At 35.7% G+C, this 60,948-nt stretch overlaps 2 protein-coding genes across 6 annotated transcripts in view; one reads left to right on the forward strand and one right to left on the reverse strand.

The window, feature by feature from the left end:
* The window catches only part of LOC145664272 (uncharacterized), a 92,604-nt gene extending 85,590 nt beyond the window's left edge, over positions 1-7,014 (forward strand). For all 5 annotated transcript variants that reach the window (XM_081730798.1, XM_081730799.1, XM_081730801.1 and 2 more), the window contains one exon: positions 351-7,014. In XM_081730798.1, the coding sequence (XP_081586924.1) occupies positions 351-488 (138 nt within the window). In that variant the 3' untranslated portion in view covers positions 489-7,014. The remainder of the gene's footprint in view (positions 1-350) is intronic.
* A 4,408-nt stretch (positions 7,015-11,422) lies between these two features.
* On the reverse strand, positions 11,423-57,359 carry LOC145664274 (CDAN1-interacting nuclease 1). The gene is made up of 8 exons (XM_081730802.1): positions 57,072-57,359; positions 40,407-40,511; positions 38,866-39,008; positions 36,310-36,389; positions 30,298-30,347; positions 22,934-23,067; positions 15,578-15,683; positions 11,423-11,634 (listed from the first exon to the last, which is right to left on the reverse strand). The coding sequence occupies exons 1-8, from the start codon at positions 57,173-57,175 to the stop codon at positions 11,496-11,498; spliced, it is 861 nt and encodes a 286-aa protein (XP_081586928.1). The 5' UTR covers positions 57,176-57,359; the 3' UTR covers positions 11,423-11,495.
* Between the last annotated feature and the right edge of the window lie 3,589 nt (positions 57,360-60,948).

The following is a 60,948-nucleotide window of genomic DNA, read 5'->3' on the forward strand; positions in this document are numbered from 1 at the left end:
CTCTTATGATCTTGGTGTTGCATAGGGAGTTAAAAATAAAGTTACCTAGTCTACACATAGTTTAAACTTGACTTTATCCAGGTTAATGATATTGTAAATTGTGCTGTGTATGTCCACAATTTTTGTCGACTATTCTTTTGCAGTAATGCAGTTCCTGTGTTGGGACTCTTTGATGACAATTTTTGATACATAGTTATGAAGTTAGTTAGGAACATCTTTATAAGTTCATAATTTATACTATTGACTTTTATTTCACCTTAGTTTCATTTAAAAGAAAAAAGTATTTTGTCATTTTGGTAAAAGCAATATTTGTTTAGTGTTCACCTTTATATTCCTTTTTATATTTTCAGAGACCAATTAATCATAGTGCCATATGGATGACAGAGTATCAGGATCAATTCTCAAGAGGAAGAAGAAGATGGGATGTACCTGAAAGGCCAGCATCTGCACCTAGCCTTGGGAAATCTGTATGTTGGAGGTATAGTTGATCCAGACTGAAATAAACATCAGCGCAAGGGATTTGTCAGTGTTGCATGGACGTATGAAATGTATCATAGTATCTGAATATTGAAAAGCAATATTTTGTACTTAGCAACCTACTACCTTGTATGCGTGGTGTTGGTAATTATCTAAATGTGGCGTATAGTGCAGCAAGCTTGTAAAGTATAACATGATGTAGTGGAATTGGGAAGCAAAAAACGCATTTAAAATCATTAGATTTTCTCCCTTCTGTGCTGGAAGATATCATGTCACCGAATACATTCGACACTGCATTGTTTTTAAGTCATTTAGTGGCGACTTGAAATCTACCAGCGGAAAGATGAGAAAGCATAATGAATTTATAATACAATAATTGAGACAAGACGAAAAATATTATGAACATAAACGACAGAAATAGTAAAGCATTTTGTGTAGGGACATACATGTGAATATTAAAAAGTCAAAGCAGAAAGCAACAATTATCGGTAATAGAAACGCATATATTTGAAGATAAGTAACGTACCAATTGTGTATTGGGCATATCATAGATTGTATAATTGAGCTTTGAATGCTAATGTGAGTGTTTCAACATTCAGTATAATGTTCCTGTAGCTTTCTGACTTTTACATAGGTATTCATGCAGGATCATTAAAGTATGAAAGATATATATATATGATGCCATTAAGAGAAATAAAGTGTATTTAGCATGCTTAAATCCAAAGAAAGCTAAACAGATGTTAGTGCTTCGTTTGACGTATGTAATCCTCTTTAATTGCTATCTCAGAAGCCTGCCAATCACGTCCATGAAAGGGAATCCAGGTACATGAGTAAGATTGGACAAGATCTTATATAAGACGAAATGCCCAGAAATTGTAACGAATTGCCGATAAGTAATGAAAAGGTAAAGAACATCGATATATAGTAAAAGTCTTCATGAGAATTTAGCAGTGTTTGAAATAGGTTCTCAATTGAGCTTCTAGTGAGTTACTCATCGTACAACTGGAACACGTACTTCTCTTTCAAAATTATTTTTAACTATACCTAGAAGATATTCTTTAATTGCCTGAAGCTTTCCACGCAAAATTATAAATAAATAAATAAATAAAATGGTTGCGTAAAAGAGCGAGTGAATACAGTTTTGAAAGACAGGTTGGATATTTTTTGTAAGTTGATAGCAATGGCTGTCACTGAAACCTCGATTCCATTTTTTTTTTATTTATTTATTTATTTTTAAAAACATGGTTGACTCCGTGTGAAGACATAGTTTCATTCGCCGTGGCAACGTAAATGAGTATAATATTATTATATAACTTAATCCGCTAATATGTCATATTCCAATAAATTGTGACCCGATACCATCAAATATATAGTACAGAATTAATTATACTTAATGTTGCTACTGAAAGTTCAGAAGTCATATTCGATTGTCTGCCGTTTTTTAGCCAACATAGAAACTTGATGGAAATTCCAGATTAGAAATGATCCTGGTTTCTATAAATGTTAAAAAGGTAAGAAAATGTTAAACTTTACGAACGTCTTCGAGAAGTTGAAAAGTTGCCTCCTCCTTTTAAAGTGAAGGAAATATGGTAGATTATCTTCGCATTCTACGTGATTATTGGTAAATAATCTTTTTACGTTTCGTAAGAAGTAAGTGGAACTAATAGAACTTAAGAATTATAATGTATTTTACACAATAAAGATTATTCTCTTCTACATTCGTAAATAATAATGCACATAAATATATAGTGCTCGTGCATAGTATGGTATCAAACGAAAAGACAAAAGACAATAGATCATATTAAAATTAAATATTACTTACATAAAGTACTGGAAAGATGAATTCTAATACTTCCAAACATTCTTCTTTCCGTAATTATACGGATCTTTCAGATTCTTTGAAGTTGTTACGAAGTATTTTTATTGATTTTTGTGGTGGTTGGATGCAAGTACCTCACGTACTTTTGTTATATTGGTATAGTCATAATTATGAATCTATTTCGATTCTTATGAAGAACTGTAGTCACTATTTTTGTACTAGGAAATTTACTAGTAAATGTGTCCCAAAGGAAGCTTCGGTAAGCGTTATGCACAATTTTAATAAGGAATAGTAGCAAAAAATCTTAGAGAACAAGTTATTAAACTTGATTAATCATTCTAAAAAGGTAATGATTATATACATTCTATTATATTTCACAATTGTTGCTCAGCATCGAAGAAATATGTTTATTAATATAAAAATTTGTTAAATTAGATTAGAAAAAATATATCTATCTAATACAGAGTTAAATATTGAAATGAAAAGTTATATTTCTGTGTTAGATTTAAAAGACTAATCAAAGCAATATATTTTAAAAGCAAATTGTATCTCATATAATAGTAAGTCGAATGAAGATAATAAAGAAGAAGAGGAATATGTGAAAATTAATATATTCCTTTTTCATGATGTAATTGACTTAAATGTGTCTTTACTTAAGGATACTTGAGCATATGTTCCACACTTACTATGGTAACATTTTTAGTATATGCAAAATATAATGCATTATATATATGTAATATATATCCTAACTTTTTAAAGGTATTTCATTGCTCATTTGTTATGCAATTAATGTATTTTTCGTGCTCATTTCTTACGCTGTTAATGTATCCTTTGTAATGGAGCTGAAGTTGCAAGGTATATTTCAAGGGTAACTTAAGAACCTATGTATGTACAAGGAGTGTTAAGTATGCTCGTTTGCTTCCAAAGTATCGTGAACCACATAACTTTACACACATGTACGTGTTGCGTACGCATTTATAGTAGGTCTGTAATTTCTATATGGTTGTGAAAACATTTTCTGAGGAAGTGAATTACAGATCCCATGCTTATCGTTACGGTACCAGCTTAAAATAATAATAGAAACACAGGTAGAAGTAGTCAAATGCCTTTATCACCATAGGGAACTTTTTATTACATATATATTATGGCATTTCAACATCACTCGAAAGTTTCTCTTCTACCTCTAGTACATCCTTGCAAACTTCTAACTCACTTTAAGTTAATATGTCATGCTGAACGTGACTTTTGAGTCAAAATCGATTAGCTTCAATGCAAATCCTGTTTTTATGGTTTCTCTTAAACTGCAAGAAATCTTCAAAAATAACTATAACAGAAGTCATTCATTTTCTTAAATCTTTCTTATTAAATAACTGCGGAATAAAGTATAAATTGGTTTATAGAGTAGTCGTTAATTTGTGGATTTTTTTAAACGCAGAATTTGTGTTGCTGACAACAATTATTTGCAAACGTTAATGTTCATTTAATCTGCATTTTCTATTAATTCTGTACATGTAGTTTTTCTTGTCTTATTTTCTGTTTGTGTCATTGTTAGAATATTTGCTATTATTTTTCGCAGGGGAAAAATGTAAGAATTAAATGAAGCCTTCAGGTCTTTCGAATTATTGCGAAAATCAATAATTTAAAAAAAAAAAAAAAAAAAAAAAAAGTTTTGCAAAAGTTGTTAGAGAATTTTAATACTCTTTCATGTATTAAACAGAAGCCAATTACTTGAGCGGTTCGCGAAGGTAGAAAGAACAGAATATAGTAAATTGTTGTTTCTACATTTTTTGGTACATTAATTCATTCACCGCTAAATTAATGTTACGGAAAACGTATCTGATAGCCCGTGTAACTGACACCACAAAATACAATGAATTGCATAAAATAGTTAAATATGCTGTTGGCTTATTACACTTGATGATTTTTTTGTTTTGTTTTGTTTTTTAGTTTGTTTGTTCAGCATTTCTTGTAAATACGTAAAGAAAGTCGACATGGAATGTAGTATCTGAGAACAAAGTGCAATTATGCTTCTTAATGTAATATGTTTTATATTCAATCTGAAAGTCTATTTGTGTAAGTTTGTGGAAAAATGTTTACCTTTGCCCTTATCATTTGATCCTTTTTCTTTCTTTCTTCGAATAGCTCACAGTATGTGTATTTTGTTATTTTTCTTTTTAACTAATTGTAATGTTGACTGATTTTAACAAGTATTGTACTAGACTTCAAATTACTTGTAATATGTTGTTTTTGATTGAACACAAGAATGGTTCCACAATACGAGGGCTGCTCGCCAAGTTTGTGCAAACTACTTCTACCAGTCGCACTAGTGTTCTGCTATTATAAAACTCGGAAGACTACACTTTCTATGTTTAAATTATCTTTGTTTGTTGAAGCTTATTCGTTTATTGTTCACAACAGTTTGAAGAAATACGTCAGAAAGCGCTGTTCGGATTGTCTTAATAGCTGCTTGAAACAACATAAATCGTTCACCATGCATCTTATTTTTCATTTGTGGAAACAAAAAGAAGTCATTAGATGTTGTATCAAGTGAATACGGACAGTGATTCACTAATTCGAGTTTGGTGTGTTGAGTAGAAATTAGCATTCTGGTGGTGAAGAATGATGCAGCAATTTGGGTTTGTTGTACGCAATTCATTAATGACCTGTCAGAATACCACTCAACATTTACAGTACTTCAATCTTATAAAGCTACGGTTGCCACGTGTACGGTATAATTGAAGAAACAAGCAATCATTTGATTGGCAGCACTCTTCGAACGAACAACTTTTGTTGGTTTCGGCTCACTTTGAAACGCCCAAACAGTGGATTGCTGTTTGTTTCGCGTTCGTATGAATATATCCAAGTTTCATCCCCTGTAGCGGTGCACTACACCAAATTTGGCCTTACCTCTGTTGAATTTTTTCCGCATTTCCTTACACCAATTGTACACGAGCCTGTTTTTGAGCTTCGGTCAAGTTGGGCGGAATCCAATGGCTTGAAAGTTTTTATACGTTCATATGACAATGCAAAATCATACGTATTGCTTTCTTGGATGCCTGAATCTCATGATATGTCACATGTTAATCTCTCTCAGTTATTTTACACACACATCATCATACATTACAGGCGACAGGAAACATGGATGGATGACCTTGAGAAATATACGACCAGGTTGGAATTGAACACAGTCCTATTGGATTGTGCTTCATTCGCAAGAGCCAATTATATAGCTCAATGCATTGTTTTGGTGTTAAACTACATTTGAAATCATGATAAATCATTGCCCCGAAAGAGTTCACAAAAAATTTCCATTTATCACACAAAACTACTTCTTCAAACTATGTGAAAAATAAACGAATATGGCTTAAACAAATCAAGAGAATTTAAATATAGAAAGGTCTATTCTTTCGAATTTTATAATAGTGAGACACTAGCGACACTAGTAGTTTGCAGACTTTTCCATCAGCCCGCGTATATTGAAAATCTTTCGAACTTACTATTCACAATATTCAAAGTACTGTAGCTTCTAGACGTGAAAGTGTTATTTTGGATAACTAACTCACTCTATGGCCTATGACACTCGAAGGTTCTATACTACATTCACAAAAGCTCCCCATGGACTTTTGTCCTTAGGAAACTGGATCTACTTTGTACTTTGTATTCCTACTTCTGCAGGATTTATCTTAATATTGTCCTGCTATCTGCGCTTAGGTCTTCCCAAAATCTTTCTCGGTTTCTTTTCATTTAAAATTTTGAAAGCATTCCTAGTTTCTTCCATTCTGGCTACATGACCTACCCACCTGAGCTTAAACGTAATGATGACCCTAACAAGTTAGGTAAACGGTATAAATTATGCAGTTCTTCGTTATGAAGTTTCCGCCATTCTCCATTCTAGTTTCTCTTCGGCCCGAAAATTCGCCTCAGGATTTATTTTCAAATACGTTTAGTGTGCATTCTTTCCTCAAAGTAATCGACTAGTTTCAACAATCATACAGCACAACAGAATTATCATTTTATTTATTTTAAGCTTCAAGTTCTTTGACAATTCGCGAACATAAAAGAGTTTCTATTGAATAACAACAGAAAACCTTGCTTTCAGCCTGATTTTGGTCTGTTAATGTTAAACCTAGATATTCAAAAGTGTCCACTTCGTCGAAAGTATTACTAGATATTTTAACATTCCGTCATTTGCAGTATTATGGTTACGGTGAATTTCCATGTATTAGTTCTTGCTGGAATAACTTCGAAACCAATGTCCCAGTCGTTTAATAAAACTTTTGGATTTCTGTCCATTGTTCTCATATCATCTCCTGTCAGACTGAATCATCAGTATAAGCCATAGCCTGGTGAGTGTCATTCAGTTCTAGGCCCTGGTTGCTGTCTTAAATTTTCTTTATAGCGTATCCCAGAAGAAAACTGAACAATAATAATGGCCACAATTTATCTCCTTATTTCAGGCCATTCTCTACATGAAAGGCGGGGACAAGTATTTTCCTACTTGGATTTTACTTTTGGTTTCATTTAAACACATCTTTTTTTTAACTAATTGGCTGTTTTGTGTACCAAATTAGGTAAGAATGTACAATGATTCACTCTTAACCAAGTAGTAGGCTTTTCTAAAACAAATAAATAGTATAGAAGTGTTGTATTCCCACTTCTTTGGGTAATGTGAATGCTAAGTTTGACTCTTTTTCTTATTGTAATACATTAGAAAATGAGCACAGCAATTTGAGACTTAAAAATGCAAGTTTTTTAAGTAAGGCATGGTACGGATATACGAGTATGTATTATAGAATTGGTAAAGGAAAAAACTAATTGTGTCTGACCGTCCTTTTTTAATTATTAATTTTACTTGATTTCATACGGATTTTTTTCAAAAGGAAATGGATTACAAAGATTTCGATTGTATATCTCTATTTACTCAACTCCCTATTATGTTGTGTGCAATGAGTTAAGCTGTGAAAGAATCTGTCATTGGTTCAGGTAAAATTGAATTGAATTTTTTTAGCGTCGTGCGATTGTCTTGTACGCTAAATGAGCTGAATAATTAATAAAAAGAAATGATTTGGTGGAATAACATTGCCAGAGGAAATTCGGAAAATAATACATAATATACACCTCTGTGCATATATTCTTTCTCCCTCTTGTACTCACTGACCAACCCGTCCCATTAGTGCCATCCTCCTCCACTCTCACAACATTATCACGTGACTTCGTTTCAGATGGCGCTCAATTGATGCTTCATAGTTACTTTTATATTCTCTGATTTTGCCTCATTGTAGTTCGTCTTTTCGTCTGATAACGCGTTTAGCGAATATATACTGTACATGAAATACATTTTCCCCAAAAATCTTAATTATATGATATTTTCAATTTTCTATGCTTTCCAGGAGTTAATGAGAACCCTGTATGTGCGTTATTAGATAAAATATACTTTAAGTAGATGTATATGAACTCTAACAAGGTTCTTCTGCAGCACGGTAGCTCAGTGGTAGAATGCTTATTTTGGTGCGGAAGATCTCTGCTTTGTGTCTAAGCCATGCGAGTTTGTGGAGAATATTGCGGGTTTGAGTTTTTTTCGATGTTCTCACCTGTGTACCCACTTTTCATATTGCTTTCATGTAGAAAAAAAGAATGTTAAATTCAAACAATTAAATATAAAAAGTCTTCATTTTCCCCTGCCTTGTTATTCTATCCATTCTTCCATCATCCATCACTGTAGCTTATAGAGCAGGGAGTTTGTGAAATGTTGAATTAAGGTCTTATTCGTAATTTCTCTCACTAACCTAATCAATGACAGATTTTTGCGTTTTATTTTTTTAGAGTTTAATTTTGTTAACTATCAAATTATAATAATTACATAAAAGGATTATATATGGCTTTTTAAAGCGTTATATTTAATGAATTTTAAGTATAATGTGATAATTTGGACATTATTTCAGTTTCTGTGTATTTATGTGTGCTCAACCAATAAAAACAAAACTGAAATCAATATAGTTTCTTTTTCCTGAAATAGAACAGCAAATGATCAGGAGGGAAATCTGATTTTGTAGTTTAACATCTCACTGTTATACTCTGAGACTAAAGAAGACGGTGATAAAATATACGAGGGGTACTGATAAAGATTAAGCCTTACCAAGAAAAAATTGAGCTAGGAAGCTGAAACTCCCACACTATTCCACATAATCCCTTAGTAGGTCAATGCATTTGCGACATCTGTCCTGCAACTTTTTAAGTACTTGTAAATAGAAGTCTTTTTGCCTGTTGCTGTAACACTCATCTGTAGCATGAGTTGCCTCTTGAACACACTGAAGACTGTGACCTTTGACATGTTTTTTGAGATTCGGGAACAGATTATAATCGGATGGAGCTAGGTCAGGCGAATAAGCGGGATGATTCAACACTTGAAAGCCTAGGGTGGTCAATGGGTCCTGTTTCAGATGCCGGGTGAGGAGACATTGTCGTACAAAAGAAAAACACCTTTGGAGATCTTACCACGTCGTTTATCTTTGATATTTTCGCGCAACTTCCTCAAGAGACCACAGTAATATGCTGCATTAATGGTTCCACCAACTGGAAGATAGTCCACTAGCAGAAATCCTTCCTTATCCCAAAAGATTGTTGCCATTTGTTTCTGTGCAGACCTGTGCATACGGCACTTCTTTGGCCGGGGAGAAGAACTGTGCCTCCTTTCCTTAGACTGTTCTTTAGTCTCGGGATCACAACAATAGATCCACGTCTCATCACCATGGACCTCTCGAAGTTTGTTTATATAGTTCGGAAACACCTTTTACAAAACATTCCAGCAGACTAAGAAACTACACACTATAAGCGTTGGAATTCCAACATAAACTCTATCTGCATGATTACCTCTCTGATTATGTTTCCATTAATTTTTGATAATGTGTGAATCTGAGCCCAGGTAATCTCATTTCAGGACATATATCAAATACAGACGTGTTCAAATTATTAGACTCACGCTCGAAAAACGCAAAATTGATGTAGGAGTCCTAATTTCAGAGTTCTAGAACATTTAATTTAATGGTTAAACCACCAATATAGGATCCTTTATTTGTTTACTGTAAATTGAAGTGGTGATTTCACCGTTGAACAGCAGATGGTATTAGTGAGAAGAGGGGGGGGGGGCGGATTCTGAAAGTGGTTTCAGTTGTAGATAGCTATTGTGGTTCCTAACAACAAGTTAGTCTGAAGTGTTGTGGTTGCTATCGTAAGAAGTTGACATTCAAAGCATTCAACAGTCCGAATGGGCCAGTTTAAAATGATCGTGACGTGTTTTGTGTATCAATCTTTTATTCTGTGTAGTCCTGTAATTGCAGCATAATGGGAAAAGCAAAATACCTTTCTCCGTGTAAAATGGAAGTTACAAAATACTTTCGGTGGAAATAAGATACACACGGCAATACATTGCTAGTAGAGTTGGGATAGAACAAAAATCTGTGAATAGAATCTCTGTTGAAATAAACACGAGCTGAAATAGGGTTGGGAAGTGTTGGCGAAAACCAAAGGTATCGCTAAGATGTATCAGAAATCTACAAAGATTGGCCATGGGAAACAGAAGTGCAACTTCTAATAGACTTAAGGGATAAAAATGGCTGAGTATGGCGCAGACATTTGGCCTGAAAGTATTGGAAGGATTCTTTGTGCCGAAGTAATAAAAGCACACGGTCAAGAAAGGAAACAAAAATTAGAGTCTACTCCAATCATGGCAAAGAAGCGCCTCGAATGGGCACGAGGCCTAGAATATTGAACTGCTGACGATTGGAGAATAGTGTGTTTCAGTGATGAATCATGTATCTTTGTGTCTGATGAATGTTCACAATATGTGCGACGTTGATCTGGGAGGAATTCAAGTTGAAATGTCTTTAATAAACCGTGAAGCATCCCACTTCAGTCATGGTCTGGGGTATGATCTCTGTCTTCGGGCCTGGAAGACTGTATATAGTAGAGAGAACAATGAAGCACGTCCAATACCTACAAGTTCTTCAAGAAGAACTGCTTTCCCAGACTGCACTCTGGTTTGATGACGTACAATTCATCTTTATGCATGATGGAGCCCCATGCCACCGGGCCAAAGCGGTGACAAAATTCTTCTAGGACAACGAAATTAGTGTTCTTCCGTGGCCAGGCACTAGTCCTGATATGAACCCGATTGAAAGCTTTTGGAGCTTCATGAAAGAAAAGATAAAGAAGAAGCACATTAGAACCAAACTCGAACTGATCAAGGAGATTAACAATTTGCGGGATTACGATGCTGGATTGAAGGCAAAATGTGCTAAACTCGTACATAGGATGCCACAAAGGATAAAAAACTTAATAAAGAATAAGGAATTTCATAAGAAATATTAATCTTTGTGTGAGAGATAATTTTCTTTAAGTATTCTTTTTTTTTTTTTTTTTTTTTTTTTTTTTTTCAATTTGGATATACACACTTTATAATAATAATTACATTTGAATGTTACGTACGCATTTGTTTTATTGATATTGAAAAGCATATGCAACACCCACTAGAAATTAGAACAGAGTTACAAAGTAGTAATTTGGACTAAGTTCGAACGTATTTTCTCACGTAATATTGTAAGAACAGTAAAATATACAGAAACTGAACGTTGAGTCTAATAATTTGAACACGTCTGTATATTCGTAAGTTGTCCAGTATTACAATGAAGAATCACTATTGATGCAGCGTAACCAGAAGCACCAAAGTACATTATATGTTCAATTCATTATATTTTATTCTTCATTCACCATCATATATAATGTGTTTAATAAAATAATTAATTATTAACAACTTTTTGACCAGAATAATACTCTTGTTTATTAAAATTAAAATATTGGGTTACAGTTTCATTAACTTAACGCTGTCTTCCTCAGACATTCAACATATTGAAGTGTCAAACATTGAATACCACTTACAGAATTAGTATCTGAAGAGGACGACATTAAGATGTTGAAAGTGTAGCATATTATTTTAGTTTTAATAAATGTATCACTCTAGTCAGACTGTTATTATTTATCTATTAAGCTTTAGAATCGAAGTGGATAGAGTTAAAAATAATGAATTCTATACAATTCAAAGTAAGAATTATTTATGAATGAAATTCTTCGTAAAATGTAAAAAGTATGCAGTTTAATTGAAAAGATCAAAACAACTGACAGTGAGTACATACACAAGTTTATTTCAGGTTGTAGCAATATATTTTGGGTCCATGAATGTAATATTAGATGGGAAGTCGTTATACAAAAGTATTTGTTTTTCATTAGGCTGTTGAATTGTCTCTATAAATCCAAACCAGTATATCACCATTCCTGAGCCAAACCTGAAAACAAAACCATCATTTTAGGTAACTAGTGATACAATTGAAATAACTCCTTGTTTTAGTAGACATATTTTTACTCTGACTTAAAACATTAAATATCACATAGAGAAACCAAAATCCCATGGGGAAAATAGTGCATGCTCTTTAAAGCATATAACAACTACTTAGTCATAGCCTGGACATTATTAGTTTTTTTTTTAAAAAAATGTGTACTATATATATATATATATATATATATATATATATATATATATATAATACAAGTTTTGCATGTACACTTGTATACATGGTGTCCACAAAGTCTGACCCCAGGCTATTTTCTCAGAAACAGTTCGCAATTGGAGATTTCTGCTAACAGTAGTGGATTTACTGTGGGGAGGGGCACTGCTGAAGTGCTCGTGATAAGGGAGTGCCTCCCGGAGCCTAGGGATTAAAAATTTTAAATGGAAAGGTATGTGAAATCGGATGGCATCTGAAAGCTCGTAAGAAAACAAGAAAGAAAAGATTCGTAACGTTCATCCCATATCGATACATAAAAGGGGTCACGAATGGTGAAAGGTCAAATTACATGTTCAATCTCTGTTGTTACAACGATGTTAGATTTGACCCTATGCTATTTTCTCCAAAACAGCTCGGGGTTGGAGATATCTGCTAAAATGTATTGTATTTACTGTGTTGACTCAATGTTAGAAGTGCTCTAAGAAGTGGATGACCCCCAGGGGCTGGAGTCAACTCAAAACGTACAAATGGAAAGGTATGTCACATTGGATGACATTCGAAAGCTTGTAAAAGAATATCGGCGTAAAGAATCACGCACTACATTCTAACCAGTAGAAACCCTCTACTCGGGATCTAGTGAAAGACTGGCATTCAGAATTTCTTAGATCCCATGAGGCACCAACGGAATGATACCTACATACCAAATGCAGGACTTCTTTACCGACGGATGTTGCCGATACACTTAGTCAACTCTAATTTTTGTCCGTTGTTAAAGTTACAGATATAGCAGAATCCACATCACAAATCGCTACACAACAAATCTGGCAATTTCAATCACTGTGTGACCATATTCATTCTCAAACACAATAGCCACTTTCTTTCTTTTTTTTTTTCTTTTCCACTCCGACACATTCTGGGCTTTGCCCATCTTGACGCAGTTTTCAAGTACTGGACACCACTTTTCTTACTCGTTATTGTTCTGTTCACACCGCACTGATCCAGGCACATTTAATCACGTCACTTCTCTGCAACATCATCTCTGAGCATCAGGAAACAGCTTTGCATTTACATTGTTTGTTCAGTATGCTTACATACCGTACTATGGAATAATGAATAGCATAACACAGTTGGGTTACACAGTATTACACAGCGAAAAGGAGTAAATATTACTATAATAAATTATCAAAATGTGCACTATATACCTTCTGACAGTACAATAAATAATTCTGGAATTCCTAATAGACACGCGGAAAAACACGTAATGGTAGCTCCCCACAAGCTGCAGTTATGCGGTTCCTTAAATCGAGTAATGAAGTTGGTGAGGTTCTGTACACTACAGATTCCAGGTTTTCCCATACGAAAAAATCCTTCACATCTAAATTTGGAGATCAAGGTGGCCACTCACTACTCATAAGACCAGTTACATTGTTACAACATACTATGTCACTTTCCACTAAAAATACTGTTCCAGGGGATTCTGACGTGTCAAAACACAGACACTTTTAGATCTTCAGAATAAGCTCCCCACTTCTTGAGTCTGGATGCCAGTAGTTCTGCGCCTCTTTTTGACAGCCCCAGGTAATTTAATTCATGTTGAGTATTATATGAGAATAGATGAGAATATGAGAATAAGAGATTTGGTTTTGTGAAGTCAGGATCAGTGGAAGACGATGAATCTGCAGCAGAACTTGACAACCTGGGTCGACTTTGTCCGCCTTTTGCTCTTCATCTGATAAAACACTGGAGTAAGGTGCGGGAGGTTGTGAAACCTCTGGTTGTTCAGAATGTGGCACAGTGACAAACATCTCAAGGAATATTTGAAGTAGTCCACGTTTTTCTTTTTTGAATAGACCTTTAATTGGAGGAACTATGTAAAAATAGCAGTTTGAATTATGATCTGTCGGCTCTCTCCATATCATTGAAACTGCAAATAGCATGCATGGCCTTTTTCCATGTAGCCAGTCACGCAAGTTTGTAGAACAAGTATTACAAGAAATATGTGATGCCCACTTCTTATCCATATCTCCTACTTTACAGCCAAAGTACAAGTGATAGCCTTTCTTTATGATAGGTGTGAAATTCCACTTTTCGTTTCACTTCGTTAAAAACAACAATTTGTTCTGCACTGTAAACACATTTACGCGACATGTTTTTGCTCAGTAGTCATAGAATGATAACTAATAATAATAATAATAATAATAATAATAATAATAATAATAATAATAATAATAATAATAATAATAATAATAATAATAATAATAACACACACACCCAATATCTCACCACGACTACGTCCGGGATGGCAAATTGCAACTCCAAAGAACCTTACACAACACGTTTTCTCTGGCAAACTCTTCAATACAAACTAAACAGTGAAAAGTGGTTGATGTTTCTTTGTCAGCGATGAAGTGCGAGCAATACGGATAGCCAGAGACGTACGCAAGAATTTATTTCGGGAGGGGTCCTACGCTTTTCGGGGGGCCAAATACAATTTGAGGCTAAGTTATACCTAGGTATTAAAATTTGTAAAATTGCACCTGAAATTAGACTAAATTTCAAAAAAAAAAAAAAGTCGGAATTTCGGGGGGTCAAGATCCACAGGACCCATCCCTGCGTACATCCCTGAGGATAGCAATGAAACTAACCATCAAACAATGGAAGTTTATTGAAATAAGCAGACAGCTCCTGTTGCCACGAACCCTTAATTTGCCCATCGGAGCACATCCGGTGATAACTATTTCTTTGAAACCCGAACCAATCTTCAAAAAGTCATTTTATATTCGTTATCAACACCCTAAAATTAATAAGAATTGATTACTTTTATCTCCGAAGCATTTTCACTGTTGACCAGTGTTATTGATTAATGGGGTTTGTTCCAGTGACAGTGCAGTGACATATGATTTGGTCAGTATTATTGATTGCAACAGTAGATGCTTGGCTGGTTTTCTTTTATCGGTAATTTTAATTGAATATTAAAAAGGTGAGAAATAAAATAAAAATAAATCAAATATTGATAAAAATGTTATATATTTTCTCCCTAGTTCGATCCCACGTCATGTAAGTGTGTTTCCTGATATTCTCCAGATTCTCCTGTTTCCTCCCACATTTTTATTTAACCCTTTTGTGAGCAGTCAGAAGTATACTTCCCGCCATTGAAGCTTAGGTATGCTTTTACTTACTGCACCGGGAAGCGATATTCTCATTAGTTATAAGTCTTTTCACTATGGAAATGAGAATTGCACTCGAGAAATGGTTTTGTTTGGTTGGTTTGAGTGTGTGATGGGGAGCATAGAGGAGGTATCGTCCCATTCCTTTAGAAAAATTCGCCCACGAAAGGGTTTTTACATGACCATTCACTTCCTTTAAAATCACCCGTCTCCTTTATCCTATAAAGCATGTGTGGAACGGAAAACTAAAAAAACTAATTTAACTTTTTCATATATTTTCTATACAAGCGTCTGGAAATCCATTATTGTGCTGCAAAATATAGTTGCCATATGGAAAATAAAATTAAAATTATGTTGTTTCTTGAAACATGGAGACTGCTTTTTTAAATTAAAATTTGTTTTCTGAAGGGCATCAGTCTGTTTATATATATATATATATATATATATATATATATATATATATATATATATATATATATATATATATATATATATATATATATATATAAATGTTTTAACAGTTGTGTGTGCATGTTTATAACTTTAAAACAACTTACCTGTTCCAGTAACTGAGGAATTGGTCTCTCATATAACCTTTATGACTCTCTTCATCACCAAACGACGCTTTGCTTTCAATCCAATTTACAATGAACCCATCAACAGCTATAAATAATAATAATAATAATAATAATAATAATAATAAATAAAATTATGCCAGTTGCTCCATTGTTGACATTCTCATGAAAAGTTTCCACTACACAAGTAAAGAAAACAGAATCCTGTCTTTGAAAATTCTGTCCTACTTTTTATATATTGATTTATACACACTGTTTAAGAGAAAGAAAAGGCATAATTTCGTTAAATCATTTTCCCTGCCTATCAGATAACAGTTTAATTATATAAGTTTAACACACATATATCTATTCTTCAATGTCAGCAAGACTTCTAGACGGATTACAATTTCTTATTTTGTTACGTGAGTTTTATTTATCCTCGACAATAATTCTAGCTGACAAGTCTGTTATTCAAATGCTGACTGAACCCGAGATATTCTAGAATATCTTCCTACATGGATTATTTCTTTGAACTATGAGCTGAATACCTTTAATTCTACATTATTATTATTAGCGTTTAACGAAAAATATATATACACATACACATATGTATATGTATATATTTAAGGATTACATACTATCGAAAGATCTCGCTAACAAGGAACATCAACTTTATGATAAAAGCTAATTTTGATAAAATTTTGGCAGACAGATGCTACATATGAAATAAACTATTTTTTTTTTTTTTTGCTGAAAAACCGTTCTTGGGGGGGCAAAAGCTCCCACTGAAAAAAAATATTACTCGGCTCCAAAAGCGCAGGAAAATGTAGACCGAAATGAATGAAATTGCACACAGGTATACTAGACGTAAAATAAGGAAATACGTGTTTCATACTTTCCTTCGAAAAACGTTTGGGTCGAGCAGAGGCTCATCCCAACTTATTACTACGAAATGTCAAAATTAGTCATGAAAATAGTTCAGGAGTCCTAAAGTACATGCAGGATTGTAACGAAACTGCGTTGAGAGACACTATGTATAAAATACGTGAATATATGTGTTTCATTTTCTGCAAAAACATTGGTTCTTTGGGGAGTAAAAGCCCCCGCCTGAAATTCTGAAAATCGACGCCAAGTACCCGTAAACAAATTATCCGAAGCGAACGAAATTGCGCACAGATAAAATAGACGTAAACAAGGGAATACGTGTTTCATATTTTCCTTCAAGAAACGTTTGGCTGGAGCAAAGGCCCCTACAAACTTATTACCACAAAATGTCAAAATTAGTAATGAAAGTAATACATGTAGGTTTGTAGCGAAACTGCGTTGAGATATATTGTAATATGTATAAAATAAGCGAGTACGTGTTTCTTATTTTCTGCGAAAAAAACTGTTCTTCGGGATACGAGCCTCCCCCGGAGAAATATGTCAGGTATCTCTAAATCGAGAAAAGGGGAAGAAGAAAGTGAATGCGATTTGTATGGAGAGATGTAAGGGTAAATCTTTCAGTTTAACGTTCCACGATAAACGTAAGGCTAAGGGAGACGGATGATTAAGGCAAATGAGTGATGATGGAAGAATTAGTGGAATGAGAATGTAGGAGGAAACAGGAGTACCCCGAGAAGTCCCAAAGACACGATGTTGTCCACTACAACAAGGGTAAAAAGCAAAGACATGGTTTGCAGTACCAGGCCCAGAGAATGTTATTTACTGTGAGAGATTAACCTTTCATTACTCATTTTCCGTTCCCTCTATAGGACCTAAATTAATTTAAAGAATTGATTTAAAATTCTTCCGGTCAGTTGGGGGACTGCTTGGCACAGACTAACTACGCTCCTGTATTATACAGGGTGAGTCAAAATAAGTGTTACAAGCGAATATCTCGCGAACTATACATCAAATAAGAAAAATGTTAAAGAGTCAATGTACAGTACAGACGGGCCTAAAAGATGGGTGGGTTCCTCCCACCGCCTATTTTGGGGGGAGGGGAGTGTACGTGAAAGTTTCAAATGGGAATGTAGGTCGACTGATACCTCGTTCAAAAGAGCTTGAACAGTTTTTGTAGAAACAATTTTTGATATGGGGCACAGTTTTCAAAATGGCCTCCCAAAATGGTCTTGTATCAAATAAAATTTCCAGTACTTATAAATCAGAAACGGTTGAGTAGAAAAGGATAAAACAAACAATGAAAAAGCAAAAGGCCATAGGCAACATGGAATGGTGTTGTCGCGGTGTCCCCAGAGCATCCATCATGGGACCCCGGGACCAACTTGAAAATTTCAACATAGATATTTTTATAAAAAGGCCTTGTGTCCATCTTAAACATAAATTAAACATAACTTTCTTACAATAGTATGTTTGGAATAGTAGTCTGAAGAAGGAAGTGGTATACTTCCGAAACTGTAACATTTCTCGTTAATTTATAATAAAGAATATAGACAGCCTTGTAAGAAAGTTAGGAAAATTTCAAATGGGAATATAGGTCGAGTGATACCTTGTTTGATAGATCGTGGAAAACTAAACAGCTTAGTACAAAATTTGTTTTGATTTCGAGCACGCCTGTTTCAAAATGGCCACCGAAACTTTTGTATTAAGCTGTTTGGTATTTAACGATCTATCAAAGAAGGAATCGCTCGCCCTATGTTGTCATTTGACAATTCTACGTTCACCCCTCCCTCCAAAATGGGAGGCGGTAGGAACCTCGTGTTTCACTCATATTTTAGGCCATCTGTATTGTATATTGACTCTTTAATACTTTTCTTATTTGATGCATAGTTCGCGGGATATTGGCTTATGACACTCAATTTGAACACTGCGCTTTGTATTTGAACATGGAACCATTTTCGGCGACCATTTTGAAACAGGCTTGCCCGAAACCAAAACAAATTTCGTACTAAGCTGTTTGGTTTTCCACGATCGATCAATCACGATCTATCACTCGACCTATATTCCCATTTGAAATTTTCAAGTTGGTCCCTGGGCCCCATGATGGGGCCCTGGGAACACCGCGGCAACACCATCCCACGTTGCCTATGGCTATTTCCTTTTTCACTTTTTATTTCATCGTTTTCTACTTAACCGTTTCTGATTTATAAGTACTGGAAATTTTATTTCATACAAGACCATTTTTTGGGGCCCACCTTGAAAACGGTGCCCCATATTAAAAATTGTTTCCTACAAAAATTGTTCAATTTTCCAAGCTTTTTCGAACGAGGTATCACTCGACCTATGTTCCCATTTGAAAATTTCACGTGCACCCCCTGCCCCCAAAATGGGGGCGGGGGAACCTCGAGTTTGACCCATTTTTTTTGGCCCCTCTGTATTACACATTGACTCTTAACATTTTTCTTATTTGATGTATAGTTCACGAGATATTGGCATGTAACACTTATTTTGACTCACCGTGTATATGTCTATTGTGTATGTTGTATGTAGAGATATCTATCAAGGTACCCTACACCGCCTTGTCAGGTATGATCTTGGTTTTTCAACCACGTATTCTGGCCTGTAATTCACCAGGTACTAGAAGTTGAGGATGAAGTGAACTCTGATGTTAGGAGGACATTAAAATGCAAAATGTATTTAACAAACTGTAATGCCTGAAGTCTAGATATCAAGCTATTTCTCTATGGATTCTCAAAATCAGTTCCTAAGAAGTTTGACCGATCGTATGCATAGTCACGTGTTGCAAACACCTTGCCAATTGTACATACGCATAGAAACAGCATACGTTAAATAGTATTTGTATGTAATGCATTTACACAATAAAGGCTTTACAGTAACGATAGTTTACAAAAAAAGAAAAAAAAAAGTTACGAGCACAGTGGTTTCTTACACCACGCACACAGAATCACAGCAATTTGTCTACAAATATCACACGCTGGCACACTCGTATCGAAAGAGTCCTCTACAAGCGTCTGAAACTTTACTGGTTTGTCTGTTGTGTAACCAATGTTCCTTTGTAAATTTGCCGAACTTCGAAGGCAGTTAGGTAAATGTTACGAGGGCGAAACACAGTGTCCTGTACTCTTGAGCCGAACTTACCTTTTGGTTCCTTCAACACAACAAATAACAGTGACAATAAAGTCCCATCAGCGGATGTTATAGGCTGGATGGTATGACTATGTGTTGCAGCAATCACGGATTGCACAACTGTTTCAGTTGTTTTCATGCCCTGCACTGCCACGGTACAACCGCTATGCATTTCCAGTTGAAACCTGCTTTGATGCGAGTTATACACATTACTCGGATCATATTGCATTATATGGTGTTCCACAATGTTCACGAAGGCACTAGTGGTTCTCGTGGAGTGCTGGTCCCCTGTTGCATGTGCATTAGATAAAATCATTGTCATTTTACGCGACACAATGTTGTGTAACCTTTTAAACTGTCACATCCAGGTATGTGATACCGAAAATGATGGTATGACCAGTTTGATACTAGACTGCACACCCCATCTCTGAAAGTCCAATCGTGAATGGGAAAATGTGCGTGTAGAGCATATTTCAACGTACGTAGAACGAACTGTGACACTTTCGTTACTTTGTCCTTCCGTGTTCCTTAAGTCTTTTGTTCCATTGTACAGAGCGATCGAAAAGTCCCCGAACCCAAACTTCAAAAAAAAAATTTGGCGGTAGTTATTACGAGAAGGTAAATATTTCTGTGTAAACTGATTTGCTAGGGTCTTGGCTATACAAGAGATGACGCTAGCAGTCGTGGCGAAGAAATAAACTACATAATGTGCTGTTAGCAAAATAATCACTTCAGTTGCAAGGATGAGTGTCGTGAAGGAGCGTGTGTTTTTGTTAGAGGAGTATTTCAAAACTGCATCATATAGTGCTGCAAACGAGAAATTTGTAAATCGTTTCGGGCGTTCTGTGAGTAAATCAGCTATTCATGCATTAATCACGAGATTTCGTAAACATGGCAGTGTGCATGATAAGCCGCGTATTGAGCGCCCTACAGTTTTGACGAATGATGTTTTGGAAGACGTCACCGCACGAGTGCAACAATCCCCACAGAAAGGACTCGGTGGTTATCACAACAAGTGGGCGTATCATATGGCTCTGCACAAAAAAGCAACAAAATGGTTAAAATTACGACCATATCACGTGAAAGTCGTTCAGGAGCTGCGACCAGGTGACAATGGTGCTCGAATGAGGTATTGTCGGTGGTTTCAACGATTCACTCGCAACAATATTGCTGTCCTTGATAAGGTGTACTTCACGGACGAGGCTGGTTCCATTTGGCAAGCCATGTTAATGCAAAGAACTCGCTACTGGTAAACTAAAAATCCACATATCTTACATGAGACCCCACTCCACGCGCAAAAAATTTGTGTCTGGTGTGCCGTGTTCAGATCACGAATTATTGGACCGATTTTTTTCGAAACCCGAGTGAACTCCATTGTGTACTAGAAGATTATACAGCAGTTTATCGCGCTTTTGGACGCTGGTGATCAAGATGTGTGGCTACAGCAAGACGGGGCAACATGCCATACGTCCAATGACACCATGGCATTTCTGCATGAGTTTTTTGATGACCGCTTGATTTCAACAGGTCTTTGGCCGACAAGATCACCCGATTTGATCACTTTATTGTCTTAAGGGCATATACGTTATCTCACATACTAAGTATATGGAAAAACAATTAGGGCAAATACTAAGGATATGGAAGAACAATTAGGGCAAATACTTGAACTAGGTCTTAAAAATTGGTTACGATAGGACAAGTGAACAAATGGAAAAACCGACATTAAATACATCTAAAAGAATTCAATCATTTTCATTCCGAAAATGAAGATACGATTAAAGACAAATGGATTTTTTTCACTATAGCCTAGTTTATCGTTTAGATTAAAAAAAAAAAAAATGGATCTAAAGACGCATTCAAATTTCCTAAGAATCTAAAGAAGTCATTATCAGGCTACTACAAAATTTACTAAGTGGCTGATAATGTAAATTAGAGCGTATACGAAGTTAGATGAGATTTGTGTTAAACTCATGTAAATGGCATGTCAAAGATAAATATATATACTAGATAGAGGAACACAACAGGGATGTCAAAAGATAATAATTCAGCGGAATCGCTATTATCAAAATATTGTGTAAGTTTAAGTATCACACATTTACATAAGACATCCTCCGTGGTTGAGAGATCTATATTCGAATCTCATTTCATCAGAACAAAGGATCTAAAATTAAATTTCAATAAATAATAAGATTGTATAATGAGTAATTCAATTCAGAAATAAAATATTTTAAAATTTCGCTGATATAATTTTTATCGATAATACCACTGAAATAATATTCAGTAAAGATCAAAAATACGAGAAAATCTTGCATCATCACAGTATGGTACCATTGATACTAGTTTCAAGAAGATGGCGACAATATATCGATCGTTAATTGTGTGTTTAACGTATATATTTTTTCTTTTTACATATTTTTTGTGAAAAATTAACGGTATTTAAATCATACCTGCGTTGTTCTAGTAAAGAAGATATAAGAAGGATGTAAGGAAATATCGGGTTCAATTAGATTTGAACAATGGACTATTCGATAGCTACAGGTTTGTCAGCTGAAATTATTGTCAAGGGTAACTTACACAACAATGTAATAAATTATAATCTTTATTATTGAATATGCGTACAGTAACGTATTACTAGGCGTAGTTCGCTACTTCTTTCAAGTTTAACCAACTGGTTCATGATAATTGGTTAAAACCGATAAACTCTACTGCATCATGTATCAATTCAGAACTACACATGCCACAGCAAGCACGTGGATTATACTGCTACCCAGAATTCGTAGTGTTACATTATATACTTCGGTTTTTAACTGCTATTTCTTGTCAGTGACATATAGAAAATTCATTATGATTATTAGGAGAAGCATTATTAATGTTGATAATTACGCGGAGAAAAAAATCCTCTCTTGTGTTAATATTTTAGAAAGAATTTTGCATAAATACATTTAGAACTTAGACAAGCCTTTCCTGTCAAACTCAGTCTGTATGTAACCTGTTTACTAAAATATTACTGAAAGCGGTCGCAAAGACTTGAGGAGGAAAAAGAAAGAAAGAAAATTTTTAAAAAATCAATTTTAAATTTGCAATTCTGTGTTACGATATAAATATGATTCTCAAAATTTGAGTGAAAATTGATGACAATATCAGCATCAGTCAATATTTTCAGTTCTAAAAGATATACTTCAGAAACTTCAGAACTTACAGAGCAATGTTTAAACTATGAGAAGGCACAGAAAGGTATCTAAATTATTAATTATGTACATAAAACGTTTGTTGAAGAGATAAAACTGATTCAGTTTTAATCAATACTAATGATATTTCTTTCATACATACCTATTGGAACCTCCAACTTAATATCCGGAGTTTTGTCGTAACCACACTTGCGAAGTTGATCTTCATCTCTATATGCTATATTTAACTCTTTAAGCTTTCTTTGGAGTTTGAATTCATATTCTTGTCCTAAGGAGCTGAAAATAAATGCAGATTTTAATATTTTATTATAGTGTAGCGAGAATAAAGAAAAGAATATTTGAAGCACGACAATTTATCAAAAACACGATATATACAACAAAACGCAATAATAAAATAAATTACCTCGTGTTGGGAAGAGAACAGCACAAAGTGCCACCGAAATTGTCATATAGTCTATATAATCTTGTTGTCTTCCTGAGTAGTCTCTGCAAACAGAAAAATAATCTATCTCAAGTAAATATTGTATTACTTGTTGACGTGGAATATATTCTCAACTTCGATGGAAGTTTACGTTGAATTAATACTAAGATTACTATATCCAAGAATAAGGTACTTCCTGTGATATAGATAATTGAAGGTAAATCAAAGAATCACTCGTAATCAGTATGTACCTAATTCTGTGCGTACGGTGTAAGAACGTAAGCAGATTAGCAGCAAATAAAGTGAAACTTGAATTGCCTAAGTAGCAGATAAGCTAAAATAAGAAGGTAACTTTGGCGCAGCTTAAGAAAGAAAATACGCTAAAAAATGTTGGCCATGCGAAATTTTCCACTATTCGATACTGAGTCGGATAGGTTACAACTATATTTCGGCAGATTCGAACACACAGTGGGGGCAAAAAGAAACTGTTTACTCTGTTCACTATTACGGGAACCAGTGCATATAATCAACTGTGTGACGTGAAAAAGGCAATGAAAGATCATTATGCAACCAGAATCAACACCATTTCACACAGTATAAATTTCGCTGTATTAAACGAATGCCCCCCCCCCCCCCACACACACAAAAAAAAAAAACAAAAAAAAAAAAAAAAAAAAAAAAAACGCAGATTTTGTGTTGCACTTAATGAAGCACAATCGTCTGTGAATACCAGCGCTGTCTATAAGATAACTTGCGAGATCAGTTTGTTTTTGGAATAGAGGATGAAATCATTAGGCGTAAACTGCTGAATACACGTTACTTTCAGAAAATAACTGATATACCTCAAGCAATAGCTTCATGGAGCAGCATTACAAATTTATAAATCGTCCAAAGATAATGAAATGAATGTATTACAGCCTATGAAGAACCGGTATTTGAGCAACCGATTCAGACAACCGCCTAGTTCAACGTCATCGTCTCTGAGATCTTCCGATACAAATAATTGTTCCTTGAATTTTTTTGCACGATGCAACATAAGAAGGAGCATGTCCAGCATGGGAGAAACGATCCCTAAAGTGCGGAAGGAAGAACCATTTTGCCCTTGTAAGTGAATACGACACATTTCAATCGTCTGGTAGCAAACAAGCGCAAGAGTATGTGGACAAGACATTGTAAGAGAATTCTATAATGCGACAGGAAGACGTAAACGAGTTTAATATCTTAGCAAACCTTATTACATTGGATTCTATGAACATCGTAGGGGATAGCAATCAATTCAATGCCAAAGAAGATGCTGGGAAACCATTAACAACTTTTTATTTAGTAATCTCAGTAAAGTGGAATACTCGACCAGGAAAGAGTGGAACAGGAAAACTTCCAAAGAAGGAACGGCCGAATCTCCCGGAAAACTGTCAGATGAAAGTCACAGGAAACAGGCAAGAACCGGAGAATTTACCTCACAAAATACATGAGTGTTACCGGCATTAGATATCAATGAATGTCGCGAAGACAATCGAAACCAACGAAACAGCCTCTGGTCAAATGGTTCATACTTGGAGGCTTCGACTGCACCACAAAACTAAGGATAGTAAAAGCAACAAGAGGGCAGGACAGCATACTATATAGTCTTGGGACAACAAATCAGAAATGTGAGACTGATCAGTTGGTGGCTCAATTAGTTAATGGTCAGAACGAGACGCAAATACAGACTATTTGAGAAATGAACTAAAAATTATTCAGAAGAAAAACAAATGATCTCATTTGACGGGCAAATCACATAATTCGGCAAGATGAAGCAAGCATAAGTATGGAATATGTTTATCTGAATATCGAATGTGTTATGTTCTTACTTTTATTGTATTACATGTAATCCGTTTTACGTAAAGGGGGGAGAATGTAAGGAATTGAACAGCACGAAGTGCCACGAGAATTTTGTACATGCTCTATATAATCTCGTTGTTTTGGTAAGTAGTCTCTGCAAACAGAAAAATAATCTATTTGTCTCAAGTAAATATTGTGTTACTCGTTGACGTGGAATATATTCTCAATTTTGATGGAAGTTAGTGTTTGATTAATTAGTAATATAAGTACTCCCAAGAATCAGCTATGCCCTGTGATATAGATAATTGCAGATTAATACAAGAATTACTCGTAACTAATGTGTACATGATTCTGTATGTACAATATAAGGACGTAAGATGATTGCTATCATTCCATGTTCGTTACAAGCCCTCTTCACAAGAAAAGAAACAAAAATAGTTAATTACTTCACAATTACGCAAGAGAAAGTTTATAAATCCTCACCCTAACCAAAGAAACCTGCAAAAGTGAATAGTAATTTTATTCATCATAGTATTCCCTTTTCACTTCGTTGCTGCAATATTGCAGACCACTTAAATAAATATTGCAATATTCCTCTGCAAATCAAACATTTTGAGAGTAATGATGGCATTTGCTCCGTTCAAATGCTCACGCTTCAGAACCATTTTCGATCTAGGAAAGAGATATAGCCATCTTCGGAAGTAAGAAGAATGAGGATGTCTGTACTTGGAAACGCAATTCTTCCAGTCTGTCCACTGACTAACGCGTCTTATGTACTAGAGCATTGACCTGGAGAAAGGTAAAATTCGATTCGCTTTCCTTCTCCAATACCACTTTCATTCTGTCCAGCAGAGACGTATAATGTGCAACATTAATGGGTGCGCCACACTGAAGTAATCGATCACCAGACGTGGTCAGAAGCTTTGCAGTAGACCCCGTGTCCTGGTCTTTTTTTTAAACGAGAAGAACCTCTGCAGCTTCCTACCATCGACTGCACGCTATTCTCTTCAAACTGTTTCGAAATAGTTTTCCATTTACGTTTCTAGTTGGGAGTTTACAACTTTAGAAATCTATTTTGCCCCAAGTTTATTTATATCTATATTCTCAGGATTGACTGCTTGACTGGAATTTAACGTCCCGTTTCAGCATAAAGACATTTGAGACGGAATCTACTGCTTTAAACAGAATCCAAACCATTACATCAAACTTAGTACTCCTACAGAGGACCAGATTCAGGAATACGCGCACAGAAAGTTCTCCTCATAAGTTCTTATAAATAACCTGCCACAACTGTTCATAGCTTCAATTCCTTGGTTCTGGGGTCTAGGTTGCAATCCTCATTTCGAGCTCTCAGAACAAGTTATAGATCCTGGAAAATCTACACATGGACTTGGGTGGAAGACTAGCACAATATAAGCTTTGATTGTATGCTTCCCTTTCGTGTATGGTGTGGTGTGCTTGAACTCAACAATGATGCATGTCAGGCACGTTATCTGATGAAGTGTTTGATGAAGGCAATCATGTATTGCCGAAACTCTAACACACGCTTGGGAGCCGCGATGGCTCAGTGGTAGAGCGTTCACCTCTGGTGCATGGGGTCCTGGGTTCCAACCCTGTTCCCGCCAAGTGAACTTTGTGGTGGACAAATATCGTGTGCGTGTGTTTCCTCGGAGTTCTCCCGTTTCCTCCCACTTTCTTCATTCCACCATTTCATTCCTTTCTTATCATCACCGCCTCCTTTAGCCTAGCCGGCATAATCGTGGGACATAAAACTTAGGCCAGAAGATTTCATTTTCATTTTTTTCTAACACACGCTTTTGTCAGATTTTATTTAAATTATACGTATTTCGAAAGCTTGAATGAGCAATATTAAGAGTCCTTTCATTTTTCATCAGAATGAACAGTGGCAACTTTTCTTTCGTTTTTGTTGCACTAAATAGGGGTCGCAAAATTCTGAATAGAAATTTGAGGATGTTTCAGCTTAACTCTATATTTACAGTTAAAACTGATGTGGGCAACAATTTATCCTACGTGTGGACAATTAGTTTCACCAAAATTTATTAAATGCTTAATGATTGTTTCACGAATAAAGGGTCGTTAAAGTCAATGAGAGAGTAGTGATAATCAACAGTTGTAAACCTGTCTTAATGAGATGAAAGTGTTAATATTTAACAATACGTTGATTTTAATAATTGTGGATGAAATTGTCATGACCTTCTCTTAATAAATAGTATCTTACAAGGGAACCTTCCGAAAATGATAGTTGCAGTGAAAGATGTGGCCTATGCCAATTGAAAGAGCTGTAACAGAGATGAACATTCCCCCCCCCCCCCCAAAAAAAAAAAATAGCTGCCCATAGCGATAGGTTCAAGAAATATAAGGAGTGGAAGTTCGAAAAACAGCAAGGTTGGACAAGGGGAAAAAGTGCAAATTCCGAAGGGAAAAAAAAAAAAAAAAAAAAAAAAAGAGCACGGCAAAATACAATGCTGACAAGTGATGTATAGAAAGAGACTTGCCACAATAGGGAACAAATGAAGGCCACCAGTAGGGTTAACAGTGTTGCCAACTGCAATAAAAAGTACATGTTTTGCAAAAAGCACTATATGAAGTGAGTGCAATATTCAGTGTCATGTAGAACATAAGATATGACGTGTATAATCAGTGGTACAATCTAACAAAAGAGAATAGAAAAAAAAAAAAACAGAAGTACGAAAAATACGGAAAAGACGAAGTTGACCATAATGCGCCACATTTGATCACGAGCTGTGCATATTAGAATGAACAAAACAAGAAGCACCGTTTATGCATGAAACCGACGTACCTAGAGTCGAAAAGAAAAACGAGTTCCAAAGTTTGCACCATTGGCCATGAACATCCAGACAATTCTAATATAGTTAGGCCACTCGCTTCAGAAAAAGAAAATTCCGGCAACAGGCATCACTCGGAATGCATCAATGCTAGAGTGATTGAGGCAATGTCAAGTTGGGGAACATGAAATGGTTGGGTTGAGCCTACAACCGATAATAGAAGTAAACATTATGTCATGGTTGGATCGTATGTGGGAAATGTGTCCCACCAAACTTTGTGACCTGAAAGATTTGAGAAACGAACAAAAATGTGACGGATCCAGTTGCGCAGGAATGTACCAATATCAGGGGGTGATAAAAGTCTGTGAGAAGCAAGTGCCCCCAGGATCTCCATCATAGGGCCCCAGGAGCCAACTTCAAACTTTCAAATGGCAACAGGGACCGAGTGGTACCTCTCTCGATAGATCATGGAATGTGCAACAACACATATAAGAAACATTTGCTATATGAAGCATATTGTGTCTTATATGTTGTGTCTTAACATGTCATCGAACATTGTGATGTCAAATTGCTGCGAAGCGAAAAGAGATGTTGCAAATCCAATTGCACAGGAATGTACTCATGTCGAGGGCCAGGAAAACTTTGTAAGAAGCAAGTCCCCCAGGGTCCCCATCATAAGGCTCGAGGGGTCAACCGCAACATTTCAAATGGGAACAGGGGCGGATGATATTTCTCTGGATACATACAACACCGCCTATAAGAAACATTTGCCATATGAAGCACGGGTTTCAAAATGGCCGACAAAAATGCACGTTGTTCTTGTCACCGAGCAGATATTTTTGGCGGCCATTTTGAAAAACCATATAGTAAATATTTCTGATATTCGTTGTTGCATATTCCATGATTTACCGAAAGAAATATACCTCGACCGATGGTGCTACTTGAAATTTTGAAGCTGGCCCCTGGAACCCTATGATGGGGAAATTGGGGTCACTTGCATCTCACAGAAGTTTGTCGCCCGCTGAGATGGGTACATTTCTGCACAACTGGATGTGTCACATTTTTTTCCCTTTGAAACTATTTCAGTCGCAGAGTTAGGTGGGATACTCTGGATATATCATATAGACGGTGATAGTACTGCAGACAGCAACATACAGCAGATCAAGCCTTTAATTATGTTTGCTTTCTACAGGTGTGGATATGTGATAGAAAGACCACCAAAGGTTCCGACACCTCTACAGTACTGTTGCGAGACATTCACAGGCGATCATTGTACCATGTGTAACGGATTTGCAGTATTCCGCTGTGCTCACTGCAAATGTATCTTCTGTTTGGACCATTGTCTCATCGAACAATTGCACGTACAATGTGGACGAGCATGTACAAATGATGCGAAGGCTAATGCCTCTTGCCGGATTTCTTTTTGTGAAGCGAGTGGCCTAACTATATTAGAATTGTCTGGATTTTCATGGCGTGCTGCCAACTTTGGAACTCGTTTTTCTTTTCGACTCTAGGTACGTCGGTTTCCTGCATAGTTGGTGCTTTCTTGTTTTGTTCATTCTAATATGCACAGCTCGTGATCAAATGTGGCGCATTATGGTCAGCTTCGTCTTCTCCGTACTTTTCGTACTTCTATTTTTTCGATTCTCTTTTGTTAGATTGTACCACTGATTATACACGTCATATCTTATGTTCTACATGACACTGAATATTGCACTCACTTCATATAGTGCTCTTTGCAAAATATGTACTTTTCATTACAGTTGGCAACACTGTTAACCCTACTGGTGGCCTTCATTTGTTCCCTATTGTGGCAAGTCTCTTTCTATACATCACTTGTCAGCATTGTATTTTGCCGTGCTCCCCGTTTTTGCGGAATTTGTACTTTTCCCCCTTATCCAACCTTGCTGTTTCCCGAACTTCCACCACTTATATTTCTTGAACCTATTGCTATGGGCAGCTAATTTTTTTTGGGAATGTTCATCTCTGTTACAGTTCTTTCAATTGGCATAGGCCACATCTTTCACTGCAACTATCATTTTCGGAAGGTTCCCTTGTTAGATTAAAAGCATGATAGTGACAGGTCTTAGAATTTGATACTCGTATAAATGTAAATTAAGTCAAATACTCAGAACGACGCGCTGCCACCGAACCACGGTCCGAAAAAATACAAATTGCTGCCGCCGCCAAAATTTTGATTGACGTACAAATTTACTCATAAAATATGAATAACAGCACAAGGAATTGAGGACATTAGCACAAAAGTAAAGAACAACAATTTGAACAAAACTGTCAAAAGAAAAGACAATTTCTCGAAAATAATAAAAGACAATTTCTCGAAAATAATAAAAGACAATTGTCCTCTTATGCCATTCACTGAAATTACTTCAGTTAACATGTTAAGGTAAAAAAACAAACTGTGCTTGTTAGCGGTAAGAAAAAAATATTAACACTTACTGTTTAATACTATCAGCTACTGGACCGTATTGATCGTCATATAAAACAGACTGAAAAAGAAAAGATATACAAACCGTAATTAGAATTTTGAATTTTACGTCAAATATTCAATTTTTCTGTATACTATCAAGACTAAAACGTGCTTCCTTTCAATATAATGAAATCAGGACAGAACTTAAAATGAAATCTTATTCATGGATAGAAAGCCATAATCTATGTAACCAAAACCTATTGCCATTCAAAAATTCCTGGTGGACAAACACCGTGTGCGTGGGTTTCCTCGGGGTTCTCCCATTTCCTCACACTTTCTTCATTCCAGCATTTCATTCATTTCACATCATCACGTCTCCTTTAGCCTAGCCGGCAAAATCATGGGACGTAAAACTTATAGATTTCATTTTCATTTTTTTCTAACACACGCTTTTGTCAGATTTTATTTAAATTATACATATTTCGTATTCACTAAATCAGAAATTCAAAATCTACCAGAAAAGATAGAAACCTCCCACAACCCTTAACAAAAATCAACAATTTTACTTACCAGGGTTGTTTTGTTTAAAACAAAATGTTTAAAACAAATGATTAAAACTTGTTTTAAACAATTGATTTTGTTTAAAACAAAATATGTATACGTTTTAAACATTTTGTTTTAAACACGTGTGTTTTTTAAGACTTGTTTTAAGCATACTATATGTTTATTTTTATTTTTATTTAATTTTTGTGAAAAAATCTGTCAGAGAAAGAAAATTGTCAAAAAGTGCTATTGACATTCAAAAGACTCCTTTCTTCCCATGTGAATGTTTTGATTTTTTGTAGCTACAGCAAGTCAATGTAGTGATCTACAATTTATTTTGTATCTCCCCCCCCCCTTATTTTTAACGTATTTGTATTGTTTAAATGCTTCTCAGTTAACTTGCGAGAAAGTGTCGTAGTCTAAGGTTGGGCTACTTGTAGAACTGATATTTAAAAAATAAATAAATAAATAAAATAAAATAAAATAATTATCATGGAAACAATTTTTTGCTTTGTATTCAGAAAGCAAACAAAAGGTTATTTGCTAAATTGCGGTTGTTCTGAAATTAAAATATATCAGGCATTCGTTGATACAGTACATGTTGGTTCTCAGTCTCCGTACAACTTGGAATCGTTTAACATTAGTTTTACGGGGAGAAAAAAGTACATCTTTTGGAGCAAATCTGTTAAAGTAACTCAAACTCCATCAGCCAAAAAAATAAATAAATAAATAAATAAATAAATAAATAAATAAATAAATAAATAAATAAATAAATAAATAAAAAATAAAAAAAAATTAAAAAAATAAAAAATCATACGAGCTCGTTGCAAAACGTGTAAGAAATAAATGGATGGTTTAATTCAAAGAATGAAGAATCATTATGAAAAATGCAATGCTGAGAAAAAACTGGAAACCCAAACAAATGGTAAAAGTGTTGATCCGAAAATTGCTTTTGATGATTCTAACGTCAGTGATGTGGTTGAGATGCAACTGGAAACTTCAGGTAAGAATTAATTTTGTGCCATCAACTTCTTTTTCATTATATTATGAAAATTTTATTTCGTCCTATTCCCTATCTCAATTCTAAATTTTTTTAAAAACTTTACACCTTTGCATAGCTTGTATGAAGGGACCACGCGAGAATGCGAAAGGTATGGCAGTCGCCCGCGGTAACATCAGTGCCGAACGTCAGTGTCTGGAACAATTTGATCTCAATTTGTTCGTCTGTCTGTATGTATGCACCGCGCTACAGGGCGCAATTTTCGGTCTTTGAACATATTTTGAGGGTAGAGGCACGAGACGTCGGAATTTGCTGTATAGATTTTGACTGTGATCCGACGTAAAATTTCAGAATTAGTGGTTCGGATCCCACTTTAAACAAAAAGCCCTGTCTCATATAGCCTTGCTGCCGATGCAACACTGTAATCAATCAAACTGAACAAACTAATTTTATGCGTTTCGAACAATCTTGGGTTGCAGGATAAATTTGGTTCTAATTCAGTTTTTAAAAAATATTTTTAGGTATGGGGAAGAAAAAGCGCAAGGGATCCAAGTCCCTTTTCAGAAAGGTTCACTTTTGCTCAGCACACGCAGTATCTTCGTAGCCAAGAGTTCGAAATAAATGAAACAAAAACCACGTGAAAGGGTGTGGACTAGAGTTTCATAGGACAACCGTTGGACAAGGGAGTTGATGGAATGGGGAGAAGGGCTTATTTCCCCCTCCTTTGTCACAAATTCAAGATATTAACATTATATAGTGTACGCTGCAGCGTGGGAATGATTAACAAGTCATGTCCCGAATGTCATAGACAATGATGCATAATTACGTTAAGTAAATGCAGGGTGTGTCGAAAAGAATACACGTACGGAAAATGTCATATCTTCACAACCACGAATCCGAAACGAAGAAAGAAAAACTACGTGACAAGGTGCAATCTAGAATTTTATATGATTGCCGCTAGAGGGGCGACTGTTTAGAGGTCATCCGTCCCCTACCTTGAATTTCATATTTTGAGGGCAGTAATGCAGATTTAGAAACCTTTTGCTGAACAAAGTTCAACAGAAAAAAATTGAAGTCCTTACACCGAATAAATACGGATTTTAGTCAGTTATAATCCATTACCATTGGCCGTAAGAAGCTATAGGCCTATATTGCTCTCTTGTATATTTTTTGGCCCAAGGATTCCAAAGGTGGTTATACTTTCGAGTTTCGAGCCTGATTAAAATTCTGGAAATTGGGCCTAAGCAACTTTCCAGTTTTAATCATCTGTATGTTCTCCGTATTTATTCGGTATAAGAAACTCAAGCTTGTTCTTTTGGACTTATCAAAAGATTTCTAAAACTGCCTTACTACCTCCAAAATCTGAAATTCAGGGTGGGGATGGAAGCGGTTGCCCTCCAGTCCCACTGACGCCCCTGTCTAGCGGCTGTCCTATGAAAATATCCCACGCCCTTTCGCATGGTTTTAATTACATTTGTTTTGAACTCTTGACTGCGAAGATATTACGTTTTGAAATAGATTTTATTAGCTGAGCAAAACTGAACTTTATTGAAAATGGATTTAGATCCATTGTGTTTTGAACGCTCCAAATATTACCTTTCTTCAATAAATTATTGACTCAAAAAACAACCAATTACATAGATTTGCAGAAAATATTCTAAACTTAGCACAACATGAAGTGTGCTTCAAACATTACTTTTCGAAAATTTATTATTTTAAAATAATATTACAGGTAGCATTAGTGTTCTGAAATAGTAATCAAATTTTGCATAAAAAATCTCACCCACCTCCACGAAACGCGAGCTTAGCCCCTAAAGGCACAACTAGAAATCTTTCAGAAGCGGCAACTCCGAAATGACTTGTTTTTGGGGACTAAAATAACGCACAAGTGTATTTCTGGTAAAATTCTATCCTTAAAACATGTAACACGAGTCCCTTTGCATTTGAAATTTCGAATACCAATCAAAGATGTCCGCCATGATGCTTGATAGGACTATCTGATGTGTCAGACCATTTCCAAGTTTCATCATTCTCTCTCAACCTGTTCTCAACACAGAAGGGTGGTGAGGAATCATAAATAGAAGAAGTAAATATAAACTCAACTTCAAAATATCTGCAGAGGATTCACACGGGAATAAACAAAAAAAGAAACAATGACCATTTTTTTAGATCAAAGAAAACGTATAGTTGAGTTTTTCATTATCTTAACTTCCCTCCCCCTGCGAAAGGAACGAAATGTATACTTTTTGTCAACTCTAAAAGCAAAATAATACTCGTGGTGGATGGAAAACATGTTTTCACGATTCTACACGAAAGGAAACTTTTACGTCGCAATAACGTGTGCAACTGAAAGGGAAAACAAATCTCGAATTTCAGATCCCGCCTGTGACATTATCAACCTCTAATGGACAAATGAATATCGATTTTGAAATCAATTGTTGTCCTTATACTTCAGAGCACCCCATACGACATACTAAGGTTGTAAGGTTTGACAGCACTATAAAGTTGCACTATATGCATCCCACATATGGCAATATTTTCCGTGGAATACATGAATAGTTTAAAGAAATACCGATATGCGTCATAAGATGATTCCTGGAAAGTTTAAAGGGTAAACATATTAAATTTGCAATTACTACATTTTTATGCTAATCATATTACTTATTACTCTAACTGAGCTTCACTAATTGCAGTAATTTTAAAATATTCCCGGTGGTTTAATTGTAGCCTGGTCTCTAATCCGATGTCAGGACTTGTTAGTTTGTGGTGGACAATATCGTGTCCGTGAGTTTGCTGCTGTTCTTCCATTTCCTTCCGTTTACTTACATTCTCACCTGTCTCCTTCAGCATAATCGCAGCGATACAGTAAACTGAATATCCACTTGATTCCAAAGCGTACAGCATTATGTTTGATGGAGAAATCACTAAACTGGAAACCCTAATTGAAATTCAATTCAGCTCTGAGAATATAACTATAATGCAGTTCACGGAATCTTTGGTTTGAACATCTATCTAACTAAAATCAAAGTTCTTCATAAGCATTTATACAAAACCAGTAAAGTTCTCGTTTCCTAAAGAATCGAATCTTTCAACAAATTCAAAGCTACAAATCTCACAGTTCAGAGATAGAACTGATAGTAGTAGGGGGATGGAAGGAGCTCAGCGATAGAACGATTACATGTAGGGTAGAAGGGAGTTCCCTGATTTAATCTCAAGCCAAGTGAGTTTGTGAAGAATAACATCGTATCCATGAGTTCTTCGGGGTTCTACCGCTTACTCCCATATTTTCATTTCAACAGTTCTTCCACAGTCATTTACCGTACTCCCTGAGCTTAAATCGCATATCCCTGAGACATTGAGCTAAACAATATATTTAATTTCATTTGTGTTATTATTAGACTTCCAAACTATGATATGCATAAGTATCGGAAGTCTTATAGAACGGCTTGTCCGTCCATCTGTCTATTGACAGGTATCAAAAGTAAAAACGACAAGATATATCAAGATGCAGTTCTTTGCAATCGATTTAGCGTTCCAAGAGTGGGTTTCATCTCCTCCGTTCACTCTCTATTCAAACAGAAGTGGTACAAATTAAGTCATTTCCGGTTTCGACGTTTATCACTATAGAATGAAGACGGTAACAGATAGCGAGAAGCTGTCTTTTGAAAATGATTCAGCGTTTCAATGCAACGTACCATGACTATCCCGAACATTGTACCAAAAAGCAGAAGTTGTTCAAAATAATATTACTTCACATTTCAATACTGATTTCAACATAGTAAAAATGATAAGAGATATCGAGATGCAGTGGTTTATAATTGAATCAGCGTCCCAAGAACAGGTTTCATCTTGTCCGTTAATGCTCTATTCAAGCCGGAAGTGGCTCAAATAAGCCCTTACCGGTTTCAACACTTATCGTCATAGAAAAAAAAATGTAATAAATAACGACAAACTGTTTTCTGCAGTCGATCCAGTATTTCAAGAGACAATATCGTCAAAACCTATAACATTTTACCAAATCCGGATGTAGTTGAAATTTACTACTACTTCTGGTTTCAATACTGATTTCCGTAGAGCAAAAAAGGTAAGAGATATCGAGATGTAATTTTTTGCAATTGATTTTGCTTCCCAAGAGTAGATTCTATATTGTCCCATAACCCTCTACTCAATGCGGAAATGGATCACATAAACGATTTTCGGTTTCAACCTTTATCGCCATAGAACAAAAACAGTTCAGCAAAGCGGCTTTTTGATATGGGTTCGGTGTCCGAGGTACAGGTTCTTATTAATCTATTGCAACCAGTAGTTATAGATACACTACTTGAAGCTTGAGTATTGAATCCCCATTGTTTGGAAATCTACCGTAGTTTCACATTGTGAAACGAAACTCATTTGTTATATATTTATATATTATTATTATTTTATTTTATTTTAATGTTAAGTTTCGCATGTACATTTACTCTAAACTCCGTATATTAACGGTCCCGCAAGTACTTACCAAATAAACTTCATATGCTAAATCTTTGTCTTCTATTAAAGTTGTATCCTTCATCATCCTTGTAATGACAGTTTTGGGTACTGCATTAAAAGAAAGAAGAAAACAAACCGTTAAACATATTTTGTTGCTCAACTGTCATTTTATACATTATAGTTACAATTGTGATTTTAGACTATTTGAAAATCATTGCCAATGCAGCTAGTTTTTCTTCAGATATAGAATTCTTATGAGAATTGTATGAAATATAGTTTCAAATTTGACTTTATGTTTATGAGAAACAGAAGTATCAGTTATGTCATTTATATCACATCCTTTAAACTAATGATACAATGAGATTTAAAGAGCGACAACGTGCAAAATCACTGGGAAGTCAACGCACAGAGGATGTAAATTACAGTACAATTTATGCGGTCTGAAATTAAAAATGCGTGGCTGTCTGTGGAGAGACTAGCTGACACGGCAGTTAGTAAACCAGTAAGTGTGGTGTGCAGACACCCAGACATGATCATCGGATCAGTTGCAGATACTTACTATTTACAAAATTAGACTATTTCTTCTTACATTGTTTGATGAGCATGTTATTTAATATTACATTTTACATTTACATCATATTTATGTTCCAAAATTACTCACAATTTTCTAGTATTAATAAATTATAATCTTCTATAACAAGGTTTGAAATTAAGGTGGACGAGAGTTGCCTGGAAGTTCTCAAACGACAAATACAATAGTACAGCAACAAATTATTAGGAGACTTCAATTATAAGTCTGCCACCATTTACTTTTTAAAATCTTAAATAATTTCTATGATCACGTTCTAGAGCACAGTGTTGCACATCACAAACCAGATTCAAGCACTAGCTGTACATTGGATAGTACGTTCGAAATTGTAATTGGCTAGTGTTCCCTGTGGTACCCAGCGTACTGAGGTGATCCGTAGAGAGCACACATAAAACATAATCTCATATTCGAAACAGCCAAGTTTTAGTTTCTATGGAGGAAGCTGTATTGAGTAAACTTATGCTCAAATACGTTATATAGTTACAATATCGTGTTTTTTTAATGAAGTAAGAGAGTCGTCGAGAAAGTAAAGAACGTTTTGGTTACTATTCGAATCAGCGACCCCAGAAACTATGGATTCAATTTTAATATCAGTCGTTTTCGATTACCTGTCATCTCCTTCCTCTTACCAGTCCTAGGAAGATTTTAACCCCACTTAAATACCTTCATGGCAAGGGAATGCTACAATGATATAAGAAAATCTGGTACTGCGTTATTGGAAATGATAGACATTCAGAAGATATATCTAAAAACGTAGTGTTCCACATATTTTGTATCACTGGATGATTTTACCTTTCGAATGAACTTCTCGTTTAGTTTAAGGTAATTCCAGAATTACAGCAACACTAATATCAAATACTATAAATTGCAATCAAAGAAATGACGATCGTAAAAATTCTGCATGTCCGAAGGAACTATTAGAAATGGTCTTTAAGAAAAAAGCCTAATATGAACAATAACACGTACAACACACTTCTTGAGATTTCATAACTCTTCCAACTGTTTCTTAATTCTTGTGCAACTAGAACCACTCACTTTCATACACTATCTATAATTGATCTTATGGCAAAACACAACTATCAACACTAGATTATCAGGTTGTACATTTTCAAACATTACATAAACCAGGATTATCTGTAGTGCTACTTAGTACATAGGTACAAAATTTCCAAATAAAAGTAAACATATTCATGTAATTCCACGCTTCTCTACTAACCAGATATTTCTATAACTTAATAACACAGCACAATACAATGTGGTAACTTATTACCTTGAGATTCTTGACATAAGCACATCTCTTACAACTTTAATCCTCTAGAGACAGGCGTGGCATGTATACATACGAACGATCATTCTGCTGAGGACAAGTGTGGTATATAAATGCAACATACGAACAGAGAGGACGGGTGAGGTTTATAAGCCTCATCTGCATTTCATTTGTTAAATAAGTCATTCAATACCCAATCAAAGGGATGAGTGCCTTTTAGGGCGTCCATTTTTTTTCGTCTCTGAAGAAAGAAGAAAGCCATTTCTAAAGGGTTACGAGGCACTACTTTTATTATCATATCACTTTTTTAGCTTCTTTCGATATATTTTAAAAATTGTCATGTATTGTACTTTGTTCTATTCTATTTACTTATGCGTGGACATTTATTGTATTTGAAGAATGGATGGATTGATTATTGAAAACATTGGAAAATGGAATTTAGAATCTAAATTTTAGATCTGATTTTAAATTTAGAAGATAAGTATGTCCTCGCATATCAAGAACTTTAAAGCAAATCATATCTATTCATCTGAATCTCGAGCCTTTAGTAGTACACAGTATTGAAATCTGTAGCGTGTTACTCTACAGTTATCAAATTTACTTTGATATGCGAATAAAATGCAACTAATAAAGCAAGGACGTATTCGATTTTAGTAATAAATTTAAAACACAAAACAGTGCTCTAATTAAACAACTCGACTAAATAATATAATAATATAAACTGTTACCGGGTGCATCTGTCTCGACTGCCATTCTCTCATAATACTGCTCAAGTACGTGCCTCGCTATTAAAGAAGGAGACGAGTCAACCTCGTTTGCTAATCTAATTAGAACTCCTGGTTCCTCACCGGCATTTATGGCTTCGATATACCTAAGGAAAGACCACAGAGAAAGAAAACAAAATATTTATTTTTATAAGAAATATTCAAAAGATCAACAATATGTACTAATTTAAGTATCACTAAACTTTCATAACTCTCCATCCATCCACCATCTGAACACGCATTATGACTATTAACATGCGATTGAACAATGATAAAAGTTTATAGGTTTAGAGTTAAGTTCTATGATAATTTTCTTCTAAAAGATACGACATAAAGAGTTAAAATATTAGAAAAATATATTTATCTCTCTGTATAAAAAAGGAATCGACGTTGTTTGTCGCCTTTGCACAAGAAAACGGTTTAAGTGTTTGACATTAATTATTTAACATAGTTAACACTTTTATCATTTCCCTTAGAAATAACATAGAAAGGTTATTTATGGAAATGAACCAACGTATTTTTATACTAATTTATAAATTTATTCTTTTATTTACTGCATCTAATATTTAACATAGTAACTATATTATTTCGGGTTCTCTGATACCTTTCTCAGTGGATTTTGGCAGCTCAAATACAAACTCATCTCAGTTCTTACAATTCTGTCTTGCACTACTCCGTGATGAGATCAAAATCTTGTAAATATGATCATGTAAATTCCTTACACTAGAATTCCCTTCTTTTGAGTTGCTGTGCAAAAATTAAGCAAAATTTTCATGAAGACTTGTAATTTTGTGTTAGGTGTAAAAATCTTGCTTGTAATAGACACTGTGATGATGCTGTTAAAATATTCAATCTACGATTAAGCGAGCGTTAGTTGAACCTTAAACTTCTATGATTACACATTTCTTTAACTTGAGAGAAGACATAAACACATAAATTTTTACATTATATAGTAAATACTTAACTAGTTTTTACGAAGTAGCATTGTAATAAATTATCTTGAGTTCTTATTATTTTTCTTAATGATACACTTAATAAAATATGAAAGGTGGAGTATTTTTTTTTTTTTTTTTTTTTTTTTTTTTTTTTTTTTTTTTTGGTAAACACTGAATATGTATTTTATTAAATCAAGTACACCTAATAGTACATTGAATATTAGACGCAGTAGTCAAAGAGTACGCTTACAAAATAAAGATTGTTATATAATAATAAATAGGAGACAGTTATTAAAATAATTATAAATGATGAGAAATGATAAGTTATATTACTAACAGTGACCCATACCAACCTAAGTTTTCGAGATTAACTATCTGATGGTCAGAGTACACTGAGAAATGAGACAAGTGAACAAAAGTCGAAAATGTTCGGGTATCAATGACATGCAACGGACAGATACTTTGTGCCATTTCACCCACTCCTAAGAATAGATTTTTGCAAGTTAAAGATCCAGCTGCGTAAATACGAAACGGTAATTAAACAATGGAATACTCTAAAAATCAGCTTACCTGTTATAAAATAACTCAGTTGAATTCATCCTTCTTTGGTGATTTCGTTTCATTTTTCTTTGGTATTCCAACGAATATATGCTACCCAAAGTATAGACTGGTACACTGTGCAATAATGAAAACCAATAAGAATACTATCTTAAAGCAAAGGAAAAATTAAAAAAAAAAAAAAAAAATCGTTACAAATATTACTCTACTTACAGATTACACATTAATACTACTTATATTAAATTTTGCAGTCGACATTTATTCTTGTTAAAAACTAAAATTCGCAACTTAAGAATACTAAAAGAAAGTCATAATTATTTTACAAAATATTACTCGATATTTAAAAGTGCTAATGTAACTAGTAGATAAAAGAAGAAAGCTTTCCGTGATAGTTTGTGGTGTTTGCTGCAGGAATCTTTGAATTACATTTTATACTCTTACTCATATACCTACAGGCCCATTCCTATAAATTCATTTCGAAGTTACGAGCAAAACAATAGCTGAAAGTAGGGAAGCACTTTTCACGTGAATACCAGAATGGTACATAAATACAACAAATGTATCATTCTGGTATATCACATGAAAAGTGCTTCCACACTCTTAGCTACTCTCTTGCTCGTAACTTCGAAATAAATTTATAGGAACGCAGATCTCCGTCCCATGCGGAGAAAGAATTACGTTCTATCACCGTCAATCAAAATATATTAAAGAACTCCCTCTTGGCTAAGCGGTTAGCGTACGCGCCTTTAGCGTGGGAGACCCGGGTTCAATTCCCGGCGGGAGCTCATGTGGTTCGGATTCCACGTTAATCAGTAGGTCCACGTCTCATATAGCCTCGCTGCTGAACGGGACGCTAAACTAAAATCACCTCACCTCAAAATATATTAAAGATGATTCAAGCACCAAACCTACTGACACACGAATAATTAGAAAAATATACATTTTCGCTGGCCATCTGAACCATGTCATATATTGCTTAACAGGGTGATTAATATTATCCTTATTTTGCTCTGCACACAATCCTCCTTCAACAATGTACAACTTAACCAAAAATATTGTACTGAATTTGATACGCCATGAAGACTTCAGGATAAATGTCGACATTCGTCATATAAATTTAATACTTTTAATAATATTCGTTCGAGAACTAGCTTCAAGAGTAATCAGATCTCAGTTCAGATATTCTTGAGGCACTTGTTCTGGACAATCGAATGTCTTTTATTTTTTTAAAGTATGTCCTCCAATAAAGCTGTATGACACGATTCGAGAAGTTCAGAATAGATGGTCCCGGCTTCAATTCCCGGTGAGAGAGCACAAAATTCAATTTCACAAGCATTCACTTTCATTAATCATCTATATCTCCTTTAGCCTAATGGCATAGCGTGGGACGTTGAACTAAAAAAAAAATATTTTTTTTTTTTACTTTTAGCTCTTTTTCCACATTCTGAATATAAAAATTATTGTTTAGTAACATATAACATATTTCTATTTGTTATACAACACTGAGCTCGAAAGTAAGCTGTTTGAAACGATGTTTATGGTGTGTGTAGATTAACATTATTTACGGATTGGAATTTTAACGATCTTTTTCAGCTGGAATCCGAAACATTACTCGAGTTTCTATCCAAGGCATTTTTCACCTCACCAGAAGTCAAATCAAAGAAAACGCACATGGAAAACACGCGTGTTAGTCATTCGGCCATAAAGGGGAATGTTGCAAGGCAGCTCTCAAGGTGTGATGCTGACTAAACAAAATGCGGTTTATCGCTATATGGCGGTAGGCGTTACTTAAGAAGTTTATACGCCACAGTTATATTAATGGTCTTAAGGGCTTGCATTTATATATGATACCAACGCCCTTGCCGTACTGGAATACATCTTCTGGTAAGATTTGCGAAATCGAGCGATGACGAGTCTGGTCGAGGAAATATTGGTGACCGTTTGTACTCACCAGATGGTGTTGGCAGTGCGACGTCCACCAGTCATGAGCACAATTGGGGAGCAAACTGAAAGAGGTAGTGACCTCCGGTCTAGAATGCCAACATTAACGGCGTGGGGAGTCAATGTGTTGGGACCATCATCCCAAAGGCATAAGTGCCACAAGCCAGCTAGTAGGTTGTGGCCCCTTAAGGGCTATTGCGCCAGGAGTTTAGCTTTTATCTATACTAGTTGTTCCTCCGAAGCTTGCCTGCACGTTAGTGACATCTCTTGGCTATAGGTAGGAAGTAGTGCAGCTAGCGACAATTATTAGCCTGACTGTGAACTATTAAGAGCCTGAATGACAGATTGATGCGTTTTGGTTTTATAAAAAGAATATAACGGAAGATACTAACGTAAGGACTTCCAAATTAGTGGAAAGCCACATTGTTGTCTAATTTATTTGTGTTCGGGTGTCCTAGTCAAGTAAAATACAAATGCTGAACATTTATTGACCCTATGGAAATGAACTGGGATTCACGAGACTCGAAGAAGAGCATGAAAACCAGACAAGCACGTAATACAACCACTACAAGAGAAAAAAGGCAAATCCTGAAGCAGTGAACAGAAAATTGTTATAAATAACAGTGATCTTATCTTCATATGTAAATCATATTTTAATATTTTTACCCCACAGAAACTTACAAGTATAAAGAAAGAAAAAGAGAAAACCAACTAAACCTATACGGGCCATTTTTTTTAATAGTAGATTTTGACTGCTATGCCGGCATAATCGTTTCCCCGAATGCCAACGTGTCCTGGCACTCAGAATCAGCAGACAACGATGACAGCCTTGTTGATGGACAGATGACATCTTAAGTATCTATTGAAGCCTTCCTGGCGACGTATTGTGAACAGGTCTTCTCGGGCTAGCAGCCAGGTAAATACTGTTATATCTTGCGACGTTTCGAGGGCTGACATCGTCCTCATCTTCAGGCGAATATGATGGTGCAATCATCAATCAATCAAAACATTAACTTTTCTCTGACAAAGTCAGAGACGGGCTTCTAGCATGTATGCTGTTTTGCCCAGTGTGAACTGAGTTTGTATGGCAGTAAGTGTATGAACAAGTCGCGAGATTGGCTTTCTTGTGTTAATCCGATGTAGTGTGTTTGCGACTTATAGGTTGTATTGTTGAAATTGAATTTGGTGGCTCTGTGTCAGTGGCTCCGAGTGGTGTTGTCTAGATGAATTTTGGTTTTGTATGCTAATTCGATTTCATATTTGAGAGTTTTGTTGTTGATGTGTGTAAGTTAGGTAGTGGGTAGGTTTAGTTGGGTAGGTTTTGTGGGTTAGGTGGTGAGGAACGTGCTTAAGAATTATTGGAATTTAAGATTTGGAGTGGCTTTTTTTATATATATATATATATATATATATATATATATATATATATATATATATATATATATACATGGTTAGGATAGCATGAAGGGTAGTTTTGGGTGGGTTTGTTGGAGTTCTTTCTAGTTCAGTGAAGTTATCTTTGAAAAACTGTTTGTCCATGATTCTTTCTTTGTATTTTCTGTTGAGCTTCATGATGACATCTTTGATTGGCTGTAAGCGAAATTGTTTGTAGTATGGCTTGATGTCTTCATCCTGGAAGTTGTTTGTGATCTTTCTTATCCAAAATCGTTCAGCTCTGGAGACGTCTGCTACGTTGTGTCTAGTGAAGAGAGGATGTCCATATATGAGCGTACGTCGAATAATCATTTTATATAGGTACAGCTTGCTTTTAAGGTTCAACTTTGGGTTTTTGCCTAGTCTGTTGATGGCTATTATTGTTCGAATAGCGCGCTTTCTGACCTCCTGTATATGCGAATTGAAAGTTAATCTTTTATCAAGGAGAACTCCAAGATATTTGGCGGTTGTTGTAACTGGAACCTCTTGATTTTGTATTTTTATTTTATTCCGAGTGTCCTTAATGGAGTGTCTGCGTCTTCGAGGTGGGATGAATAGGATGATCTGTGTTTTCTTTGGGTTTAGCTGTAGTTTCCATTTGGAGCACCAGTTTGCAAATTCATTTATTTGCTTTCTTAATCGACTGAGTACGTTGTGAGTAAGTAATGTGGAGGTCCAATACGCCGTATCATCAGCAAAGAGACCAAGTCTTGTGGTGAGCTTTGAATTTATGGGCGTATCGTTGACATACAGTAGGTAGATGAGTGGGGCAATTGTCGACCCTTGTGGAACTCCTCGTTTTACAGAAATGTTGTTAGAGTATAGATCGTTTAGTTTGATCCGAGTGGTCCTGTTAGATAAGAAGTTATTGATCCATCTGATAATAGTTGTGGGTAAATTGTAGTGTGTGAGTTTGCACAATAGGCCGTCATGCCATACGGAATCAAATGCGCCCGTGAGATCTAGAAACGCTGCTCCAGTGATATGTCCTTTAGAAAAGGCGATCTGTATGTCATGACATATTCTCATTAATTGGTCGATGGTGCTATGTTGAGGTCTAAATCCTGCTTGCTGTGGTAATATGAGTTTAATGCTGTTCAAGTATATATGAAGCCTTTTGACTAGGATTTTTTCCATGATTTTCGAGAATATGTTAGTTAGTGCTATTGGACGAAGGTTAGAGGTGAGGTTGGCCGGTTTTCCTGGTTTGGATAGAAGTATTGTATATGATATCTTCCAAGTAGTGGGTACATAGCCAGTGAATAGACTAGCAGTATATAATTCGGCGAGTTTTGCGTGAAGAATTGGTGGGGCTGCTTTTAGATGCTGTGTGGTGATCCGGTCAGGTCCTGGAGCAGAATTCTTCCTACTTTTTATAGCTTCTTCAACTTCTATTGAGTGAATAGGCTCTAGTAGGTCAACGATAGAAGGTGGATGGTCATCAGCAAGATCTGCGTTAGTCAAATCTTCATGATTAGCGATGATTGTCTTAATCGTGTGAGCTAAATCCACAATGGAATGATGTTCCGATGAGTTGGGCGGAGGTTCTTGAAACTTTAATGAGAAAGCGTTGGCTAAATGTTGAAGTTTGTCTTCGTCAGATGGTAAGTAGACGTTATCGATAGTAGTTGGTAGTCTTAATTTAGTCTTAGGGTTCCTTTGTTTTCGGATTTCTAACCAGAATTTGGAAATATTCTCCTTATGTAATTGGTTGAGCTTCTCACAGAAGGTGTTGAATTGTTCTTCTCGAAATTTTCTTATCTGGATTTTTATTGTATGATTTAAGTTGTTTAGTTCTAGTTTAGTAATTGGTGAACGGTGTTAGTTGTAAGTTCGTTGGAGATATCTCTTGTGGCGTATTTGATTAATGATGTCCTGTGGTAGTCGATCTAATCCTGGGATGATAATTTTGGTAGGTATGTCGTTCCGATCTGCTTGTTGTATGGCGGTGGCGATTGCATTTGCGGCTTCTTCTATTGACTGCGGTGTTTGTAAGATTTCTATTTTCTGAAGATCCTTGGTTATACTGTCTTGATAGGCTTCCCAATTTGCTTGCTTGAAATTTTTGATGGATATATATTCTGCTGTGAGTTTAGGATTTTGGAGATGGATGTGTGCTGCTAGATGATCAGAAGGTAATCCTTGTTCAGTGTGAATAGTTGGTTTGAATTTTAGTATTCCGTTAGTGCAGAAGATTTTATCTGGTGCAGTGTCAATTTCATCTGATCGTTGTGCGAGCCGAGTTGGTCCTGGAATTTTGAGCTATATTAGAGAGCTGTTAATAAGGTATTGTAGTAATTTCCTGCCATTGGTGTTGGTTGTAGGATCTCCAAGGAGTACGTGCTGGGAGTTGATGTCCAGTGCGAGTATAAGATTAGGAATAGTTGCAAAATAGTTGAGTAAGGGAAAGGAGTTGCTTACATCAGAACTAGGATTATTGTAAAAGGTAGCGATGTGGATAGGCGTCTGAAGTTGGCTTTTGATGACTAATGGAGTGGTCGTGGCATCCTGCAGATTGGATGGGATGGAGCTCTCTGAGTATTTTATTTCTTTTTTAAGGATGATTGCCGTACCTCCTGAGGGAGTGATGCGGTCCTGACGAATGATATTGTAGCCTTGTAGATGGATCTTGAAGTTTTTGGTGAAGTGCGTCTCATTAATGATGGTGATGTCAATCTTGTGATCTTGAATGTAGGTGAGCAGTTCCGTCATTTTGTTGCGAAGTCCTTGGATGTTAATATACATGATTTTGGTGGTGGATGATGTCTTGGCAGCGTACCCAGACACGGTTTTAATTCTGCACATTACGTCTATTTTGATTGTGTTTTGGAATATTGATGTAGGCGTATCCTTGCGTTGAGTTAAGTATGTTGATTTTTTCATGGAAGATAGCAGCAGTAGCTTTCTTTATTGAAGAATGCAGAGTCTGAGTTTCCGTGGGTTTCATGGCTAACGTAAGAACTGTGGTAACCCATTGTATAATGTTATGAGTGATTTCTTCTATGGCTGTCTTGATAGTTTCATTTATGGTTGGTTCTGTAGAATTTGTGGCGGCAGTTTCAGCAGTTGTAGTGTTGTCTTGGAGTGGCTCATGATTTTCAGAGTGAGCTGTCGATTCTGAGGTAGTTTTCTGCGGTGTTTGGTTAGGCTTATCCTTAGGATATATCTTGACTGGAATATGGTTTTCTTCTGTGGTGGTAGTAGTGGTTGGGCGCTTTGGACAGGTGCTGCTACCAGTTTTGTGCCCATTTATTTTGCAGGTTGCACAGAAGGGTGTGTTTCCATTTATTCGACATTTATGGTTGAGTGTACGGTGAACTCCACATTTATAGCAGTGTTGAGCGGCATTACCGTTGGATGAAATGTGGCCATACTGGAAGCATTTGGAGCATGGTAACGGTCTTCCCTGATTCTTGGAGGCTTCAATTCTGTGATAATAGTTGTCGATGATGATGCCGTTGGTGATGAGATGGCTGACTTCTTCGGGATTGTATGAGAACAATCTAAGGAGAGGTAGAGGCCCACGATCTGACTTGATTCTTATGACGTTGTAGTAGTCAATGCGTTGTTGATTGAGTTCCTCTTTAATTTCTTCTAGAGTGTAGTTGAGGTCCACTCCTGTTATTACGCAGGTGAAAGTAGCTTTAGGCGGCTGAGGTGTGCGTTTGCGACCTTCATTTGTATACCATGTCTTGTCATAGCTGAGTTCCGAAGGTGTGTGCATTGCTAGGAATTGTTGTTTATCAAATAAAGAATTGAACTTGATGCGGATGCCTTTGATGTTTTTAATGAAATATATGGTATATTTCGCATTAATTTGGCGACGACTGATCATGCTGTTTAATGTCTTCCTCTCGTAGAATTCGTTTCTTAAGTTACTGATGGTGACGCTATAGTCGTCAGTTTCCTGTGTGTTGGAACTTGTAGTTGGCTTTGCAGCAATTTGAGTAGGAGTGTATGGGATATATATACTCATGTATGTATGGTTGGACTCTTCTGATTGGTGGTTGAAATGGCGGCTTCTGATTGGTGCTTGAAATGGCGGGATATGATTGGTGTCCATGTTTTGCTCAGTTGGAATCCTCTGTCTCTGTTAAGGTTCGTTTTTTCTTGTATGATTGCAACGGCTTCTTTTATCCTCCTGTCCCAAACTCTTGAGCATTTTGCTATTATTTCGGCATCTGTAAATAAAATCTTATGTTGCTGTTTGATACTATGTTCAGTATCACCTGCAGTAGCCAATTTTTATATGGAGCACTTTGAACATGAAGCACTGAAGAAAGCACCACTTGCACCCACACATTTCTACAGATATGTTGATGATACCTTCACCATCTGGCCACATGGACGCGACTCCTTACAGGAATTCCTGCAGCATCTCAATAACCAGCATCCGAATATTAAATTCACAATGGAAGTTGAACAAGATGGACGTCTACCATTTCTTGACATCATGATATACAGAAGACCGGATGGCAGCCTAGGCCATAGGGTATACAGGAAACCAACACATACAGATTTATATCTGAACGCAAACAGTTTCCATCACAAAGCTCAACGGCTTGGAGTTCTCAACACTTTAGCACATAGAGCATTCTCCATCTCCGACAAGGATTGTTTAATAGAGGAACTTAATCACCTTCGCAGCGCCATGCTACAGAATGGATACTCAATGAGAGATATAAATATGGCCCTGAAAAGGACCAGAACGAAGGACACTGACAACAAGGACAAAAGTGCAGAAGAAACTGTGAATGAAGAACGGAAGAACACAATCTGTCTCCCATACACCGGGAACACCTCTGAAAAGCTCAGCAGATTATTTGCCAGGTACAACATCAGGACAATACATAAGCCTCCAGCAAAAATAAAGAACTTAATACGATCAAACAAAGACGACCTGGGCCTCCGAACTCCTGGAGTTTACCGCATCCCATGTGAATGTGGTAAGTCATATATTGGACAAACAGGACGAACCATTGAAGCCAGATGCAAAGAACACAACAGATACATCAGACTAAACCAACCAGAAAAATCCGGACTGGCTGAACATAGCATCAAACAGCAACATAAGATTTTATTTACAGATGCCGAAATAATAGCAAAATGCTCAAGAGTTTGGGACAGGAGGATAAAAGAAGCCGTTGCAATCATACAAGAAAAAACGAACCTTAACAGAGACAGAGGATTCCAACTGAGCAAAACATGGACACCAATCATATCCCGCCATTTCAAGCACCAATCAGAAGCCGCCATTTCAACCACCAATCAGAAGAGTCCAACCATACATACATGAGTATATATATCCCATACACTCCATTGCACCATCATATTCGCCTGAAGATGAGGACGATGTCAGCCCTCGAAACGTCGCAAGATATAACAGTATTTACCTGGCTGCTAGCCCGAGAAGACCTGTTCACAGATGGCATCTTATTAGAATGCCTTGCATTAGAGCGTGTTTACTAAAGATATTCTGTCGGCTTAGAATAATGATTTGTGAGTCAGTGCAAATACGCACACAATGCAGCGAAAGTTGAAACGCAAGATCGAGGGCAAGCTTGAAAGCTTTAGTTCAGTAGTGAATGGAGTCACGGAGAGCACCTTTAATTATCTGTTTAAGTAGATCAATAGAATCAGCTATACAGAGAGAATCACAAGGGTGAAACCCACTCAACTTTCGAAATGTCTGTCAATCAGCACGCTTTAAATTGAAATGTTTAATATGATTCAGACTGGAAACAGGGAGAAGTGCAGTGAATATCAGGTCATGATCACTGTCACATCTGGTCTCTAAAAACCAGGATTTTTGTTCACTTTCCAGGTTACAATTGAATATTCGGGAATTACTGATGTAGCTGTAAATACTAATCGAATGACGGCCAATTTCATCCGGATCGACATGTGCTCAGTATTGCCTAATATCCCGAGTTTTTGTTAATCTCCCCGTGTTAAAATTCACTTTTCGGGTAACTGTTGATGTACGTGTCAATGCGAATCGAGTAACACCCATTTCATCTGAGTCTACAAGAGGTTCGCACTGCACAAGTCGTCCCCTAAAATTTGCTCACTAAAATTATTTTGAGTAACTACTTAATAGTATTACTGGAACAACTGTTCCTTTATCTAGGTTTCTCTAAGTTATCACTGTTCTACTATGCGTCAAAATCAACATCAACCTTACATATAATATTCTCTTTTGACTTATTTTTAATAACGATTTACAATCGGGATACAAATATTTGTAAAAATTACAGGAGAAAAATGTAATGTTCATTTTATAGAGCAATATGTAGTTAATGCCAATATGTGGAGATCTTTCCTATGAGATGGATAGTTACGGAAAAATAGGAGGGAAAGTGGCAACAGGAGTGTCTGAGAGGTAAGTAAACTACCATAAGATTGTATTGTGTAAATAGTGGAATTGTGTGAACTGACAGATATAGTCTATTAGTATTAAAATAGACTGAAGCAGTAGTCAGATCTATCTGAGACAGGGCAAACAAAGACGTTAGGACGTGATAGAACACCAAACTTTCCATTTTTGTTACTTCTAGGTTCGAAAAGAGGATATTTATAAAGTTCTTACATGAATTAAGATTATTGAAAGACAGACAGTCTGACGAATATAACGGGTATATAACATTAATGACATGATGGCTTAATGTAGGTCCACTAAAATAGGTAAACTGCACACATTTGTTAGTGTTCTTCGTTCGCGCGCATACCCACTGCTGCTTTGGCCTGCTCCCTGCCTGCTACGGACGTAACCACACGCGAGTACCCACCAGGTCTGTTCTACTCTGGACCTAAACAGACATAAATCATGACTGTAGTGACCACCTAGAACATGTTGGTGCATGCTTTTTGTACTTCTCATTTTCATAGCATATATTCGCATAAATATAAATCTGTGCGCAATGCGTACGTAGCATCCTTGTAAAGGTGCTTATTATTATTATTAATATTTTAGGGTGTTTGCGTTTTATTTTACAGAAAATCTGCTGTATTTATACTCATAACGGTAAGGCCCTCTTAAAGTGGACGTGCACTGAAAAGGGAATTCCACACTAAAAAAAAAAAAATTAAAAAAATAGATAAAAATATAATAATAATAATAATAATAATAATAATAATAATAATAATAATAATAATAATAATAATAATAATAATAATAATAATAATAATAACAACAACAACAACAACAACAACAACCTTGACGGTAGTAATATAGATTTAGTGAAAAACAAAGCATATAGGCAGATAGGTATATATAGACTCCGCTTGTCAATTTGCAGGTAATTTTTAATTAAGCAATATGATTCAAAACTTTTACAGAAAACCGAGAAGTAAGGTATTCTTTAAAATATAGCATATAATATCTTTAGCACAACTTTTTAAGGTACTGGTCAAGCTTATGTATAGCACATTCTGCAACATTTCAGATGGTTCCAACACACTGATGGAAAAGTACAGCTCACAGATGATGAGAAGAACCCTAGCAGAAGTAGTGTGACGTAAGTATGGGCTCGCCCACTTTTCAGCGGGGTTTCAAAAGAAACCACGGAATAGCACACAGACAACTACCCGGAGTAGCAGACGACATCTAAGTATAGACCACACCTCAAAAACCGAAAATGGACTTGACCGTGTCGTTGACCTTTCCCCGCTAACCCCTGTTTTAGGGTTCTTCTCGTCATCTGTGAGCTGTATGTTCATAAAGAACAAATTTCTGCAGGCGGAAGAAGGTGCCGGTGTGTAAATATATAAAACTTTTCAGATATGTAAAAAGTTACCGAAAAAAATATCTATTGTGATTTGAAAACAGGAATTTATAAATAATGTAAATATATAGGGATCTTACCTGCAATATGCTTGTGAAGGCGAAACTATCTAGTGAAAAGTGTATGCTTGTAAGTACGCAATATCTCGTATCGAAGTTACGATTAACTGTTCTACTACGCAAAGGAAGGGTGATCAGTCATTTCTGGTAAGGATACGTATCCGAAAAGTGTCCTAATAGATAATTTATATCAATGGCGTATTTAGGAGGTGGCTATCGGGCTCAAGCCCCTCCCCCGAAATTCCAGGCACAATAATAATCCTTCTTACCATTTCTAAGGAAAAATATAGGTGCTTACTCACGTGTTTGCATAGCCCTCTACCAACGAAACAAAATCCTAAATACGCCACTGATTCATATCGTAGAATTCAATATGTGGAGTTGGTAACTGCAACTATGGTAGTGTTACAAAGTTGTAACACTACACAATCTGAACTATGTTTTTTATTGTATACAGGTAGTATGGGTGCTAACTCAAAACTCTCCGATATAATGTTGAAATATCAAAGAAAGCTAAAACGTAAATCTGAACTGTCTACACTGTGAAAGAACAAGATTGAGATTTGAAGGAACTCCAAACCTTCAACTTATCTCTTTTTTAGGTTGTAGCATGAACTGGTGAATGTTTTCGGGCAAAATAAGTTTTTGATTCCCTGAACTCTCTTAAAGTAATTCTGCACCGAGGAATTTAATTCCTCTCATAAGAAACTCTTTAAAAGCTCTAAAAATACATTTTGTGAGTAAGAATCAAATATAATTTAATCTATAGTTTCAAATTCTAAACCTCTTCAAGAGTAAGGAATACATATGTACTTTATGTGTACCAGCTACTAATACAAAACCATTACAATGCTTTACAAGGATTAAAATAAGTAAGTGCATATGAAAAATGACTTGCGTAGTATTTCTACCAGGGTTTGCCCAAGTGAGCCCAGCCACCACCTGAAAAAACCCGCCTTAAAACCCACCTGGGTTTTTGAGCTTTTTGTTAGTATATTATTGATATAATTAAGGTGATCACATTGAAAGTTATTCTTATCAGATTTTGAACTTTCTTTAGGCGAATTAGATGCTTTCACTTTAAGGTAGATAACAACATTCAACATAAGATCTTTATAAAGTTCTGAATAAACTGAATGAATGAATAAATAAATTCCCTTAGCTTGAGATAATTATAGAACAAATTAATGTGTGGATTATGCTTATAGCCTATTTGAAGTAAAATAAGCAATTTTATATTTTAGAAAAATACTTTCCGTGAATAGTGTGCTTGCTGACTCGGCGCCGCCGAGAGACGTTATCCCTCATACGTTGACGGGTTTAAGGTCATAGGTACCGGTACTAACAGTAAATATGTAAATACATTAGTAAAACTATTAGTATTATTTCTTACCTTTGGTGGTAACAAAAGTATTCAGTAAAATTTGATTTTCCAACAACAACAGTCATTTGTTGCTATCCTTCAAATAAGCATTCTGTAGAGTCAACACCAGCAATAGCATAAAAATTCTTTTCAAAATTAAGAAGCTTAATGCTCGGAGCTCGCAAGACTACGTAACGCTTACTATTTCAAGTGCTGAATTCAAACTTCAAATGGAAGTTTCGATGTACAGTAAAGCTAGTTGCATTTTCAGGGAAAACCTGTCGTGAAAGAAGTGTTCGGGAAATTCCCGCAAAGCATCGGAAATGAATACTTCTACAATAAAACTATTTATTTTACTCTGGAAGATATTTAATTTCATTTATTACATTTTGAAACATTTACTTTATAACATGTGAATTATAGGTCTATATTTGTTAATTGTTTTAAATTAATTTTCGGAAAAGAATAGGGTTGGTGTTTCACCGGCCTGGCCGGAAATATTGCTGTTATTTTGATTAAAGCCGGTGACCGGTGCAAACTTCTTACCAGCCCATTTATGACCGATTTTTTAAAACTTGTATCTAGTTCAAAGTATAGATTTAAAAAATATCTTTCAATATGTAAATCCAAAACTCATATTTTACCATCTATCAGCGATTAATATATTTTGTTCATCTGCTTACATAATTTTGAAGAGATGACAGGGACTATATCACGGAAATTTTGAAATTTATTTGTAAGGAACTTTATACATTTATTGTGAGTAAAAAAAGGACTTCTTAAAGCAATTTCCTGTAGTTGAAGTGTAAGTTTAAAGAATTAATTTCATTTTACAAATCCAAAATTGTCACATAAAGATTAATTTATTCATTTGTTTCGATAATTTTAAAGAAGTGGTGATAAATACAAAAAAAAAAAAATCTGAATTCCGGAATTTTCCGAAATCCGGAAAGTGAAATTTCCGGAATCACGAAAATTTTGGCCATTCCTACTTTATAGCATTAGGCTTATTAGTGAATGTATTAATGATATGCAGAATACAGGTACTAATGCACTTTCGTTCACGATAGTATTTTCCTTCTATGGGGGGGGGGGGGGAATCCGAACAGAAATACATCACACTTCGACCTATAACATAGGGAATTTTGAGGGGGTGCCGGTTTTTCTACTTTCCATAGTTGCCAACACTAGAAAAGAACCGTCTTGCAACAAGTGTTCGGGAAATTCCCGTAATTGAACGCACAAAGCATCGAAAGTGAACTTCAGCAATAAAACCATTTATTTTACGTTGAAAAATATTTATTTCATATAAGACATTTTGATGAATTATGTCTTTGTTTCAAATTAATATAGCTATTTGGTATTCATATTTGGCGAATGTCACTGAGGCTCCTGGGATGATCTACATTTGTTCGTTTGTCTGCCGGTACTACACAGTGTTCAACTTTCGGTCTTTTAAATTTTCAGGATACGAACTAGACACACACTAAATTTTCTGCATAGATTTTGGCGGCATACCAACGTAAAATTACAAAATGGCTCTTTTAAAAAAAATAGCGGATATCCACGCTACAAAGGGCAGTTTTCAGTGTTTCAGGTTGAAATTTTTAGAGTAGAAGCACAAAAGACTAAATCAGCTGTATATATTTTGGCGGTATAAAATTTCAAAATGGCGGCCATTATTCAAAATGGCGTGTATCCATGCTACAGGGTGCAATTTTCGGACTTTTTAAGTTGAAATTTTGAGGGTAGAAGCACGAGACATTCTAAATTTGCTGTATAGATTTTTTCAGCTATCCAATAAAAAAATTCAAAATGGCGGCCATTTTTTCAAAACAGCAGTGAATAGAAAAATGTTGCAAGTTGTGACAATGACAATCTTGAAATGTAAATCACATTTTAACATTTTTACCCCAAAGACATTGAACTATTTCGAAAAAACCCGATAAAACCCAATTAAACCCGAAAATACCCGAAAAAACTCACATGGACCCAGGTGGGTTGGGTTTTTTCAAAAATACCCGGGTTTTTTCAAACCCTGATTTCTACACAGTGTAGAAATGCTGTATATTATTTTACAAGTGTAGCGTTCTTAGTGTCAAATAATTACAAGTGCAATAGGAACTTGTATCTGCGAAAACTCACATTAAGGTAATGAAAATGCAAGATACAGACACTAACCTAACATATCCTACGATCCGTAACTATAAAACTGTCCAACAGGTAAACATTTTGTAGTACAAGGAATGGTACAACACTTTCGTCGCTGACGCGCCTATTTCCTACATAAGCACCCAGGTGCAATTAGCTTCATCCTGCTTTTACTAGGTTGGATAGCATATGTTTTCCCTTCTTAAGGGAAATCTAACACAGGTTGGATTTGTTTCTGTCTTACTTTCTTATGGCATAATGTCCGGATGCTGTACTTACACACAAATCGTGAAATAATCATAATTTTTCAAGAAATTATGATGATCCCTTTAAACTTCATGGCAAGTCTTTACTTTGACTCCAACTGTGACTTTAATCGGTTCTTATAGGTTCAGTCACTTCCTGGAATTGTTTGTGCGTGAGTCACTTGTTGGAACTGTTCGTGCCTTTGGTGTGACGTCTTAGTTCATATTTTTCCCACTAGGTGTCTGTGTAGTCATATGGTAGTTTGTTAGTGTGATATCACGTGTTCTGTGTGCATGTATGTGTGTGCTGCTGTTTGTGGCATGCGGGAAGCGCTTAATTGAATTGGTTGAATTGAGTTAGAGAAAACCTATCATGGTTGTGGTCTAAAGCTGAAGATATTTTCGACGTATGGTAAAAGTGGACGTTTATTGGCTTTTCTTGTTTGTAATAATAGCAAGTATGCTCGGTTTAATAAAACGACGTGTGTGCGGAAAGGAACATTTTTCAGTAATGTTGAATATTGCGCATGTGTTCTTGGTATCTTATTTTTTCGTGTGTGGAATCAGCAGTTATGAGTTCATTATTCATGAGAGTTCTCCTATGGCGAAATGGTAAGTGTTTTCTTTTTTTAATTCATATTTTTATTCTTGATTTATTTTGCATTTGAGTATTAGGCAAAGTATTTGGTTTGCTGCTGCTTGTGCTATTGTCTTGTTGAGATGTAATTTTTTTTTCTTTGTCATGCACTGATTTATGATTAGAGACGAGTGTTTTTTTTTTTTTAATTTTTCCCTTCTTATCTTAGCTTTATAGTAGTGGTGTGATTATTTATTATTATTTTGGATGTTTTTATGGTACTTGAGCGGGGGATTTGGGGGGGTGGTAGCCCCCCATTTAGATCTCAAAATTTATAGTCACCGCTTCACCTGAATTGATGTTTAGTAACATTGTGGCCCTTGTACTTATAGTATAATTCTTAACATCGTATAGTGACATTGTGGCTCTTGTACTTATAGTATAATTCTTAACATCGTACATTACTTTCACTGTGTCAGTAATTGTAATCGATTCATCTGATCCGGTTCCGGGAGCAGTTTAGGAATGATTCCTAAACTGCTCCGGGAACCGGATCAGATGAATCGGTTGAAGTCACTGTTTGAGTCAAAGTAAAAATTTGCTAACTAAACACAATACCAAGTGCAAATAAATATGGAGAATAAGAAAAGTAATAAAGGATTTTTTAAAAATAATTATTTTGAGTGGTGTTTCTAAACCTGACCTGCACGCTTTTTGGAGTATGTTTAGCAGAAGGGGTCCAGAAGCACGTAAAAAAAGATAAAATTTACAGGAGAAATGGACGATGGAAGTACTTAGAAGTAACATAACGTAACCAAATCTAACCTAATATTAGTAGAAATAAGCGAAATTTTATCTTTTTTTTTGGGGGGGGGGAAATTATGCTGGAGCTTCATTAACATAATATAACATAAGCTAACCTAATGTGAACAGACATTACCAAAATTGTATAACATTTTTTAGAACAAAAAGAGCTGGACCCCTTCTGCTAAACATAGGCCCGCTTTTAAATTAACTTCCCATTCATAACTATTACCATCAAATATTCTGTCACTTTACTCTACTGAAAGAAGGCCAATTTACGATTAAGTATACATCGTTATGACTGACAAAATTTACTTACTTGGGATATTTTCTGCGAAGCACTCTTTGGCAATTTCTACTATCTAGTCCCAATGAATGTATATCTTTTATTATATCGTTGTACATTTCTAATTTCATCTTCATATTCCTAAAAAATCAAATTTTCCTTGCACTTTCTCACGGGACAATTGACGAAAAACAACAGGTGTTCACTGTATGTGATTTTGTGTAGAAAATTTCTCTCCTCTTCTCAGATATCCTTTGGTGTGTACACTATATACTCCCGTCAAAACAGTTGTAGTATGTCTATTAGAGAGAGAACTTTTTTCTTGGCAGAAAATTTCATACGTCTTCTTGGAACTGTATAGAAGAAAAAAAAAGATTTTTCAACCAAAGTTTGGTGTTGGTTAAAAATCAGGGACCACAGATTTGTAAAATTTACAGAAAAAATATGTAGTGTTATTTCAAAAGACCAATATCTAAGTACAAAAATGTATGGGAACCTAACATCTACCAGGGCATTGGCACAAGCTCCCAGAAATAATATCTTTTTTTTTTTTTTTTTTTGCAGAGCCGTACTGGCCAGGAAGGAAACCGAGAAATTTCCCAGTGGGGCCTGGATCGTTAATTTTTTAATGGGCCCTCAGCCTCGTACCGTAAGTAACGTATAGGTCTATGAAAAAAAAGCACTCCTCACTAGTGTTGTAAAAAAAGGTTTTTTCTGTGTTTTTTTTTCAATAAAAAACCATTCTTTTTCATGTTTTTTTTCAAATGTCTGTTTTTTTCTGGCAAATATTATTTATTGGTTTATGTTGCAGATTATTGAAATAATCGACAGAACTTGAGTCGAAGCTCTTGTAACTTATAAATCATTTGTTTCTTTGTACCTATACGAGAAAAATTGTGTGATTATTTCTTTCGGACCGAGGTCATTTCTGGCGTTTTCCTACATTTTCATTTAGTGACTTATTCATTCGATTGATATGGGTGGCTAAGGCCTTGTTTTTTTTTGTTTTTTTTTAATGGATGTGGCTAGGCTATCTTTTGGTGTAAGTTGCACTGCAGTGTTGCGAACGGGTGGGAAATTATTGAGGGAAATGTAGGAGTGAAAATTTACAAAAAATTCTCTAACCCATTGCTGCTATATGGATCCAAGTCACCTAAAACAATATCTGGTGTGTTGACAAGGTACAGTGAAATCCTGAAGTCACTGGCTTCCATTCAAAGAGGGAAAGAAAAAATTCTCTGTGATCATAGACATGAAATTTTGACGCTTTTTACGCTTTAGAAGCAAAAATCAACAGATATGCCGGGGCTACAGCTTCTCTATTTATCCTATTGAAACTTTTTATGGTGCGTTCTGTAGAGCAAAGAGGAAGCTTTCAGGTAGTGGTACGTTTGTTTCAATGTAGCCAGCAAGAGGATAATGATAGAGAGGAAATGGGAAATTTTCCGAACTTTTCACCTAAAATTGGGAATTAATTGTTTTGGCTGGAAATACTGCCATCAGACAGACGAAAACTATCTGGAAATAAACGTTAGTGCTCCAAGAACATATTCTATAAGTATCAAGGGGACATCTAATAAAGTAAGCATGAAATTAAATAAAAAAATATCTCATTCTACCTCAGAAATTCACCATTTTCTTACCATTTCCAGACATGGTTTATTATAAACCTCAACTGTACTTCCCCTAATTATTCTAGTGAAACTTTTTATGGTGCGCTGTGTAGGCTAAGGACAAAGCTTTTAGACACTGGCACATTTGTTAGAGTGTAGCCAACAAGAGGGAAATAATAGAAACAAAAAGGGATTTTTTCCAAAATTTGCCCCTAAAATCTGGAATTAAATTTTCTGCAGCTTTCAACACTGTTATCAGACTCATACAAACTGCCTTAAAATAAGATTTGGTATCTTTATAATATACCCCAGAAGTATTGTGACGATATCTAATAAAGTAAGCATATCAATAAAAATATCTCATTCTACCTTAAAAAATCACAGTTATCTTTCCAATTAGAGAACAAGGTCTATTGTAAACCTCAACTGTACTTCCCCTAATTATCCTATTGAAACTTTCTAAAGTGCGTTGTGTAGGGCAAAGACGAGACTTCCAGATACTGGTACGTTTGTTCCGGTGTAGCCAACAAGAGAGAAATAATAGAGACAAAACAGATAATTTTCCCAAAATTTCCTCCTAAAATCTGGAATTAAAATTTTCTGTAGCTGGCAACACTGCCACCAGACAGGAGCAAATTATCTTAAATTAAACATTGGTACACCACTAATGAATCCTACAAGTATTATGGCGATATTTAAGGAACAAAGCTTCTAACTACCAAAAATATATTACGGTAAACAGAAAATTAGGGAAAAACTAGAATAATCAAGGGTCAGAACATAAATATGAATTTTTCATGCGCCCCCTAATTACCCCATTGTAACGATCTGTACTTTCGTTTGTTAAGTAAGGACAAATGTTCGATTGGCGTAAGTTGACTTGCACTCGGACGTATAGTGATGGATTTATAAAAAAAAAAAATCTAATTTTTTGCCCACATTTAGGGAAATTTTAATTTCCCTAATTGGCAATACTGCGTGCAGGCCCGTCTAATTGATATCAACAGTTAGGTATACATCCGAGGTATCTACCTGGCAAGTCTTAAGGAAGTCTTTCTACAACGAAGGAAGCTACAGGGAAAAAAGACGTAAATTTGAAATTAGAAAATTCTCGAATTTTTGACTGGGGTGAAATTGAGATGGAATTTCGACACCAGAAGAAAAAGAAATTAATATGATAAACTATGGTCCAACCATATTTGGCAAAAATAATATCCCGATATCTTAATTAGTGTCCACACAGGAGCGGATTAAAAAAAGTGACACACTGGCGGCAATTGGACGTTAAAAGTGGGTGGGCAAGACATGATCCGAATATTTGTATATCAATGTTAATATACAAATTTCCCTGGTTGAAACTATATACATTAATAGGCCATTTCAGAAAAGTGGGGGGGCAATTCCCCCCCCCCTAATCGCCGCCCATGCACCCGTGTGTGCCACTTTAGCCACCTGGGCCACCGAGTGTACATTTGATTACATTCTTTTGACTACTAACCCGTGTTGTTGTTGTAGTTACAGTCTCGACTAATGATAATATGGTTGTTGTAAACAATAACTTTATCAGAAAAATTTTCATTCCTTTTTACATAGTTCCAACACTGTTGGTGAGAAATGCAGGGTGTAAATGAATATCGGGGATTTAAGTCTTCGTAGTACTTATTACATTTTACGTACAATTAATTATAAGCAATGCATCAAGTAAAAGAGCACCTCAAACAGTCTTTGCTACAAGTGTTCGATGTGAGATTCATTCGTCACACGGCACATATCTAGTCGATAGGCGAGAAAGGCCCATAAACTTTCCTCCATATGGCACAAAACACATTCAATTTAGGGGAGTCTCGTTTCAACTGTACCATCTCCTGAGGATTTGCTGATGGCCAGATGCAAACGTTATGAGTGTTCACATTAGCTCTTCGGTGAAATATCGATTTATCACTGAAGACGACACAATCCAGAAAATCTTCATTGTTATGCAGCAATATTTCACTTGCGAAATTGGCACGTAAACCGTTAGTCTATAGGCTTTAAACCTGTAGCAACTGCAAACGATAAGGACGTAGTTGCAAGTGTCACCTTATTATTTTTCGCACGGACGGCTGCACTAAACAGATTCAGTCTTTATTAAAACACAAAAAGCTTCTGCTCTCTAGTCTCCGTCTTTGCTACTTGCTCTTTCTAACGGCAGACAGAAGAAACAATGCATGTACATGCGTGCGTACAAAATTGTTTGAGTTGCTCTTTCATTTGATATAATATTTATAATTGTAAGTTAATTGTAATAGATACTACAA

The sequence above is a fragment of the Thermobia domestica genome, chromosome 11, assembly GCF_964235325.1.
Source record: "Thermobia domestica chromosome 11, izTheDome1.hap1.1, whole genome shotgun sequence".
NCBI classification, from domain to species: Eukaryota; Metazoa; Arthropoda; class Insecta; order Zygentoma; family Lepismatidae; genus Thermobia; species Thermobia domestica.

Bases quoted from the DNA above. Each gene is read 5' to 3' on its own strand.
- LOC145664274 (XM_081730802.1), bottom strand. From the start codon at position 57,175: ATGAAGATGAAATTAGAAATGTACAACGATATAATAAAAGATATACAT. The intron at 36,390-38,865 runs GTAACAGTTTAT...CTTTTAATGCAG, and splicing joins AGTCGAGACAGATGCACCCG to TACCCAAAACTGTCATTACA. The intron at 11,635-15,577 runs GTAAGTTGTTTT...TTTTGTTTTCAG, and splicing joins TTCCTCAGTTACTGGAACAG to GTTTGGCTCAGGAATGGTGA.